Here is a 72,089-nt window from a genome sequence, read left to right on the forward strand (position 1 = left end):
GCTAGGTAAGCCACTAGCCTTCAAGCGCTTATAATATTCATCAAATGAGTGTCGCAACACTTGAGGTTCCGATAAACCACGCTGAGTGATCGACAAGCGAATCACTAATTCAAATGGAAGGGTGACTGTTGGGTAAGCCTCTAGCCTTCAATAGGTTCTGGTAACCATACTGAGTGACTGCCATGCAAGTCACTAATTCAAATGGAAGGGTGGCTGTTGGGTAAGCCTCTAACCTTCAATAGGTTCTGGTAAACCATACTGAGTGACTGACAAGCACGTCACTAATTCAAATGGAAGGGTGGCTGTTGGGTAAACCTCTAACCTTCAATAGGTTCTGGTAAACCATACTGAGTGACTGACAAGCACGTCACTAATTCAAATGGGAGAGTGGCTGCTGAGTAAGCCACTAGCCTCCAAGCGCTTATTTCATTCATCGACCCTCGGGGTCGGTCTAGCATTAATGCTCTTTGAGTCATTCAATGCTGATAGTCAAATAGACCTCATCTTTGATGGCTTGCGTGATACACGCTAAGACCATTCTGACTAATTAGTCAGTACCATGCACAGGTAAGCAATGCTATCAATGTGGATCATATGCCAACTATCCCAGAATAGGGCATTCAGCATGCTTACTAAACAGTTCTAGCATAATTATGATCATGCACAAACGCAGAGACTCAAGCTCTGACTAATCTCATCCTCATCATTCATGGCATGCCCTAATCACATGTCTCTCGTGCATCACATGCATCACATTTAATCATCCAGCATGCCTCAACAATAATCATATGAAAATGGGCAAGATTGCCAAGCATTCATTATGCTATCAATGTTTACATTTAAACATTCAACATGCACCAATCATAACCATGCATGTCACATATGGGGTGCAGTTTTCTTACCTTAGGTCCAAGCACAGGTTACCAACAAATGAGCCACAAGCATGATCCTGATCCAAGCCTCTAGTGTTAACCTAGTCACAACCACAAATGATGATCCAATGAGTTCAAGTTCTAAAACCAACCCTTGAACTAAAACTTAGCCTCCAAGACATCAATCCTCACTAATCCGGGTAGTAGGAATGATCCCGAGGCCAAAGGTTTAAGTTCCCATGACTAAAAACCCATTTTGGTCACTTTTCCTCTTTTGAGCCGCGACCCCAACCCTTAGAGCCGCAGCCCCACTCAAGTCAGGCCAAAAAATGCTCTCTGACAACAATTAGAGCCTCAGCGCTACCCCATAGAGCCGCAGCTCAAATAGCCCATCAGCACCAAATCAGCAACATCTTCAAGCTTGAGCCGCAGCGCCCAAGAACTGAGCCGCGGCTCAACCTCGAACCCAACCAAAAATCCTCCATTTATTCATCTAAAATCCTTTCATAAACATATCAAAACATCTCCAAACTCAAAAATCAAAGTTCCCAAACATCCCCATGATCCAAAACCCATAAAACCCAAGTCTCAAATCACCCAAAAACACATCAAAACACAAAATCCAATTCAAGCTTAAAAAATTTAAAAACTTAGAACTTAAAACTTGATTTTCCTCCGATTGATTTGTTTCCAACTAAATCCTCCGGCTAATAAGCTTCTAATCTTTCATAGGATCGCTATGCCTCGATCCTCACTTGAATCCGAGTCCTAGAACTCAAGTTTCCTTCGAAAATGCGAGCGGGAGACGAAAGTGGAACTTAGAGGGAGAGAGAACGTACAGAACGTTCTTTTTATTCTTTTAAAAGGTTACTTCAAGCTTAAGTAGCCTCAACCCTTATCCTAATGCTCGGGGTCCCGAAAACACCCCCAGGGACAAAATAACCAAAACCTCCGGAATTTCCCCCTGATCTTACTAACTCCCAATTTATCACCAAATATTAATTCCCATTACCCAATAACCCGGTAATGCTCTAAATACCCCTTGACTTACTCCAAGTCAAGCTTAAATCTCGTTGTGACTTTCCCACTAGCTTACCTCCTAGGATCGTCTTGTGCTAGGTAACCTTGGCATAACCAAATAATAATAAAGCACCACGCCCATTTCACATATATGCCAAAAATGCCCGAAATGGCCAAAATATGAAAATCACCCAATCAATCACAAATGGGTTCATATGCATATTTAATACACCTAAACATGCATATTATCATTAAATAGCATAATAAAGCAATTATGGCCCTCCCGGCCTCCTAATCAAGGTCCTAAACCTTATTAGGAAATTTGGGGCATTACATAGGTCACATGCATTCATAATACTAGTGGACCGTAGTAGCAGTAATTAATATAAAGATTCCATAACTTTATTTTACTGTGAACTATTTAAGTTCATTATCTCAACCTCGATCCTCTCATACCAATATGAGATTGAGACCACATAGATGAACTTGGGAATTTTCTGATATTTACTTAATATTATTAGCATTAATATAGTACATAAGCTACATATATACAATAATTCCATTCATTTATTTATTTCATTAAAACCATTGTCTACTACAATTGCTTTTAAGGCACAATCCCAAAAAATCTCCCACTTACCCTAAAGAAAATGAGACATTTCTCTCAACCCCATGCTTCTCACATGACCCTGAAAAGACTTAATAGATAAAGTCTTTGTGAACGGATCTGGAAGATTATCTTTAGAGGAAATCTTCAAGACAGTAACATCTCCTCTGTTGACTATCTCTCGGATCAAGTGATATTTTCTCTCAATGTGCTTTCCCCTCTTGTGACTTATGGGTTCCTTTGAATTAGCTACTGCCCCACTATTATCACAGTACATAACAAGTGGTTGATCCATGCTTGAAACAATTTCTAGATCAATATAGAACTTCTTGAGCCACACAACCTCTTTAGCTGCTTCACAAGCCGCTATGTATTCAGCTTCCATGGTGGAGTCTGCAATACTGGATCGTTTAATACTTCTCCAAACCACAACACCTCCTCCAAGTGTGAAAACTGATCCAAATGTCGACTTTCAACTATCCTTGTCTGATTGAAAATCAGAATCAGTATATCCAGTGGGGTTCAGGTCTCCACCTGAATACACAAGCATGTAATCTCTAGTATGCCTAAGATACTTGAGAATATTCTTTATTGCTCTCCAATGACTCAATCTAGGATTTGATTAATAACGACTGACTATCCCTACTGCATAACAGATGTCAGGTCTAGTGCATAACATTGCATACATTAGACTGCCTACTGCAGATGCATAGGGATACTGTCTCATGTCCTCCTCTTCTTGAGGTGTTTGTGGACATTTTTCTTTGGACAATTTAACTCCTGACCAGGTAGGCATAGTGCCCTTCCTTGAGTTTTCCATGCCAAAGCGTTCTAATACTTTATCAATATAAGTTGCATGAGACAGTGCCAAAATTTTGTTCTTTCGATCTCTATAGATTTGAATTCCCAAAACATATTTGGCTTCTCCCAAATCTTTCATTTGATATTTCTCAACTAACCATTTCTTTACTTTTGATAATGTTTCTATGTCATTCCCAATTAGTAGAATATCATCAACGTAAAGAACGAGGAATGCCAACAATCTTATCTTTCATTTTTTTATAAACACAAGGTTCATCAACATTTTGTTCAAAACCAAACGTTTTGTGTAGAGTCCCAGAAAGTTTACTTAGTTAGCTAGTTAGTAGTAGTTGTAGTATTTCAGATTTCGTGTATTTTGGTTCAAACCGGGACTTAGTTGGAAACTCCTAGCAATAGTTATGGATTTTATAAGTTTAACCTATAGTTTAAGAATATTAATTATAACATAAGGTTTGATTAATATTGCTAGTCATAAATATGATATTTATTATAACCTAAGGTCTAGATAAAGCCAATAGGATTATGACACTTGTCATAAGAATGATTATTAAGGAATTAAGTATTTTAGTGATAAAATACGGAAATATAAGCTTTAGTATGTACCAGAAACTGTTAGGGTCGTAGTTTGACTCAGTCAAAGCAGTTATCCAACTTTAATTATGTTGAAAAAATGCAATTACGTGTTTAAAATATTCACGTATGCCGATATATCGCAGCTTGGAGCCGATATATCGCCTGACAAAGAATACGGAAAACACGTTGACGTTGCACGTTCGTACGAACGGAGGCTCGGGAATAAGGTAGAGCCGATATATCGCCACATAGGGGTGATATATCGCCCTTAGTAGATATTTATTTTTATTTTTTGGTTTTTAATTTTAAAATAAGCTTTGACTCCTTAGACCTACCTCTGAATAGTTTTGACTGAGTCTTCAGCCTCTGATTGACGAATATTCAATTATTTTCAATTTTATTCATTATTTTTATTCAAAGCCAAAAAGAAGATATTTATTCCTAGAACTCTATAAATAGGACCTAGTACCTAGCCCTTCCACTCATTCTTCAACTGTGATCAGACTCCAAGGAGCTAGTACTACCATAGAGTGATAAACACCTGGGTTGGGAAAAAGCTTTGCCATTCTTAAGCTTTATAAAATACTTGGGAAGTGAGGATTAGTTTATTTCGGTATTGAATTTAGACCAATCCTTAAGGTCAACTAAGGTACTCTTATTCTTTAAGTTCAGTTATCTAAAACTCTTTAGTTTTCTTTAGTTCTTTTTATTCAGATCCTAACTTTTGATATTGGTTGTTGATTAGGCTCTTGAAACTGAAAGATCTTTCTTGGTAAGTTTTGTCTTGAAGGTTTAGTTTCCATATTTATTCTTTAGTCTTTAGAAATACTCACCATTCTTATTGTTGGTTTTAGGAGTGTTCCAAGTCCTACATTTGTTCTCAATTATCCTGGTGTTGGTAAGGAAAATATGATAGTTTTTATATGCTTATATGTTATGATTACGCTATAATATGCTATGTTATGATATGATATTATGTGTTATGATATATATGTTTTTGGGACTTATAGTTGCTTAAATAGCAAACCCTAACACTTTTATGTTCTTGGGGCTTATAGTTGCTTAGCTAGCAAACCTCATTGTATTTTGAGGCTTATAGTTGCTTAGCTAGCAAACCCCAATGTTTACCATGTGCATGGGCTATAGTTGAGATATATGTTTATAGTATGTGTTTATGATATGATTTATGTATATGTTTTATGTTGTTAGTAGTTTTTCCTTGCTGGGCGTTAGGCTCACTCCTTTACTTTTAGTATGATGCAGGAAAATAGATACAAAAACGGAAGGATTCTTGGAAGCTTGGTGTGTGTGTGTTGAGGTGAATGGAGTGGATGGGCTGCGTGTCGATTCGAGGACGATGTTATTTTCTTTAGTCTCTTTAAATTGCGATTTTTATGTATTTTTCCACATTTAGCTATGTAAACAATTTCATTTAAAGTTATGTTTTATTTCTTAAAACAATGAGCTCATTTATGTATTACAAATATTATTTTAAAGTTTTCAATAAAGTTATGAATTTTTCTCATGTATGATCTCTTCAAAGTAGTAGTTATGCCTAGTAGGTATAATGATCTAAGTCTTAGAATAGTTGGGTTATTACAGTTGGTATCAGAGTAATGGTCCATTTACATGAAATTCTCCTTAATACACACGATCAAGTTCCGAATCCAACCGCCAATGTAAGTATTTATGTTTTAGTTATTATGTTTATGTGTTTAGCTAACATTTTAGTCTTATGTTTTCAGTTAGGAATGGATGGAGCTTTATCATATAACAATATCCGAGCCATTAAGACCTTAAAAAGGATTATAGAACCAAGAAATACAATAGGAATATTGGAGAGAATCACTCAGAGATTTCTTTTATTCCATAATCAAATAGTTCATCTCCAAACAACTAAGCAAATAATGATGAGAGCTACGGAGAAATATATTTTAGTAATTAGGCTTTTTAGAGATTTTCCTTTTGTAATTGTTGCTTTTGAAGAAATATGGGAGACAATAGATGTTGAAGATGAAATACCACAGGCGATGAAATATTATTTTCTCATAATTAGGTTTACCTCTAAGATGGAATTCCAATTCACACAAGAACAAAAGAATAGAATTTTTACGAATCTTCCAAGAGGAATTTTTGACGCTCACGAAAAATGATGACTATGAAGAAATAGATGACAATATGTTAGATGAAGGATCTGATGTAGAAGATCCCAATTTTTAGAATAGATTAGTTTCTTTATTTATTTTATTTATTATTTTGCCTTTATGATTTTACTTAGTGAAAATTATTTTTCCAAATTAATATCATTGTTATTTTGATGACATGTATGAGTTTGATTTTATTTTGCAATCATAATAAATAATAAATTTAATAAATAATGACTAAGTTTGGTGAGGGTGGATACAAATCAATGAAACAGAGTTCTATATTGAGAGTTAGGGGGCCATAGTAGTGGGAAGGATTTTACTGATCCCAGCCCTCCCTCAGTATGGTTAACTTTGGAACAACGATGAGTTTCGAGCCTGAGAATTAAGTCATATAGGATATTAGAAACACACTTAGATTATAATAAAGATGACTTATTTTTCTAAGTTTAGAAACACACCCTAATTATAAAGAAGGCTTATATAATTTTTCATAAGAAGTCATAATTAATAGGTCCGAGTTATGTTTGCTTAGATTAAGTTTTTGTTTTAGAGCCTATTAAGGTAAGTTCTAACATGTTTCTCTCAACTATTAACTCTGCTGAAGATGTCGCTCAGAAGATCTGCTCGCAACAATGGCAATGCCTCCAATGTCGTTCCTGAGACAAATGAAGCCTCTCCAGTTCGAAGAAGGGGAAGGTGTGCAACCAATGCTGCTGTTAATGAAGGTGCGCTGCCGCCGCCGATTGACAACACTGCAGAAATTGCCAGGCTACCGCAGCAAGTTGAGGATTTACTACAACAACAGCGACAACAGGCTCAACCTCAGACTCAACCTCAGCCGCAACCACAACCTCAACATATGGCTCAAGCACCCCATCAAGTAGGTCCTTATGGGGGATGGCCAATGGAGAACTATGCGCCATACCCAGCTCAGCATATGAAGCCAATTTACGAGCGGTTTCGTAAGCAACACGTTCCAAACTTTGAAGGGACAACCGACCCCTTCAAGGTAGAAGAATGGCTCAAGAGTGTAGAGCCGATCCTATCACACATGAACCTCGGTGATGCAGACCGCATATCCTGTGTTTCCTCTCTGCTCAAGAAGGATGCAAGAATATGGTGGGACCTAGTACAGCAGATGTAATGACCCACTAATCTAGACTAATTGGACCATTATCGAAACTATACATAAAACTTACATTTTTACGAAAATACCATAATTTATTGAGTAACTTGAAAAATAAGAGTTATTTACAAAGAAACAGAATACTAAGAAGGATTATGGGATCCCATTGTTTTTAAAACAAAACATGATTTAAAATAAAAGATATTACATAATAATGCGGAAAATACACATAAAAACCATAAAAACATAAAAGGAGACTATATCCTCGAATCGAATAACGCTCGGCCCCTTGACTCCATTCATCATCGATACACATTCTCCAAGCGTCACGAATCTTTCCGCCTCTAAACTTATTTTCCTGCACATAAACAGAAAGGAGTGAGCCTAATGCCCAGTAAGGAAAATCTAACACAAAGTCACATACATAATTTCATAAGAAAACATAAAGACTTAACATAACACATATAATATACACTTATTATAATGGCCATTATTACTTGGGGTCCCATAGGCTAAACAAGCATATGCCCATGGGGTTAATGGGGTCCTACTAGCTAAGTAGGTCATATGCCCATAACCCATTTGGGGTCTTGTTAGTCATATGGGTCATATGCCCAAGCCTACAAACATACACATATATCATAACACTTTTAATAACATAAAACATATAGATAACATAATCACATAACATGTTGATTCTAGCCTATTTCCTTACCAAAGTTACCGAGATTATGGACTGAGTTGGGATTGTTGGAACACTCCTAAAACCATAAGAAAGAGTAAGTCTAAAGAAAAGAGATGAAATGAAAGAGATGGAAAGACTAAACCATAGAAAACATACTTACCGACTTATATGCTTAAAAGCTTGGATTCCCTAACCAAAATAAGAATAAGGTTAGGGGACTGAGTAGAAGGTTTTGAGAAAGGAAATAACATAAAAATACAGAAAAGAACTAGAGTTTTGGGTTTACCTCAAAGATTGCAAGATCAATCTAACATCCACCGAAATACTATAGCACTCACTTACTTCCCAAAGTGTTTGATAAGCTTATGATGTTTAAGCTTATAGTTTTTCCCCAAACCAAGTGTTTACACTCTTACACTCACTTAACACTAGCAGCCTCTGAACTTAGAGCAAATGGTGAATAATGGCTGGGTACTAGGTCCTATTTATAGAGTTTGGGAATGAAAATATCTTGATTTTACTTGAATAAAAATAATGGCTTTTTAGGTGAAAATCATTTGAATAATCGTTCAGCAGAGGCTGAAGACTCGTTCAGAAGATGCTGGACTGTTGAAGGAGTTTGAATGGCTGAAGGGAAAAGAATTCAAATGTATTTGAATTCATGCTGGTGGAGGCGATATATCGCCCCCTATAGGCAATATATCGCCTGGACCTTTGTTCCCGAGGCGACCGTGCATCGATTCGTGTTTTCCGTATCTACGTGCTGCGACATATCGCCCCCTATAGCTGCGATATATCGGCATACACTGAATATTTAAACACGAATTTACACATTTTTAGCTGAGTTTGAATGGAGTAAACAGCCTTGACTAAGCCCTCAACGTGCTCAAAGCTGCTGACTGACCCTATACATTCAAAATTTTACCCTTATTTAATTTAATCCTCAAAAATACTTAATCCTTAATTACCATTCAAAACATGTGCTTAAAATCCTATTGGTTGATGTCTAAACCTTATAATATAATAATATAATCCTTAATATCAGACACATTAATCAAACCTTAGGTTATACTTAATATTCTTAAACTATAGGTTAAACTTAGAAAATCTATAAGTACTACTATGAGTGTCCAAATAACTCCCGGTCTGAACCAAAAATCCAAAGTAACAATGATAACACTAAACATACTATAATACTACTAAACAATTAGGTAAGTAAAGTTCTTGGACTCTACAGCAGACTCACGATGTCACCACCATGACTTGAACTAGATTTGTGGAGCTATTCAACAAAAAGTACTACAGCTCAGCTATCATCGCTTCAAGGGTCGAGGAGTTCGCTAGTCTAAAGCAGGGCAACTTGACGGTAGCAGAGTATGCTCGGCAGTTCGACCGATTGGCCAAGTTTTCACCATAGATGGTTCCAACTGATTTTCTGAGAGTGACCAAGTTCGTTAGAGGACTTAGACCAAAGATTAAGCTACGGGTTAAGCTAGCAAACCCGAGAAATACTACTTATGCCGATGTTATAGAAATGACAATAGAAGTGGAAATGCTTCAGGAAAATGTTAGTAAAGAGGAGGCCAGTAAGCCTGAGCCTAAACAGTCAAATCAACCTTAGAATGGTCAGAACAACCACAACAACAACCAGCAGTCCAACATTAGTAATGGTCAGAATAGAAGGCATACTGACAACAAGTAGTCCGACAATGATAAATGGGCACGAACAAACAATGGAGGCAATAGGCCGGGTTATGTAGAATACCTGCAATGTGCTAAATGCCAAAAGAAACATCCGGGTGAGTGTCGTGCAAACACTAAGGGATGATACAACTGTGGTCAAGAAGGTCACCGGAAGAAAGAGTGTCCCCAACTCAAGCTGGAGGGGAAAAAAGACAACAAGATGGTTCCTGCCAGGGTATTTGCTTTAACCCAAGGAGAAGCTGATGCTAGCAATAAAGTGGTTACATGTCAGGTTTCTATCCTCAATAATGTATGTTCTGTATTATTTGATTTGGGAGCCACTCATTCGTATATCTCGTTAGGAATGATAGGAAAATTAGACAAACCTTGTGAAAGATTTATAACTAGGTTTGAAACAAAATTACCTTCGGGTGAAATAGTCCTATCATCACGGGTAGTACGAGGCGTACCAATCAAGATTGAGGACGTAGAATTAGAAGGAGACTTGATAGAACTGGAGATTAAAGACTTCGACGTGATACTGGGAATGAACTGGCTAGCAAATCATGGCGCAACCATCGACTGCAAACGCAAGAAAGTAACGTTTGAGACTCCTGATGGCTAGAGACTATGCTTTATGGGAAAGGTTTCAGGTCTACGCACATCGCTTATTTCTTCACTCAAAGATCAGAAGATGATAGAACAAGGATGTCAAGCATTCTTAGCTAGCGTCACAAATGTGGTCAAGGAAACACCACTAAAGGTTGGAGACGTGCACATTGTAAAGGAATTTCCAGAGGTATTTCCTGATGACTTGCCAGGATTGCCGCCAACTCGGGAAATTGACTTCATAATTGAACTAGTACCGGGCATCGAGCCTATCTCCAAGGCACCATACCAAATGGCACCTATCGAACTCAAGGAGTTAAAGACGCAACTACAAGAACTCTTAGACTTGGGATTCATTAGACCGATCCATTCACCATGGGGAGCACCGGTTCTATTTGTGAAGAAGAAGGACGAGAGTATGCGGATGTGCATAGATTACCGCGAGCTGAATAAGGTGACGATTAAGAACAAGTACCCACTACCCCGGATTGACGACTTGTTTGATCAATTCCAAGGAGCAACCGTGTTCTCAAAGATTGATTTACGGTCTGGGTATCATCAACTCAAGGTACGGGAAGAGGATATTCCCAAGACAACTTTTAGAACTCGTTATGGGCATTACGAGATTTTAGTTATGTCTTTCGGTCTTACCAACGCTCCAGCAACGTTTATGGATTTAATGAATAGGGTCTTTAAGGACTACTTGGATAAATTCGTTGTAGTATTCATCGACGATATCTTGGGGTACTCAAAGGATAAAGTCGAGCATGAGAAATATTTATGGTTAATCTTGCTGCGACTAAAGGAGCATCAATTATACGCCAAATTCAAGAAGTGTGGATTTTGGCTTTCACAGGTAGCATTTCTCGGCCACATAGTATCCAAGGACGGAATTGCTGTAGACCCATCTAAAGTAGAGGATGTGAAGGATTGGCCAAGACCAAAGAATGCGTCTGAAGTAAGAAGTTTTCTGGGACTAGCAGGCTATTATCGGAGGTTCATAGAAGGCTTTTCTAAGATAGCCACTCTGCTCACCAACCTGACTCGGAAGTAGCAAAAGTTCAACTAGACAGATAAGTGTGAAGAGAGTTTCCAGTTACTTAATGATAGGTTATGCTCAACACCAGTACTTTGTGTACCGACACCCAATTACAAGTTTGTAGTCTATTGTGATGCGTCGAAGCAAGGGTTGGGTTGTGTGCTGATGCAGAACGACAAAGTGATAGCCTACGCCTCAAGGCAGCTAAAGGAATACGAGCAACGCTATCCAACACACGATATGGAGTTGGCAGCAGTGGTCTTTGCATTAAAAATCTGGCGCCATTATCTTTATGGAGAACGGTGTGAGATTTATTCGGACCATAAAAGCCTAAAGTATTTCTTCATGCAAAAGGACCTTAACATGAGGCAACGCAGGGGGTTAGAACTAATAAAATATTATGATTGCGAAATTTTATACCACCCAGGAAAGGCAAACGTAGTTGCTAATGCGCTAAGTTGGAAGAATTATGGAAGTCTAGCAACATTAGCCGAAATAGAAAAGCAGTTATAGCAGGAGCTGATCAATGCTGAAATAGAAGTAGTCATTGGTAAACTGGCTAACTTGTCCATCCAGTCAAGTCTGTTAGAAGAAATATGGATTAGGCAAGGCATGATGACACATTGTTAACACATATGGATGCAGTTAGATAAGGGAAGGCCACAGATTTCTCAATATTAAGTCAGGGGTTATTAAGATATAAGGATCGGGTATGCGTGCCAAACGATCAAGGGATTAAGGTGAAGATTTTAGAAGAAGCGCACAATACCCCATACTCAGTTCACCCAGGGTCGACCAAGATGACTCACGACATCAAGGCAATGTGTTGGTGGCCAGGAATGAAGAAAGATATAGCGGAGTACGTGTCTAAATGTCTAGTATGCCAGCAAGTGAAAGCAGAACATTAGTGGGCTGCAGGTCTATTGCAACCACTTAGCATTCCAGAATGGAAATGGGACGACATAGCCATGGATTTCATGACGGGTTTGCCTCGAGCGAATAAGCAACAGGACTCGGCTTGGGTAGTAATAGATAGATTAACCAAGTCAGCTCATTTTTTGTTTGTCAAGACTTCATATACAGCAGAACAATACGCTGACATTTATGTCCAAGATATAGTAAGATTGCATGGAATCCCTAAGACAATAGTGTCCGATAGAGGGTCGGTGTTTACATCGAGATTTTGGGGAAGCATGCAGCAAGCTATGGGCACCAAGTTAAGTCTCAGTACAACATTTCATCCACAAACCGATGGTCAGTCCGAGCACATACAGATTTTAGAAGATATGTTGCGCGCTTGTGTACTTGATTTCGGAGGATCCTGGAGTAAGTACTTGTCGCTGATAGAATTCTCCTACAACAATAGCTACCAGTCAATGATCAGGATGGCACCTTATGAGCTACTTTATGGAAGGAGGTGTCGATCGCCGTTACATTGGGACGAAGTAGGAGAAAGACAACTACTTGGACCCGAAGCTGTTAGAGAAGCTCAGGAAGCAGTAGCACTGATTAGAAAACGTATGCTGGCTACTCAAAGCCGTCAGAAAAGTTATCCGGATGCCAAGCGGCGTGATGTGGAATTTAAAGTCGGAGATCAAGTCTTCTTAAGGATATCTCCTATGAAATGTGTGAAGCTGTTTGGGAAGAAAGGCAAGCTTAGTCCCAGGTTTATAGGTCTTTTTGAGATATTTGATAAAGTGGGAGCAGTTGCATATAGATTAGCCCTACCGCCATCCTAGCAGATAGTCATAATGTGTTCCACTTCTCGATGCTACGTAGATATGTGTCAGACCCATCTCACGTCCTCAAGTATGATGCGATAGAACTCCAGAAAGACTTGAGTTACGAGGAACTGCCGGTTAGCATCCTAGATAGAGGAATGAAGGAATTACGGTCTAAGAGTATTCCAATAGTCAAAGTCCTATGGAGAAATAGTTCTGAATGGGAGGCAACGTGGGAGTTGGAGGAGGACATGCAAGCTCGGTATTCGGAATTGTTTGGTAAGTAAATTTTGGGGAAAAAATTCTTTGTAGTAGGGGAGAATTGTAGAGTCCTAGAAAGTTTACTTAGTTAGCTAGTTAGTAGTAGTTGTAGTATTTTAGATTTCGTGGATTTTGGTTCAAACTGGGACTTAGTTGGAAACTCCTAACAATAGTTATGGATTTTATAAGTTTAACCTATAGTTAAGAATATTAATTATAACATAAGGTTTGATTAATATTGCTGGTCATAAATATGATATTTATTATAACCTAAGGTTTAGATAGAGCCAATAGGATTATGACACTTGTCATAAGCATGATTATTAAGGAATTAAGTATTTTAGTGATAAAATAAGGAAATATAAGTGTTGGTATGTACCAGATACTGTTAGGGTCGTAGTTTGACTCAGTCAAAGCAGTTATCCAAGCTTAATTATGCTGAAAAAGTGCAATTATGTGTTTAAAATATTCATGTATGCCAATATATCGCAGCTTGGAGTCGATATATCGCCTGACAAAGAATACGGAAAACACGTTGACGTTGCACGATCGTACGAATGGAGGCTCGGGAATAGGGCAGAGCCGATATATCGCCACAGAGGGGCAATATATTGCCCTTAGTAGATTTTTTTTTTAATTTTTGTTTTTAATTTTTAAAATAAGCTTTGACTCCTTAGACCTACCTCTGAATAGTTTTGACCGAGTCTTCAGCCTCTGATTGACGAATATTCAATTTTATTCATTATTTTTATTCAAAGCCAAAAAGAAGATATTTATTCCTAAAACTCTATAAATAGGACCTAGTACCCAGCCCTTCCACTCATTCTTCAGCTATGATCAGACTCCAAGGTGCTAGTACTACCATAGAGTGATATACACCTGGGTTGGGAAAAAGCTTTGCCATTCTTAAACTTTATAAAATACTTGGGAAGTGAGGATTAGTGTATTTCGGTATTGAAGTTAGACCAATCCTTAAAGTCAACTAAGGTACTCTTATTCTTTAAGTTAAGTTCTCTAAAACTCTTTAGTTTTCTTTAGTTCCTTTTATTTAGATCCTAACTTTTGATGTTGGTTGTTGATTAGGCTCTTGAAACTGAAAGATATTTCTTGGTAAGTTTTGTCTTGGAGGTTTAGTTTCCATATTTATTCTTTACTCTTTAGAAATATTCACCATTCTTATTGTTTGTTTTAGGAATGTTCCAAGTCCCGCATTTGTTCTCAATTATCCCGGTGTTGGTAAGGAAAATAGGATAGTTTTTATATGCTTATATGTTATGATTATGCTATAATATGTTATGTTATGATATGATATTATGTGTTATGATATATATGTTTTTGGGGCTTATAGTTGCTTAAATGGAAAACCCTAACACTTTTACGTTCTTGGGGCTTATAGTTGCTTAGCTAGCAAACATCATTGTATTTTGAGGCTTATAGTTGCTTAACTAGCAAACCCCAATGTTTACCAAGTACATGGGTTATAGTTGAGATATATGTTTGTGATATGATTTATGTATATGTTTTATGTTGTTAGTAGTTTTTCCTTGCTGGGCGTTAGGCTCACTCCTTTACTTTTAGTGTAATGCAGGAAAATAGATACAAAGGCGGAAGGATTCTTGGAAGCTTGGTGTGTGTGTTGAGGTGAATGAAGTGGATGGGCTGCGTGTCGATTCGAGGACGGCGTTATTTTCTTTAGTCTCTTTAAATTACGATTTTTATGTATTTTTCCGCATTTAGCTATGTAGACAATTTCATTTAAAGTTATGTTTTATTTTTTAAAACAATGAAATCATTTATGTATGACAAATATTATTTTAAAGTTTTCATTAAAGTTATGAATTTTTCTCATGTATGATCTCTTCAAAGTAGTAGTTATGCCTAGTAGGTATAATGATTTAAGTCTTAGAATAGTTGGGTCATTACATTTTGATTGTTTCATCAAATCTAAGATTACAAGATCTCGAAGCTTGTTTAAGTCCATAAATAGACTTAAGAAGCTTGCAAACTTTTTGCTCTTGACCTGTAACTTCGAACCTTTCTGGTTGAGACATGTAAATGATTTCGTCAAGATATCCATTCAGAAAAGTTATCTTAACGTCCCTTTGACAAATCTCATAATTCATGCATGCAGTTATGGATAAGAGTATGGAGATAGATTTGAGCATGGCCACAAAAAGTGAAAAAGTTTCTTCATAATCAACTCCTTCTTTCTGTGTGTAGCCCTTTGCTACTAGCATTGCTTTGAAAGTCTCTACTTTCCCATCTGCTCCTTTTTTCTTCTTGAATATCCATTTGCAACCAATAGGTTTGACATTTTTAGGTGGATCTTCAAGAGTCCAGACAGAATTGGAATACGTCGATCCCATTTCATGGTCCATGGCGTTTAGCCATTTTTCTTTGTTAAAATCTTCCATTGCATCTCTATATGTCAATAGATCATCTTTGTTTGTGTCAAACACAAACATCTGAACTTCATGTTCATAGCGTACTAGTTGTTTACCAACCCCCCCCCCCCCCCCCCCAACTATGATGAAGCTCTCTCTTGTTTTGATTAGAGATGGTGATATCCTCTGGCCGTTTATCTCTTATCATTGATGGTGATCGGTCTTGTTTACTTGAGACCATTTCCTCAAGTATGAATTTACTTTGAGGTTTGTGGTTATTTATATAGTCATTCTATAGAAAGGTAGCATTTGTAGATATAAATGTTTTGTTATCCTTTAGGACTATAAAATATACTACCTTTTGTTTCATTGGAATATCCTACAAACATGCATACTTCAGTGCATGATTCCAACTTCCCAGTCTTTCCTTTAAGCACGTGTGCAGGACAACCCCATATACGGAAATGGTGTAAACTAGGTTTAGTATCACTCCATAATTCCAATGGTGTTTTCTATATAGACTTAGATGGAATAACATTGAGTATGTATAGAGCACATTTTATTTCATAACCCCAGAATGTCAAAGGCAATAATGAGTAACTCATCATCGATCTAACCATATCTAATAAGGTTATGTTTCGTCTTTCTGAAACACCATTTTGTTGTGGCATTCTAGGTATAGTGGGTTTGGATTGAATTCCACGTCACACAAATGGTCCTCAAATTCATAATCTAAGTACTCTCCACCTTGATCTGATCAAAGTACGTTTAGTGATCTACCTAATTGCTTTACAACTTTTGCTCGGAATTCCCTAAACTTGTCATAGGTTTCAGATTTCCTTTGCATTAATTACAGGTAACCATATCTTGAATAATCGTCAATGAAAGTGACGAAATATTCATAACCTCCTCTAGCTTGGACATTAAGTGGACCACAAACGTCCATATGTACAAGTTGAAGTGGTTCTTTGGCTCTTGAACCTTTAGCAGAGAAAGGTCTTTTGATCATTTTGCCTTCTAGGAAGGATTCACAGACTAGGAAAGAACCAATAGATAGTTCTCTTAAAGGAACATCCTTTGTTAGTCTATTAATTTTGTCTAGACCAATATGGCCCAATCTTAAATGACACAGATATGTTTCATTATCGGAATATGTATTTTGTCTTTTAATAGATATAAGATTTGCAGTTTTAATAATTCAGAATTATAGACGTTGGGCTCTAACTTGTAAAGTCCACCTTTAGACTTTGTAGAACAAATTTCAAAACTATATTTCGAAATAACAATCGACTTATTATTAAAAGAAACATTAAAACCTTGTTCATGCAATTTTGATAAGGAAATTAAATTTCTAGTAAATCCAGGAATAAAATAAACATTGTCCAACACAATAAATTTATTATTATCAAAATCTAGGTGAGCTTTTCCAACTTCAGCTGCCAAGATCTCCTGACCACTTCCAACTCTCATGGTCACCTCTCCATGAGCCAGCTTCCTAAGTACTAAGAATCTACGAAGAAAAACAAACATGGTTAATGGCTCCGGAATCAACTATCCAGGATGATAAATCACTTTTCACTAAGCAAGATTCTAAAACAAGTAAATCAAATTTACCCTTCTTTTTGTCTTTTAGTTCAACCAGGTAATTAAGAGAATTCCTTTTCCAATGACCATCAACTACACAATGAAAGCATGCTCCTTTCGGTGCCTTCCTTTTGGAGTTCTTTGCAAAATTATTCTTCTTGGAAGACTTGTTGGTCTTCTATGATTGTTTGTCCTTTTTCTTGCCCTTTCCTTGGCCACCCTTCCTCCTCCTCGAATTACCGTTTGAAGTGGAAGGCTTGGTTTCAGAAACATTTGCCTCCTCAACCATAGTGGAACTTTTGTTTAGAGATTCAAAAGTTTGCAACTCATTCAGCAGTTGGGTCATATTATACTCCAATTTGTTCATAACATAGTTTGTAGTGAATGCCACAAAATATGGTACGAGATATTCAAGTACCACACTTACTTGAGTTCTCTCATCAATGGTCGCACCATGGATTTCTTCATCGTGCAATATGTTGATCATGTCTAGGACATGTTCTCTGATAGAAACATTTTTCTTCATTTTCATATTCATGAAGCTTCTAGTAGCATCATGTCTACATTTATCAGATTGCTGGCCAAACATGCCTTGTAGAGATTCCCAAATCTCATAGGTTGTTTCAACAGTTTCAAACTTCTTTTTGAGCACATCGCTCATACTAGCAAGCATGTAACATTTTGCCTTATTGTTAGATAAGATCCAATTGTCATATTTCTCTCTTGTAGTTTTGGCAACAGTGAGAGCAGGAACCTCATGACATTCCACATTAAGAGCAAACATGTGGTTTTCACATATCCAAACAATGTTCATGTTTGATTTCCATTTCATGTAGTTATCACCAGTCAGTTTTTCATTAGCAAGTAAAGCAGTTACAGGATTTTGATTGGACATATTGCTGAAAATTAATTAAATAAAATATAATGAATTAATGCATATAATAAATATCAGTATATATTTGGAATAGTAAATATGATGCATGAATACAACATATAAAATAACACATAAAAAATAATTACTAATCCACGATAGACTAATCTGAAAATTAATGGACCGCCTTAGGGTAGATCAGACTAATCACAAATTAACCTTGAGACAAGATCTCAACTCCATAAGTGAAAACTTAAAAATTAATTTTTCTCTTTTGACTTATGAATTACCGTTAGTTTGGTCGAGATGTACTAGTCGCGCTCGAAAGCCTAGATACATCTTCGGAGTGTAACCCATTATTTTCGATCAATGACATGTTATTATGCATGATAAAGTATTAAACAATTCAATTATGTTCAAGAAAATAAATAAAAGCGGGTTGGGTGTTTTGGGTATTTCTAGAAAATTACAACACTTGCAAAAAATACACAAAAATAATTAAACTAAGGCACAATAAAGAGCAACTCCTTTGATCTTGGACCTTCTCTTTTAGTCTTTGGGCCATTACCATTTTAATTAATCATTATGATTTAAATAACCTTTTAATTATTTTAAACAATTTAAAATAATCAAACTGTGGGTTTTAATACCCAACAAGTTATTGAGGCCCAATTGGAATTTGGACTAATCACAATTAACTCAAAATTTATAATTAAAACACTTTTTAATTATATTGGACATAAACAAGCCCAAAGTGATAATTACACATCCATTAGGTTTTGCATGACACAAACCCTAATGAATGTGTCAATGGTGGGTTGCGGCTGGCCGTGGTGCGGCTGATGGTGCGTAGGAGGCTAAGCCACAGGGGTGCAAGTGCGGAGAGCTGGGCATTGGGTGTTGGGCATGGGCGCAGGCGCAGGTTACTGGGCAGGGGCGTTGGGCCCGCACAAGGGTGCAGGCAGGGTGCGCATGGGCGTAGGCAGGGTGCGCATGGGTAGGGGCAGCGGCAGCGGCTCGGGCCTCGGGGTTTGTGCTCGGGGCTCGGGCCATTATTGAATGTTTTAGAATTTAATATAAATTACAAAGTCCTATGCCCCAAAATGGCTTACAATTTTTGTATATTTTGAAAAATTAAGAGCATTTCCTAACCCAAAAAACACCATGAAAACCAACCTTTAAGAACATAAACTATTCATACACAAACATCCATCCATTCATATATTACACTGTTATCCATGTTTTCCCCCAGGACATGTGGCATGACACACTGGGTCCATGGGCTATTTTAGAGAAATCCAACGAATATCTTTATGAAGTTGGTGGTGAATGGTATCCCAAATTCTTGTCTCACAAAATGTTTCCTCTCGCCAAGAATTTTCATGACCAGTATGAACTAGTTCATGCATTCCCTACTTCGTTATCTTTTCTCTTTTTTTGTTGCTAATATTTGAACTTGGGGATTTTAATTTTATTTATCCCATCGGATTGTATGTTGTATTTTTTTCGATGCATGTTTATTTGTACTTTTCAATCTTTGAGACTGGTTGTATTTGTTTTTGCTCTAGACTGCTTCTGACCAAATATAAAAATTGGTGAAGACAAGAAGGACCTTTTGGTAAAAAGGGGCTTCCTTCATAAATCCAAGGATTCGGCTATCAGCATATGGACGATTTACAATTCGTATTGTATGTAGATCATGTCCCCCTTGTGCTTTACAATGGATATGGACCCCAATGTCGCATGTGAAGACAAAATGAAGATGTTTACTTCACACCCCTTACCATCCTATGCTCTTTCGCTTTCTCTTGAAGAGATTAAGAGGACCATTTCTGAGACTCATAAGGCCCACAACAAGTATTATTGCAATCATGATGCTAAGGGTAGAAGGGCGTCTTCTATTGAGTTGCTTAAGTCATCCCTTAATATAATTTTCCTTCACAGGCTGCGAGCTCAGCGGAGCCCAAAAAGAAAAGGAAATCTCCACCCACCACCTCTGATGAGGATTTTTATGATGGGAGAGCTTTAGCGTCCTAATTCAAGATTTTGAGGAGAGAACCCACTAACTCTTCGACCAAAAAATCTCTTGGCGCAAACTTAGGTTCTGCACCTCGTATAATACCTAGATTTGTTATGACATACGTTAGCCAAGAAAGGCAAACCGGATGAGCAACTCAAACTGTTGCCCCAGCTTCAGAGCCCACGAGTGCTGCTTGTGTGGCTTTCATAACTCGGGCTTCCGCAGGTGTGTTGCCCAATTCAACTATGGCGCACGTCCCTGTTTCTAAATCCCCAAACACTGATGCCACCCTGACAGCTACCCGTCCTATTGTGGAGGTACCCATGGCTTCTACTACCATTTCTACTGCATCTTTACCTCCTTCCTTGTTAGCAACTTCTATAGAAGTTCCTCCACCAGTTATTTGGGAGGTACCCCGACACCTCAACTGGCCCCCTCTAGCACTTCCAACGTGGTAAAAAGGGGCTCTGCTTCTTTGAAGAAGAGTCACTTTTTAGACAATTTTTTCGCCAACAGTGAGGTTTCTCTGAGACAGGATAGGTTGATACTTACCCCAGAGCGGATGTTCAAGAGAAGATTTCTTCTGCTAAAGCACCATCTAACCTGACATCACCCCAGTTACCTTTATCTTTGAGTTTCGATTTACCCCCTGAATGTTTTAATCAACTAAGTTCGATTGTGGTAAATACTCTAATTTTCTTGCGAAGAGAACTGGGTTGTTAGTGAGCCACAAAAGATTCAAACAGATGATAATGACACTATTACCACCAGAGTTTCTAATGTCACTTCCTCCCTTGAGGTCACAGCAGTTCCGTGTGGTTATGCCTTTGCCCATTTTACCTTCAGTGGATGTCGTGAGGGTTATAACGAAAACACCCACCGCATTGTCAGAGACTAATTTGACCATATCTGAGGCCCCTACTGCCTCTATTCTTGGAGAAAGAGTAGAGGCAGCAGTCATGGCCAAAAGAAGTGGGGTCATGGCGGATGACCTTAGGGAGGAGGATGTATTGCGCACATTTGTGTTGTGCTTCTCGAAGGAGTTGTTGGTGAGGGAAAATAATATTCACAATGTGAAAGAGGCAATGCAGGAGCATTTGACCTTGGTAAGTTGTTATTGTACTTACGAATTTTGTGTGATTAATATCAATTGATGCTAAGACTTTGATTTATGAAATTACAGCAGTGTTTTTGTAACGACCCAAAATTGATAATAAGGCTTAAGGGCCTTGATTAATGTGCTGGGAGGGCATAATTGGTATTTATGTGAATTATTGATTAAATGCATAATTATATGGCATGCATGATTAGATGAATATATGGATATGATTAGATGCATGTTTATGAGTATTAAATATGCATGTGGGCCCTATTTTGTTTATAAGGGCATGTTTGTAATTTTGGCTCGGTGAGGGCATAAATGTAATTATATGTGATAAATTGATGAGACCACATTATTATGTGGATATATTTGCAGCATGTGGCTCGAGACGATCCTAGTGAGCAGATTGGTGAAATGGCCACAGCGGGGGTTTATACCCGGCTCGGGGGAGCCTAGGGGTATTTATGAGAATTTGGGAAATATATTGGAGATTATTAGGCATTGGGGAAAAATAATTGGTGATTAATCAGATGACGAAAATTAAGTGGTAAATATTAGGGACACTCAAGAATTTAGCGAGAATTGAGAACAAATGACCAAAATGCCCTTAGAATGACTAAAATGCTTGGATTTAAATGGGAGGGTAAAAGAGTCTTTTGGCTATTAAGAGATATACTTGTTATATTTGATGTTTTTAGTGGAAGTGGTAGAAGGTGATTGAAGCTGAAGGAAAGGAAAGGAAAGAAGGAAAAACAGAGCACTAAACATATCCCTCTCTCTCTCACCCTTTCCTCTGGATTTTTGAAGCTAAGAACTCAGAGGGAGTCTAGGCTTGGTATGGGGTGTTGATTCTTGGAGAAGCTAAGGGATTCAACTGGAATTAATTCTCAAATTAAGGTAAGGTTTAAGGTTGTTTTTGAGATTTCTATGTTTTGATGAGGTGGATTTCTGAACTTGAATTTTGGATGGGAATTTCAGGACTTTAGCTTGGGGAATGGAGGAACTAAAGTTGGAAAGGAATTGAAGGCAACCTAGGGTCGAATCCACTCAGTTGAGGTAACAATTTTTGACTTTTGAGCTCAAGTTTTGTTTATGTATTTGATGATGCTTTTAGCTAGGTTTTTGATGTTGATGGGTTGTTTTGGTTGAGTTATAGTGGGTTGTAAGGTCAATTTTGAGGTTAGATAAGTTTGGAGTGGTTTGGTAGAGCTTTGGCTCGAGGAAGTTCGAAGGAAAACCCAGAAAATTTGTGCATGGCTGGTTGTAGTGCTGTAGCGCTAGCATTGGAGGGCTACATTGCTAGGCTTCATTTTCTGGGGGGATTTTGTCCCTGTCTGTAGCGATGTAGCACCCAGCTAGTGGCGCTACCTTGCCTCCAGAAATGGGTTTTGGGTATTTTTCTTAGGGTTTTTGTTTAGAGGTTCGGGGGTTCGGGGGCTTGGGATTGGTCCCGAAGTTGGGTTATGAAATTAAGATCTAATGAGGATTATATTTTTACGATTATGACTAGGTGTACGCTAAGGCTCGGACGGGATCGTGCTCGAGGGTCGTTTCTGTTAACCAAAGCGCTCGGAATCAAATGTAAGAAAACTGCACCCAATTATTTGGTTATGTTGGGACTAAGAGTTCCCTATACTTTTATGTGATGTCATAAGATGGTATTATGCCATGGGGACATGTGATAAACGACCTAAGAATGTCGGAATCAATATTTGCGCACAGGACGCGGCTCGGCCACTGGTAGTTGAGGTTAATCAAATAATCACTGAGCTTGGCCTAAGCGAGCCAGAGTCAGTGGGTTGAACACTGGGCTCGACCTAAGTGAGCCGAAGATAGTGACTTAAACAGAGGGTGCGGCCTAAGGGTGTTGACCCTAGATATTGTGTGATATGTTTATTGATGTTAATCTGTTGATTGTGGCATGCTCATTGTCTAGATGGTTAATTATTTGTTTGTTGACTGATATCACTTATTATGTGAACGATGCGGTCAATTGAGTATTTGATTAATGATTTGTGAGTTATCTGATTACTATTTTTTATTATGCTATGCATTATAGTTTTCTTGTTGGGCCTCGGCTCACGAGTGCTACGTGGTGCAGGTAAATGCAAGGGTTTGATGGTTCAACCATGAGTTTGAGAGCTTTGGGGGCGATGTGTACATTGTCAACTGCTCGACCGCCACGGCTGAGGATTGGTACAGGGACAGGAGAACCTAAAGTGCCTATTTTTCCATTAGAGTTGCTTTTGGTTGTACTTAAACATTGACTTTTTGCAAATTGTCCTTTAAAACCTATTTTGGGATCCCATGTATTAAATGTTTATTTTAATGAGAAATTTTCTGTTTATGGCCAAAATCTTTTAACCCTAACCTAATTACGACTGTAGGATCACGCTTTTAACTATATGACTTGATTAGCAAGTCTTGCACCTTTATAGTCACACAGTGTAACGATCTTGGCTACCCAGGGCGTTATAGTTTTTACTTTGACGTAGTGATGCATTATGAGTCATCAACAAGAGAATAGTAGGTGGTTGTGGTGGAAGAACAAAAGAAGAGGGCAGCGGAGTTGGAAACCAAGTTGGCAAAGGCATTGCATGTCTTCGAACAGGAGAAAGAACAAAGGGTAAAAAATGAAAAGTTGGTAGAGGAGATGGTGGAGGAGGTCGATAGTCACGCAATAGAGGTTGCTAATCTTGAGCTGGAGAAGAAGAAGGATGTTGAAGATAAGGAAGTGTTGTAGAAAAAAATTGGATTCCGCAGAAGAGCTGATGAAAGTGGTGAGGAGGGAGGTGGAGGAGGCGAATAAGCTCTAAGTTGTTGCAATCACATAAAGGGATGCAGCAAAATAAATGTTAGTCGATGTGCAGAAAAAACTGAAGGGGTAGAAGGGAAAGCTAATGACCTTCTGCAAGATATCAAACAAATTCACGTGGAAAAAACTCGGGAGCGTATTCAAGACTGAGAGATTGTAGAGAGGATTCACATTCAAATAGGTGAGGTGGAATTGGTGAAGTATATGTATATGGATATGCTGATAGAATATTGCCAATCGTTCAATATTGTACTTGGTGAATACGATTTGGAACGTTATTTGCGTGACTTGGGTGAGATCTCTTTTAGTTATCATGTGGAGAATTTAGAGGTTTTGTTGATGAATGACGATAGGTTGGGGTTCTTTTATCGCGTCAATGGGTCTCTGGTGAAGGAATGTATACCACCTATGGAAGTGGTGGACCTAGCAGACCCAAAAGGGAGGCGTGTGGTCCACATTGTGGTGAGTATGGCAGAGGAGGACATGAGAGTTGTTGTAGAGGATGCCACGAGTCGACTGAAGAAAACACCAGTAACGGGTGCCAGAGGTGCGAGTTCGTCATCCGTAATTGGTAGGAGCGCAAAAGGTGGTCAGGGACAATTATGAACTCCAGAATTTGTTTTGACAATATTTTTTGTAGTTATTGGATTGTTAAATCTTGTTTTTGATTTATGTTCATATAGACAAAATTAACATCATATGATTTTGCTGAAATTTTGATGCTGAAATGAGGTGTTTGGAAAAGTAGAGTTAATATGGAAGTATGTTTTGTTGTCATTTTATTACAGTGTTAATTTATGATTTGCACCATTAGAGGCCATTCAGGTTATATATGCAGAGGTACTCTAGGAGGCTTTATAGGTGGTGGGAGTGCTTGCTCAGTTAAGCACTTACTTTTAAGTTATTTTGGATAGGATTTTCTAGCATGACCTATTATCTGCAAACTAGGGTATCTTATGTTAAGATTTTTGTTGTTTGCAATAGGTGAGAGGTATACGCATTGGTACAAAATCCCATTCCCACTAAGGATTTTTGACAAAGAAAATTGGATGGAATCCTTGATAGCTCTGCAAAAGCTAATTGAAGATAAGTGTTCTGTTTTATATCTCATATGAGAGATATGGGATAGGCCATTCTAATTTAATTACTGTCATGGAGGAGTACATTAGGAGGATAGATAAATTTAACTTCTGATGTATTTGCAAAACATTAACTGATTTGGCTTATGATGTACACAGTATGAATTATGTGAACACTTAAGTTATATAGAAAAATACTTTTATTGATGACGTATAATTTGGAAGAAAAAATTATAATAATTTAAAATGGATCATTTTACATACAAACATGATGTAGTAGTAATAATTTAATAATTAAAAGACATGTAAAGTACAATGAATATCCGTAGAGGCGAATGGAGCTTCTGCAATGTATGTATGTGTCTTTCCACTATGTTGGGAGCATAGGGAAGGTTCAGGTGCATCATTGGAGTTGGCGACGAGATTGAAGAGGTCGTAGCTGAAATCTAAACTAGAGAGTGGAAGTGTAGTGGCTTGCCTTGCTGCTGACTCGCAGATGGTGGAGTGAAAATTGGAGGAGCGATCATCCCAGATGCCTGCTAGGAGTGGCGTGGGGAGATCGCCCAGATAATGGGTCCACGACATGTGGTGCCCATCGATGTGGGGGCAGGAGGTGGTACACATATAATTTCCCATAGCATCCATGCCCTTGTATTTCTTGCTTTTGGGCTTTGGAAAGCCGAAGCCATTGAGCAATCGTTGGAGAAGGGTGTTGTGATGTTGATGGGTTGGTACCTTTCTCCTATGTCAGACTAGGGAAACCCTTTTTTGCGTAGTCAGAACTGATCAGACTGTGAAATGGCTTGCCCTAAGTTCCAGGTGATTTTAGTGAGAGTTAATCAGATTGCTTATGTAATGCCCCAAAATCCCTAATGTGGTTTAATGGTTGGATTAGTAGGCCGGGAGGGCCATACTTGATTTATTATGCCATTAAATAATTACGTACATGTTTATATGAATTATATTATAATATGATGTTAAATGCATGCACGTAGGTCCACATTTCATCATAGGGGCATTTTGGTAATTTGGCCCGTGAGGGCGTAATTGTATATTTGTATGCATGTTGGTGATTTATTGTTGAGGCCACATTAAAATGTGGATTTGTTTGAGCCATTCGGCATGAGACGATCTTTGAGTAATGTAGTGGCCAAAAATTACGCCAGGCCCAAATCAATTATGCCATCGGCCCAATCAGAAACTATAGCCCAATAAACACTAAAGAGACCATCAAGTTAAGTCCGTAAGGAACTACTCTATACAACCAGGCCCAGTCTATGCCCCAAAGAAATCTTAGCCCACTCATCAAGGGTAGTGTTGGATTTTGACTACTCTGTAAGCCCAAAAGCTTTATAGCGGCAAAACGAGTCCAAAATGTGGGCAAGGGAGTTGGGTCAATCTATAACTCACCCAAGAGAATAGGTCTTCCTCCTTTTCAGGAGGAAGACTGCTTCTCACGCTCACTCCTCAGTGGCTAAGCAACAGACTATTGAAAACTTTATAAAAACAAGTTTCAGGACCTGAAGGGGAGAGGCCTTTTTTATTCAAAAAACTCAATCTCTCTTTAATACTGTCAGACCGATCACTTAGATCGTCCTTCACTACCACATTACAGTGGATTTATTCACTTGTTGTTTACTTTCTTTACATTTTCTTTATTCTATATTTGAATTGCTTACTGACTTGACCGTCGGAGTCCCTTCGGCTGGCATCACCCCGATGTCCCAAGGCTTTTACGGTCATTCTTCCTTTGTTCTACAGGTTGTTAGTGCCCGCGATCCATCCTTTCCGATCATTGTAGATTTCAGCCTCTACAATTTGGCGCCCACCATGGGGCCTTGACAAACTGAATCAGGAGCAAAGGACGCACATCCATCGCCATGGAAAACTTGGAAGAAGGAGAGATCAACGTCCAAGCTCAGCTAGTTGCCCTGATGGCCCAGATGAGACATACTAACGAAAGCCTCAGGATGGTGCAGCAAGAGAACATAGCATTCAGGGAGGAGAATGCCTTATTGAAGTAAAAAATGGAGATGTTGGAATCTACTCAACGCAGCGCAGCTGAATCCCAGATAAGGTTCCGCACTCCAATTCCACCCATGAAACCGTTCGATACTACCCTAGGAGCGGTGTCCAACCAAGCCGCAGGCCAACAGTCGACGATCACCGAAAGACCACAAGATCAGACAGCAGGCCAACAGTTGACCCCGACAACTAATGGAACTGGTGGGTCAATCCCAGGGGGATCAACCCAAACCCATGGACCCCCGCCGGTAGTCAACAATCCTATGACAAATGCCAACTGCTCCAATAGGAGACAACCCAGTGTCTAGTACTCTAGGGGGGCCACCCAGGACCTTTGATCCAACCCTCCCAACTACTCTGCCATCTGATATTTCTATTGTTCCATCTATAGGACGGAGCACTACGCTAACACCCGAAGAGATGATTGAGCAGCTAGTGACAAAGAAGCTGGAAGGCATGGAAGCCATGATCCATAGGATCCCAAGGGTCCCAGCGCCAATCAGGAAGAGCTTACCCAGTAGCTTTGCAGACTCTCCATTCGTGGATGCCATAGCACTCGTAGAGATGCCAAAAAAGCTTGTCTTCCCACTAATGAAGATGTATGATGGAACGACAGATCCGAATGATCACATAGCAAGCTACAAGCAACGAATGTTCATAGCCGCCATCCCTCGCGAACTACGCGAGGCTTGTATGTGTAAGGGGTTCGGATCCAGTTTGGTAGGCCCAGCCCTCCAATGGTATACAAACCTACCTAATAACTCTATCTCTTCATTTGCTCAATTAACTGACATATTTGTAGAGAAATTTGCTAGTAGCAGGAAGCTGGAGAAGTTATCTGATGATCTTTATAGGATCAAACAAAGGAGGGGCGAGTCACTTAGAGACTACGTTGCTAGGTTCAATACGGAGAAAGTATCCATCACGTCATGCAATGTTGATACAGCAATTACAGCCTGTCGGAAAGGACTAATGGTAGATTCAGACCTTTATAAAGAACTAACCAAGTATCATTGCAGGACCATGGAAGACGTGCTAGCCAAAGCTTGGGCTCAAATAAAATGGGAAGAAGATGAATCAAACAGACCTACATATTCGCCCTACCCAAATACAAGAGAAAGCAGAAGCACAAGGAGAATAGAATGCAGATATAGCCCATACCGCGAATTGCACCCAACTACCAGAACCAGCAGACCAGGAAGAGAGCCTAGGCACACACTACCATCCACAAGAACAAGAGAACAAGAGAAAACACCCATCCCAGAGTATAATCTAAATATAGACCCAGTGGAGATCGTAGCGGTAATGAAAGGGATGGGAAACAAAGTCAAGTGGCCTGAAAAGATAAAAAAGCTAGCTGATAAATGAGATACCACCAAATGGTGCGAATTCCACAATGATCATGGCCATACGACAGCAGAATGCATCGCTCTACGTTTTGAGGTCGCAGGACTTCTCCGCCGAGGTCAACTTAGAGACTTTTTGTCAGAAAAAGGAAAAATCACCATGACCGGGGGAGCTACCAGACCAACCACGCAACCAGAGCCACCCCAACACACACGAACATGCAACGTAATATCTGGAGGAACAGAAGTGAGTGGAGTGACATACTCAGCCGCCAAGAGACATGCAAGGGAAGTCTCGGGGATGGACGGAAGACCAAAGAGGCCGCCAACAAACTATACCGGACAAACCATAAGCTTTGTCGATGATGAAGCCTCAGGTTTGCTTAATCCTCATCATGATGCTTTAGTCATTTCACTATTTATTTCAAACTGTTTAACTAAACGAATATTGATTGACAATGGAAGTTTAGCTAACATCTACTTTTTGCATGCTCTTAGGGGGATGGGGATTGACGAATCTACCGTCATCCGTAAGTCAACCGTACTTGTGGGATTTAGCGGTGAGCAAAAGCATTCTGTTGGTGAGGTGACATTGTATGTGTATGCCGAAGGAGTCAATCTCCAAACCAAATTTTTAGTAGTCGACTCACCCTCAGCCTACAACGCCATCCTTGGATTCACGCAATGAAAGCAGTCCCATCTACTTACCATCAGGTCATCCGTTTTCCAACTAAGTGGGGAGTGAAGGAGATCTGTGGAGCACAAAAGATGGCTCGAGATTGTTATCAGACTACATTGAAAGACAAATAAGCCTCAGCATAGCAACTACAACACGCTACATCATCGAGTGCACCTGTAGAGCCCGAGATGGAGGATCTCGATGATGTGAGCATCAGTGAAGACTTCCCGGAGCATACCATCCAAATAGGATCAAAGTTGACACCTGAGTTTCATGCTTAACTCATCGAGTTCTTGAAAAAGCACCATAACTGTTTCGCATGGTCTCACGAGGACATGACAGGTATTGACCCTAATATTATTGTTCATAAGTTGCAGGTAGACCCAGACTATCCCCCGATCAAGCAAAAAAGGAGAAAGTTTGCTCCAGAACGCAACAAAGTAATCAATGAAGAGATCCAAAAGCTGATCGACATAGGGTCTGTTCGAGAAGTTGACTATCCTGACTGGCTAGCTAATGCTGTTGTGGTAAAGAAGAAGAATGGTAAGTGGCGAATTTGTATTGATTTTACACATCTAAAAAAGGCGTGCCCCAACGATTCGTTCCCATTGCCACACATAGATATGATGGTGGATGCAACAGCTGGACATGAGCTACTCAGCTTCATGGATGCCTTCTCAGGATACAACCAGATACTCATGCATCCGGAAGATCAAGAAAAGACAACATTCATTACCGAACGAGGGACGTTCTGCTACAAAGTCATGCCCTTCGGACTCAAGAACGCGGGGGCAACATACCAAAGGCTAGTTAATCGGATGTTCGTAGAGATGCTAGGAAACTCAATGGAGGTCTACATAGATGATATGCTAGTCAAGTCGTTGGTTTCCCAAGACCACCTTGACCATCTCCAACAAGCGTTTAAGGTACTTGAAAAATATAACATGAAATTAAATCCTGCCAAATGTTCTTTTGCTGTATCATCAGGGAAATTCTTAGGCTACATGGTGACCAAGCGCGGAATAGAAGCAAATCCAGAGCAAATAAGGTCAATCCAAAACATCCAACCACCTAAGAACATCAAAGATATACAACGTTTAAATGGGAGGATAGCAGCACTAAGCCGATTCATATCAAAGTCATCTGAACGCTGCCATATCTTCTTCTCAAAGCTTCGGAAGACCGAAGACTTCATCTGGACAGAAGAATGTCAGAAAGCACTCGACGAACTCAAGGCATATCTCTCGTCACCACCACTGATGGCCAAGCCTAAAGATGGAGAAACGCTCTACATTTACCTAGCAGTATCAGAAACAGCCGTCAGTGCCGTTCTCATAAGAGAAGAAAATGGTAAGCAACAACCTGTGTATTATATATCTAAAACTCTATTGGATGTAGAAACCAGATACAACCAGCTAGAGAAGCTTGCTCTGGCACTCGTCACAGCAGGACGGAAGCTCAGACCCTATTTCGAGTGTCACCTTATAGTGGTACTTACGCAATATCCACTCCGTGCCATACTACACAAACCAGAGCTCTCAGTAAGATTGACAAAATGGGTTGTAGAGCTCAGTGAATATGATATCACATTTTAACCAAGGACCGCAATCAAATCTCAGGTATTAGCTGACTTTATTGCAGACTTCTCTAGTGATATGCAGATTCAAGAGGAGAAGGAATTGTTATGTCAGGAACAACAATCAAATACCAAATGGAGGTTGTCGGTTGATGGGTCAAGCAATAGCAAAGGATGCTGACTTGGGATAGTGCTCACAATCCCAACTGGAGACATTATACAACGATCCATTAGGTGTGAATTCAAAGCTATGAATAATGAAGCAGAATATGAGGCATTGATAGCTGGACTCGACTTAGCAAGGGAATTGAATATAAAGAATATCAAAGTCACTTCGGACTCCCAACTGGTGGTCAACCAACTCAATGGGACTTACCAAGCAAAAGACTAAAAAATGACAGCATACTTGGAGGTAGTAAAAGAAAAGGTAAAACACTTCAATGAATTTTCAATTGTTCAAGTTCCTAGATTAGAGAAGGACCATGCAGATGCACTCGCAAACTTGGGCTCGACAATCCAAATAAGGAATGGGGTTACAATCCCAGTAGTATACATGCAATGGCCAGCCGTGTGGAAGCAACCAAAACAATCAACGAACACCATCGACACTCAATCTTGGATGACACCAGTTATTGAGTACCTGCACCATGGTACTTTACCGGCAGACAAAAATGAGTCAAGAAAGCTAAGGACAAAGGCAGCCAGGTTCACCCTCAGCAACGGTCGACTGTACAAAAGATCGTTCACTGGTCCTTTACTTAGGTGTTTGAATCCAGCTGAGGCAAAGTATATACTGACAGAGCTACACGAAGGCGAATGCGGAAACCATTCTGGATCAAGGAGCCTGTGTAACAAAGCCCTTACAACCGAGTATTATTGGCCAACAATGAGGAAAGACTCAATTGAATTTGTTAAAAGGCGCGACAAGTGTCAGAGGTTTGCTCAAGTGTCGCATATGCCACCTGAAAAACTCCATTCAACATTGACGCCATGGCCCTTCATGAAGTGGGGAATGGATATCGTAGGAAAGATGCCAACGGCGCCGGGACAAAGAGTATTTATGCTAGCAGTGACTGATTATTTCACCAAGTGGGTTGAAGCAGAAGCATACGCGCAAGTCAGGGACCGAGAAGTCAAGAGTTTTATCTGGAGAAATGTCATATGCAGATTTGGGGTGCCAAGGGAGATTGTGATGGACAACGGTTCTCAATTCATAAGTATCGAATTTCAAGATTTTTGTAAAAAATGGGAAATACAACTCTCGTTCTCGACACCCAGATACCCACAATCAAATGGACAAGCAAAAGTGACAAACAAGACCGTGGTATCATCGCTAAAGAAAAGACTAGACAGAGCAAAAGGAAGGTGGGCAGATGAACTTCCAGAAGTACTATGGGCCTACCGAACAACAAGAAAGACTTCAACTGGAGAAACCCTGTTCTCGCTAACCTATGGAACCGAGGCAGTCATTCCCGTAGAGACAGGACTCCCTTCCACAAGATTCGAGCACACGACAGATGCAAGAAATTGGCAAAACATTGGTCACGGGCTTGAAATATTAGATGAACGAAGGGAACAATCATTAATAAGGGTCGCAGCCTACCAACATAAAGTGGCACAACACTTTAACAAGAATATCAGAGTTCGACAATTCCATGTTGGTGACTGGGTCTTAAGAAGGGTCTTCCAGAATACAAAAGAAGCAGGAGTTGGAAAGTTGGGTCCGACATGGGAAAGGCCCTATAAGATTACCAAAATAGTAGGACAAGGTGCATATAGACTTCAACCATATGATGGACGCAACATAAGTAACAGCTGGAACACTGTTCATTTAAAACAGTATCACTTCTAAACTCTTAACTCTAAGTACTTTACCTTTATCATTATATAATCACAATACTAACTTAAGCATCGGAGGGTCGACGGCTTTGCTGTCGACCACACCCTCTGACATTCCAGGATTCGAAGACCGGCCAAGGAAAGCCAACACATACCCATTAAATAGGTAAAACGTTTCAATTATTTATTATTCTTTATTATAAGATCTCAATACTGACTTAAGCATCAGAAGGTCGACGGCTCTGCCGTCGACCGCACCCCCTGACATTAAACATGATTCAAATATAATAGTCAAGAGGCTAGTTGATGATCCATGTATCAGAAGTCTGAAATAAACCTGGACGAACACCTGATAATGAATATTAATTCAAACTCGACACAAGTCCAAGCATCACCATATAACATACCAACACTTGGACTGGGGAGAAAGGAGAAGGTCGAAGAAATGCTTGAAAAGACCAAGACAATAATCGTAGACAACTTATGACGATTCCAGGTTTGAATATCTTCTTTTTTTACTTTACTTTTCTCAAAAAATGTTGATTATGAATATTGTCATTTTACAATAAAATTTACACTTGGTCAAGTTTTACATACAAAATCAACCATCCCCAGATGGATGGATTTCCATAGGTTGGCACTCCTTGTTGCACAACCATCCCCAGATGGATGGTTGACCCAAGGTTGCCACTCCTTGTTACATGACCATCCCTAAACGGATGGCTTGCCCTAGGTTGGAACTTTTTGTCACACGACCATCCCCGGACGGATGGATGGACCCCGGACGGATGGTAGACACCATCCCCAGATGGATGGATTGCCATAAGCTGGCATTCCTTGTTGCATAACCATCCCCAGATGGATGGTTGGCCCAAGGTTTCCACTCCTTGTTACGTGACAATCCCTAACCGGATGGCTTGCCCTAGGTTGGCACTTTTTGTCACACGACCATCCCCAGACGGATGGATGGACCCTGGACGGATGGTGGATACCAGTCGGATGGATGGCCATAAATAGGTATTGTTGGCACTTGACGGTCCTCAGACCAATGAATGGATCTCTAAACAGATGGATGATGAATAACTATTGTTTGTCGCCTATCGTATGATATTATTGTAGAATACTACCAATGGTGCTATCTGACATAATCACATACCTCCTGTAGAGGACCATGATCACAATCACTTTATGCTTGGTCAAATTGTGTGATATTCATTAAACTTCAATCATAGTTGACTACCAACATTCAACTGTAGTGAAACGCATGATTTAACATAAAAAACCTCAACAATACAACAGAGAGCACAATTCGACATTCAAAAGGCTCAACAAAGAGCATCAAAAGGCTCTCTTTATCCTTTAATTGCCTCTTCAACTCTTCGTTTAATTCTTTACTTGCCTTAAGCATCTTGTCAACTTTCGTAAGACCCGATCGAAGCTCGGTGTTGGACTTTTTAAGATCACGGTTTTTTCCTTCCGAGGCGTTGATGGTCTCGACGAATATGAATCGCATTAGAAAGCATCTGTAAAAATAAATGAGTTAGTACAAACAAAATATACAAAAATGAAATAAGTAAAATAGGTTGCTTACCCGATAGGCTCCAGACACCAAATCATTGGATGACTCGACGGATCCCATTTCTTTCAAACGAGTCTCATCACGAGGACACAAGAGGGCTTCGACATATCCTTCAATAGACAAAGGGTTCGAATACACACAAGTATTCCTTGGAATGGTGACAGAGATATTTTCTTCCTCATCAAAATCAACCCTAGGCCTCTTGCTTGATCCTCCTTCGATGACCTTTGAAGGAACAATACTCTTTGAGGGCACGGGGTTTATTGATGGCTCTACAGTCGACGAATGGCCTTTCTTCTTACTCGCCGCTTTCTTGGCTTTTGCCAAGGCATCAGGACTGGAAGGCATTTTGAATGACATCTTTTTCAAAAATTTATCCGCTAGATTACGTTCTTCTTCTGTCAGATGGTTAAGAAGAATAAACTTGATACCAATCAACTCTAAAGCTCGCTTAAAAAAAAAATAGGAATACGACCATCCGATCCAATAAGAAGATTACCTTCACTCCGCCCCTCGACTTTGCTCCAAAGAAAACTGGAAGTCAAATTTGATTCCTTTAGCAATTTCTTCCAACTTCATTGCTTTTCAGGGATGGCTAAAATTTTCTTCAAATTCTGGTCACTATCGTACGACAAAGCAGGAAGTTTGGTCAATTCTTTATCTACAAAAAGAAAAAGAAAATACCAACATTAGGATTTCAATGGGTTGGAAACAAGACACAAGAAAAATAGGTAAAATAATCTAGCATGCAACACCTACCTAATACCCGCCAACTAGTAGGAAAACTATCGGCTCCAGGCGAGAACATTTCTTTTCCATGGAAGAAACAATAAGGTTCTTTCCACCAACGGTCATTGGATTTTATATTACAAACCAAGGACTTTTCTTCATTACGAGACACAAAACTATATCTTCCCTTCTCTTTATCATGTTCTCTCACTGTGTAATGAGCACGAAACTCTAATAACTCAACACTCATCCCGAACACCTCAGCAAACCTTTCGATGCCTAAGAGCACTCTCCATGCATTAGGCATTAGCTAACTAGGGGCTATATGATACCAGTTAAGTACTTTTGAAACAAAAAGAGGGAAGGGTAACCTGAAGCCTTGATGAAAGGTGTACTCATACATACCACACCAACCGGGGGTATCCCAATCGACCCGTTTGACAAACTTGGGTAACCTCATCTTAATACTACGAGGAATACCGAAAGATAATCTCATCTTAGCTAAAAGGGGAACTGTTAGTTGGGTTTCAGGATTTGCCCGTAAAATACCTTGTGATCTGCCAGAAAAGCTTGGCCCATCATCTTCACCCACTAGTTGCGCCAAGACATAACCCATCACTGGAGCTTCTTCGCCAGGTACCGCCAACCCGACGACATCGTGGTCTTCAATATCCCCACCATAATAATCATCTACCACTATAACATGATTAATAGGCAAAGCATCTAGGACATCATCACCAAAGTCGTCATCCATATTGATAACCTGATGACCATTACTATCAGTATCGGAATCTACCTCTACAAATGCGGGGTAGAACGCACTCCCGACGCTCGACATAAACTCCTATTCATGACATAGGTTGTCAAAATCTTAAAGATATATATATATATATATGATATTGCAACACAAAAATCCTAATTGGCTATTTCACACAACACATTAATGACATAGAACCTCGAAGGCTCTATTCTCACATAACGATTCCACTAGACACCAATAAAAGTGTCCCATTAAAGCGCATAACACTTGTTCACGATCCACAAAAGACTCAGTTTCCTACGCTAGGGACAGCCTAAAGTGGTACCCCATTCTTTATCACACCTACGTCAGAAAAGAGGTTTTTTGTTCATATCCCCATGACCGTCCTTTTATTTACTAGGGACACCAACACGGAGGTGCCCCCTCATCCGGCACGTGATGATCCCTAGACGGATACACAGCTTGGCAGTGACCCTCTTTGGTACCCTACGATTCCAAGACAGATACACAGCTTGGGAGTGACCCTCTCTGGTACCCTACAATCCCAAGACGGATACACAGCTTGGGAGTGACCCTCTTTGGTATCCTACGATCCCTAGACGGATACACAACTTGGAAGTGACCCTCTTTGGTACCCTACGATCCCAAGACGGATACACAACTTGGGAGTGACCCTCTTTGGTACCCTACAATCCCAAGACGGATACACAATTTGGGAGTGACCCTCTTTGGTACACTACAATCCCAAGACTGATGGATGACATTGGGTCCACCAATTATAACTCTCTACAATCCCCAAGTAAATATGTGATATCAAGACAAGCATTTTCTCATTCTACAATCCACCAAATTGTCTCAAACACTTAGTAAAATTTTGGGCAAAATATTTGCCAAATCAAAACCTAGAACAACCCACAAACACAAAAGCCCATAAACCACCAAAAACACATTTAAATTTTTATTGTCATTCATTCTAGATCAAAAAGCCAAAATATCAAGAACACCAAGAATATTTAAACCTTTCATGGAAACCCTATAAACCCATTTCACAATCTACCACAAAAAATCCTAAGGTTCTAGAAAAAATGCCAAAACAAAAACAAAAGCTCACCAAAATGTATTGAAAATACAAAAGAATCAAAGAAAATTCACCTACAGTTGTTGGAAGTCAATTCTCTGCTGAGAAATAATGCTACAAGTCACAACTTCTTCTCCATAAATACAGATGGGTTGGCCTAAAGTCCTAAAACAAGGCTACATGTTCTTCTTAAAATGAATGCAGTACATATATGCGAGGGAACCTTGAAAAATAAAGGGATTGCTCCTGCGCCGCACCACTTCGTTCTGATGCTCTATCTTAACCTCTGTACTGAGTTGGGTGAACATTAAACAAGATGGAGCATATATGCTATAGCAAAACGAAATGGAGACATGTACCGTATGCCATGGCCCATCCTTTAGGCCCAATAGTAAGTTTTCTTTTTCTCTTAAACGTTTATGAGTAGTATATATATTATTATCACATATAAATAATATTTATTATTATAATATATATTACACATCAGTTTTCTTTTTCTCTTTTCAATTAAAGGTTCATATACATATTGCATACGTGTTATACTCTTGATGAAGTATATATATTTTAATCACATATAAATGATATTTATTATAATATATATTACACATCATAGTCAACACTTAGGCATAATATATATATATATGTTTAATAATATATATGTGAAACATAATCTTAAAATATATTTTATTTAAATAAGCTTAATAATTACTATAACAAGAAGTGTATATATATTATTAAATTATCAAGCTCCATTTTAAATTGTTCTTTTATACACCTCAACAAAAATCCAACATTTTTCTAGATCACTCGACAAAATTATCTAAACTACATATCTTAAATTTTTTGCCAGTCGACGCTACTACTTTCCGACCCAACTTAACGTGACTCAGAAAGTAAGGGACAAACTGTAGTGGCCAAAAATTACGCCAAGCCCAAATCAATTATGCCATCGGCCCAATCAGAAACTATAGCCCAACAAACACTAAAGAGACCATCAAGTTAAGTCCGTAAGGAACTACTCTAAACAACCAGGCCCAATCTATGCCCCAAATAAATCTTAGCCCACTCATCAAGGGTAGTGTTGGATTTTGACTACTCTGTAAGCCCAAAAGCTTTATAGCGGCAAAACGAGTCCAAAACGTGGGCAAGGGAGTTGGGTCAATCTATAACTCACCCAAGAGAATAGGTCTTTCTCCTTTTCAGGAGGAAGACTGCTTCTCACGCTCACTCCTCAATGGCTAAGCAACAGACTATTGAAAACTTTATAAAAGCAAGTTTCAGGACCTGAAGGGGAGAGGCCTTTTTTATTCAAAAAACTCAATCTCTCTCTAATACTGTCAGACCGATCACTTAGATCATCCTTCACTACCACATTACAATGGATTTATTCACTTGTTGTTTACTTTCTTTACATTTTCTTTATTATATATTTGAATTGCTTACTGACTTGACCGTCGGAGTCCCTTCGGCTGGCATCACCCCAGTGTCCCAAGGCTTTTACGGTCATTCTTCCTTTGTTCTATAGGTTGTTAGTGCCCACGATCCATCCTTTCCGATCATTGTAGATTTCAACCTCTATAAGTAACAATTTAGCGGTTTGGTCATAACAGGTTTAAGTTCGGGGCTCGGGGTGAGTCTCGGGGAGATTTGATGATTAGAGCGTTGCCGGGAATTAAAGGGTAACAAGATATGAATTCTTTGTATTTGAGAATATCTAGAATAATGAGAATTAGAGGGTGTTAATTATGATTAACAAAATATGTGGAAAAGGACAGTTTTACCCTTGGGAGTCTTTAGAAACCTTTATTTGACTTAGGGGCAAAATAGTCTTTTCACCCCTAAGATATATATATATATATCAACTACGTAGACAGTAGAAGCTTACCAAAATTAGAGTACTCTTCTCCTTCAACTGATCATCATTCCTCCTCCTTATTTTCAATCTTTGAACCTCAATTTGAAGAACAAAGCTAGGAATCAAAGTTTGGAGCTTAGGACTTTAGTTCATCCATTGAAGGGGACTTAAATCCAGCTTGAGGTAAGAATTCATCCATGCAACTTTATCTATACTCTATTTTTCTAATGGTTTTCAGTTGAGAAATTTGAAGGGTTTAGTTGAGAATCAATGGAAGTTTTTAAGGAAATTTACTTGGGTTTTGATGCTTGTATGGTGGGTAAGTTGTAGTAACAATTGGTGGCTTTGCTTGGTGGTATTGGGAGAGTTTTAAAGAGGTTTTGAAATGAGTTTGAAGGGGTAAAACAAGGGTTTTTGGTGTTGGGGTTTTATGCCCTAATTAAAACCCAAATTCTTTGTAATCTCATTTTATTATCAATAAAAGAATAGAAATCATTTTTTGACTTGGTCAATCACTTTGCTTACATGTTTTATTTTCATGATTATTTGTTTAATATAAACTTCTATTAAATCCCGAGCATATAGCTAATCATATTTATAGTGACGTAATCACAGTGGAATATAAATATGATTATATGTTCAAAATAAGTTATTCTTAAGATTAGTCAATGCACAGGATTTACACTGACTTGCTAATCTACAATATGATCTACTTACACATTACAGTGTTATGTTCTTTCCAGAACATTAGCAAAGTAGATAAGATCGGATGTATTTGTTACATCGGACAGGACCGATATTGACAGTTGATAAGATAAGTAAACATACCGTTATTATCTATTCTAGTCATATCATATAGTTGACCATAGGTCAATTCAATCTCAATTTTGAGTGGTTAGTATTCTAAATGATTGTATTATTTGAGTTCTTTGGCTTGTTCGTTACCAGCTTACCCTACGGACTATCCCGTACTTACATCTTGGGAACTCGATAGTAAAATTGAGTGTGAGTGTTAATCATAGATATGAACATCTATAGCTTCTGATGAAGAAGTGAAACGATGGTTTCCTTTTAGTTTGGTTCAAGGTGTTAAATGATAGAGATCTCATTTCACTAATTAAATTATTTTACTGAAATATCATTTACAAGGAACTAAGTGTTTTAAGGATAAAATACAATGAGGGGTAAAACGTTATTTTAGTCCTATCTCGTTGTAGACCATCTATAGAGGATTGAGTGACAATTATGGTTGTAACAATGGATAATTAATAGCGTATCTATATTTGTTATAGAACGTTCTATGAATTCAAGAGTGCAATTCCGAGTCTATAGTGAAGTCACGAGGAATTAATAAGTTAGTAAATTTATTTGTTAGATTTATGATAACTTATTGGAGCTTGATTTCATAGGCCCATGGTCCGCATTGTACCTTGGATAAAATCATCTATATAGTCTCAATTAATTGATTTAATTATCAATTAGAATTATCAAAGTTGACCAGGTCAATTTTGGATAGTTTTGCAGAGTTATGTATTTTTTAGAAGAAAAGAGAAATTATGACAGATTTATTAATTAAGATAAATTGGTATCTAAATTAATAAATAAGTTTAAATCAAGGTTCAAATTATAAATAATTAATTTTATAAATGATTATTTAATTAATTAAATCAATAGAAAATAATACAGGTCTTGTTTTTAAGTCCAATGGGCTTATAATCAAATGGGAAATTTCCCGGGCCTAAAGCCCATGATAATTTTGACCTAAGAATTTAAAATGGCTATTATTTTATTGATTTTTTAATTAAATTAAATGGCCTAATTGAGTATATAAAAGGAGTGCTTAGAGAGAAGTCAAAACATAAGTTTAATCACTGGTTTTTTTATAGTTTTAGATTCTCTCTAAACACAAGTCATTTTCTAAGCCTCTTTGCTATTTTCTCTTTTTCTCTCTATATCTATCTCATGTGTTGAGAATTTCCCACACTAGTCTAGGTGATTCTAAGGATACATTGGAAGACTGTGAAGAAAATAGAAGATCGGTTCAGTTTCTTCATAATACTCTGTGACATAGAGGATACAAGAGTTAGAGAAACTGAAGGAAGGACTCTTTCATTCCGCTGCGTATACTGTAAGTATTCTTGTCTTTGTTTCTCTTTGAATTCAATTTTAGAAACACGTTCTAGGTTATCTCATATTAATTTGTTTAATATTAGATCTACATGAAAATAAATAAAGATCCTGTATAAGTTTTCCTAACATTTGGCTGAGTTTCAGGTGGGGCTGCGGCTCTATTCTAGAATGTCGCGGCCCAAGCTTGAGGAGGAGGAAGGGAGAAGTTGCTGAGCCGTTGAGCCACGTCATGGAGAAGGAGGGCCACGGCCCGTGTTGGGGATTGGTTTGTGGCCATCTCTGTTTGGGGAGGCGGGTCGCGGCATGGTGAGGGAGGGTCGTGACTCTTAGTGGCATTTTGGCCAAAAGTAGGTTTTTGGCTTGGGGATTCAAGCCTTAGGCCTCGGGATCGATCCTACTGCCCGGTTTAGTGGGATTCGATGTCCCGGAGGCTGGGTTTTGGTTCGGGAACCTTTTCTATTCATTTTATTGATGGAATCCCCATAATTGGTTATGACCAAGTGACCGTCAAGGAACTGAAAGGTTGATTGTTCTCACGGGTCGTTCTTTTACTAATTCTCTCTCGAACGAGAGGTAAGAAAACTGCACCCTATGTATATGTCATCTGTGATAATTATAGAGGCATGTTGGTTGTTAAATGTGGACATTGATTGCATATTAAATGCTTAGAAAATCTTGTTTACTTGTGTATGGCACTAACTAATTAGAATCGACACTGGTCGCGTGTTACTGACCTAAGAGTCAGAAACGGCATAAGCATCATGAATACATAACCGATAAAAGATTAGATCTAATCGATATTTGCATTGAATGACTCAAATGGAGCATTAATGCTAGACCGACCCTAAGTTCGATGAAAATTATAAGCGCTTGCCTAGTCTATGACTAGTTACTCAGAGCCAGGGCCAAAGGCCTAGGTGACTGTTTTGTCACATGGCTGAGGGAATGGAATCCCACGTTAGTGACTCTATGGTCACTCGGTAGGTTTATGCTGGTGACTATTTCACCAGATACCTATCTCATTTAAGTTAGTGAAATGATCACTTATCTGTAAAGGGAATGGAACCCACCTTAGTGACTTTTACAATTGTCACTCCTCTATTTTTGGACTAAAAGTCCTGGATGGTTATTATGATCATCGTTTGATATTATATTCATGAAATATTAAGTTTTCTTGCTGGGCTTTGGCTCATGGGTGCTATGTGGTGCAGGTAAAGGGAAAGAGAAGCTTACCCAGCCTTGAGTGGAGAGCTTAGGTGGTGATGTGTACATATGCGGCCGCTTGACCACCACGACCAAGGAGTTCTCAGAGGAACTAGGGGGTTTACCCTATTTTTTCACCTTAGATCGGCGGGTTGTAAATTTTATATTGTAATGACCATTTTGTATCGTAAATAACTTGTAAACGTTTTTATGGGCCCATGAACAGTTTTATGCTTTAAATAACATATATCCTTTCATTTTGATTGGTTTTCGACCTTAACCTATTAATAACACATAGAAGTACGTTTTTAACGAAAGAACTCAATTAGCGAGTTAAATCACGGTTCAAAGTTCACCGTAACTGTCTTGGGGTAACCAAGGTGTTACAACTTGGTATCAGAGCGTGCCAAGGTTTAGGGTTCCTATAGACTGGCTGGGCATGTACACTCACCACTGAAGACAAGTTCGACTCATGGTTTGGTAACTATTTATGTGGTTATATATAACTGCTTAAATATAGTATAAATGATTTACCTGTTTACATGAGACACCATGTTAAGACTGTGCCCTGAATACTGCATCTTCAGCAACCGTGTGCCAAATAGTACTGATATTGCTGGAACATACTCATTAGTATTGTTGATTGTGAACTATTATTTAATACATGTTAAGTGCTAAATGATGTGATATTGTATCCTTTTGTATATTTGTATAACTGTGGAATATGAGAGTTATCTGCTTGTTCTTGGACCGTAAGGCGGCAAGAGGTTTATTTATCACTACTTAACAAGCCGTATTGACTATTCCAGTACAGTATAAGTTGATAAGAATGAATCTAGGATAGATAGATACATCATCTGGCCAGGGTGATCAAGGCCAGAATAATAATCAGGGTCAGGAGAATGACCAGAGTCAGATTCCACAGCCAGCTCCTGCAAACTGGCAGTAGTTATTTAATGAGTTGCAGGCTACAGTACTGAGGTAAGGAGAAGAACTCTGCCTCCTGAGATAATAGCAGGTTCCTATAGTAGCCAGTGTATCTGAGGCACCTCCTGTATTATTGCCAGCAGCTACCTGAGGTTGGTAAAAAATGGGAGCCTCTCTATGAAAGGTTCAGAAAGCAGCAACCTCCAGTTTTTGAAGGCAATGCAGATCCTGCTAAAGCTGAGCAGTGGATGAGCATGATTACCACAATCCTAGACTTCATGAGGGTGACTGGTAATGAGAGGGTGGCTTGTGCCACATTTATGTTTTGGGAGGATGCCCAAATTTGGTGGGAGGTTATATCCCAGACCAGAAACATTAATGCCCTGAGTTGGGAAGAGTTTCAGACTCTGTTCAATGAGAAGTATTACATCGATCTCATTAGGGCAGCGAAAGCTGACGAGTTTATTAGGTTACTTCAGAGGAGTTTTTCAGTGACTGAGTATGCCTTGAAGTTTGATCGATTGGCAAATTTTTCCATGGAGCTGGTGCCCACTGATGGGACCAAGAGGGAGAGATTTCTCCAGGGGCTACAGCCTAGATTAGCCCAAGATGTTCGCATTACCACTGTGGCAGGGATTACTACCTATGCACAGGTGGTTGAGAAGGCACTCATAGCTGAGAGTGCAGAGAACAAGGTCTGGCGAGACAATGCAGCCGAAAAGGAGTTCAGGAGGACAGGTCCTCCATTTGTGGGTTTTGGTAGGGGTGGAGGCCCTAGTGATCAGAAAAGGAAGGGTCCAGGCACCTTCCCAGTACCAGGTTCTGATTGTAGAGTCCCATAATGTTTACTTAGCTAGCTAGATCGTTAGTAATAGACTGTTGTATTTTAGATTTCGTGGATTTTGGTTCAAACCGGGACTTAGTAGGACACTCATAGCAATAGTTATGGATTTTATAAGTTTAACTTATAGTTTAGAAATATTAATTATAACATAAGGTTTAATTAATATTTTTGGTCATATAAATATTTTAATTATTGTAACGCCCTACTACCTTAGAGCCATTACTAAGTGAGTTTAAAAACGTGCAAACACTCGCTAATCGAGGCTTTTAAAGCAAAAGTGTAATTAAATCATAAACAGAGTAGAAACTTTAGAAATAACTCTATTTCATTGAAAATTATGAAAGTTTAACAGTTGGGATCCCAAAATTCAATTTTAGAAATATTTACAACTCAAAAATAGGAACACAGTCGACTAAACGACAAAATCCAGTTTTATACATTCATCTCCCAAAATACTTCTGACCGTGACAGTCAGGCAGGCCAAGCATGTACACGCCACTTCATGCTTGCCATACTCATGATTGGTTGGATTTCTCCTTGCCCTTACCTGCACCATAGAGCACCCGCGAGCCGAAGCCCAGCAAGAAAACCCACAAACAGATAACATATGCATAACAAACACATAGCATATATAACAAGCCATCAATAGGGTAAACACATACGGCCAAGCTGTCCCAGGTGCTTTACTAGGCCCTGGGTTCGCGGTCCACACCGTGAGGATATCCCAGGTATCCTTTAGGGTCTCGCCCTGGCAACTCACACTCCACGTGCTCAATACTGCTCTCGGCCCCTTGCCGTACTCGGCCATGCACTCAACGTGCCCAATGCCATTCCCGGCCCTTTGCCATTCCCAACCCCTGCCGACCTCGGCCTGCGCCATTCCCGGCCCTTGCTGAACATTTACACAATAGCATTCATAGCATAATAAACATATACAGAACACCAACAAATTCAATCCAAGGGCTACGCCCTGCAATTCAAACATATTGGGGCTCAGCGTTGCATACAAGCTCTATGGGAACAGTGGTTTTCTTACCTGCGTCCCAAGCTTTCCGAGCACCAATATCCCGAGCACAGTCCCCTAACTTGAGCCTCGCCAAAACCCTAGTCACAACACATTAACAATATTCATCCATCAAGTTCTAATCCATTAAATAACTTTGAGCAATAACTCTAATCTCCGAAACCTTGAATTATATCAATCCAGGTGATAAAATCCATCCCGAGCCTTAACCTTTGAGTTCCCAAGCCTAAACACACTTAATAACAAAAAATGGCACTAAGAGCCGCAGCCTACCCCACAAGCGTCGCGGCTAGCCTCGAAACAGAGGCTAACACCTCCCTGGAACACGCATGGGCCGCAGCACACTTGACCAAGCGCTGTGGTGTGCCTCAAGCACCATGGCCTCCCAAGGTCGCGCACGCACATGGGCCGCGACATGCCCCTCCTTGGGTCGCGTCCGTCGCCTCCAAACCCAGAAATCTCCATATTTTCATGCATTTTCTTCAATCCATCTCATCCAAAATCACCTCAACCCAGCAATTGAACCCAAAATTATACTTAAGCCTCTCTACCACACCATCTAAGCTTTACTATAAGTTCACACAGCCATGAAACTCAACTCACAACCAAACTTAACTCATAATCCCAATTCACATGCAGCACATGGTTTAAGCTACAACTCAACTGAAACTCAAGAAATTTCAAGGTTAAACTCCTTACCTCAGCTGATAATTCCTAGCCTTCTTTGCTCCTCCACCTTCAAAGCTCTCTCCCAACAAGCCTCAAGCCTTGGATTTCTGCTGGAAATCACCCAAGCTCATACACCACAAACCAAGATAATAAACCGACCTTGAGAGAAATGAGCTGATAACTGATTCTTTCCTTTGGTTCCAGCAGTTTCCTTTTACTTAACTGTGTCTAATCTTACCCTTACAAAATGACCAAGTTACCCCTTAATCTTAGCCTCTATCCTTAATTGACCCAAGGGAAATTTAGTCATTTACCAAATCCCGCTAAGTCCTCGAGGTCCAAAATATTAATTTTCCCCAATATTCTTTCCTATAGATTCTAACCTCGAATATATCTCCGAATATTTATTTTCATACCCCGATAACCCCACATAATAGCTAATACCCAAATTACCCCTCGACTCGCCCCGAGCCGGATTCTCAACCCCGTTGTGACTTTCTGGCTAACTACTCTCTAGAACTGTCTCGGATCATGCTACATAGATATATCACACACATATCATATTAATCACATATTCATTAAATTCACAAATTAACATATTAAATCATTTATTACCCTCCAAGCACGCTAATCAAGGCCCTAAGCCTTATTAGCAAATTTGGGTCGTTACAATTATAATCTAAGGTTTAGATAGAATTTTAAGATCATCACACTTGTCACATTCTTGTTTAGTTGAGGATTTACGCATTTTAAATGGATAAATCAATAATAGAAGTATCTAGAAGCTCTAGAACCTTCCAGGACCATTAAGAGCATGACACTTGTCATAATCATGTTTATTTAAGGATTTAAGTATTTTTAAATAAAAGAAAGTTCTAGAAGCTCTAGAACCTTTCAGGACCATTAAGAGCATGACACTTGTCATAATCATGTTTATTTGAGGATTTAAGTATTTTTAAATAAAAGAAAGTTCTAGAAGATCTAGAAGCTCTAGAACCTTCCAGGACCATTAAGAGCATGACACTTGTCATAATCATATTTATCTAAGGATTTAAGTATTTTTAAATAAAAGAAAGTTCTAGAAACTCTAGAACCTTCCAAGAACCATTAAGAGCATGACACTTGTCATAATCATGTTTATTTAAGGATTTAATAAAAGAAAGTTCTAGAAAATCTAGAACCTTCCAGAACCATTAACAGCATGACACTTGTCATAATCATGTTTATTTAAGGATTTAAGTATTTTTTTTAATAGGATAGTTTCACTCCTCAAACTCTATAAATAGGACCTAGTACTCAGCCATTTTTCTTCATTCTTCAAGCTGTGTTCAGAGCCTTCAAGCTGCTAGGATTTCTATAGAGTGATACACTTGGGTTTTGGGGATAAAAGCTTTATCATCTTAAGCTTTATAAACACTTAGGTAGTGAGATAAAGTGTGTTTTCGATATTGAGGTGTAGATCGGTTCTAATTCATCCAAGGTAATATTATTCATAAGTTCTATTCTTTATGATTCCTTAGTTTTCCTTAAGTTTCTTTCAGATCCTATCTTCTGTTTATGGTTTTGTGGTTAGGTGTTTAAGTTCTTAAACATTAAGGTTCTCCGTAAGTTTCCCTCCTTGATGATTTAGTTTCTTTTCATCTTCTTTTCTATAAATACTCATATGTTTTTATGTTGGTTTTAGGAGTGTTCCAAATCCCGTCTTTGTTCTCAAATATCCCGGTGTTAGTAAGGAAAATAGGATAGTTTCTTTATGCTTATATGTTATGATATGTTTATGTTAAATGTTATGTTATGATATGTTATGATATATATATATATATATGAATATGTTTTTATGTTGCTAGGGGCTCATAGTTGCTTAGCTAGCAAACCTCAATGTATTTTGAGGCTCATAGTTGCTTAGCTAGTAAATCCCAATGTTGTTTTATGTTATCTAGGGCTCATAGTTGCTTAGCTAGCAAACCTCAATGTATTTTGAGACTCATAGTTGCTTAGCTAGAAAACCCTAATGTTTACCATGTACATGGGTCAGAGTTGTGATATATGTTTTGATATAGTCTTATGTTTATGTTATATGATTGTTTAGTAGATTTTCCTTGCTGGGCATTAGGCTCACTCCTTTATTTTTTAGTGTGATGTAGGAAATTAGACACGGAGGCGGAAGGATTCTTGGTGGTTTGGCTTGTGTGTTGAGGATGAATGGAATGGATGGGTTGCGTGTCGATTCGAGGATGACGTTATTTTTAGTCTCTTTAAATTATGTTTTTATGTATTTTTCCGCATTTAGCTTTGTAAACAACTTCATTTAATTTAAAGTTATGTTTTATTTTAAAACAATGGGATCCCATACCGCTCATTTATGTATTTCAATATTTACTTTGGAGTTTTTAATAAAGTTATGATTACTTCTTATGTATGTTTTATTTAAATTAGTAGCTATGTCTAGTAGTTTTAATGGTCTAAGGTCTTAGAAATAGTTGGGTCATTACAGTCGGTATCAGAGCAACAGTCCATTTGCATGAAGTTCTCATTGATACACACGCTCAAGCTCCGAATCTAACCACCAATGTAAGTGTTTATGTTATAGTTATTACGATTATGTGTTTAGTTAACGTTTTAGCCCTCATGTTTTCAGTTAAGAATATTTGTAAATTAGTTTATTTTATTTATTATCTTTGCATTTATGATTGTTTTTAGTGAAAACCTTTTTCCAAATGAATATCATTGTTATTTTTGAATCACATGTATGATTTTGATTTTTTTTTCTACAATCATAATAAATAATAAATTTAATAAATAATGACCAAGTTCGGTGAGGGTGGATACAAATGAATGGACCGGGTTCTATATTGAGTGTTTAGGGGGCCATAGTAGAGGGAACGATTTTGCTGATCCCAACCATCCCTCAATATGGTTAACTTTGGAATAACGACGAGTTTCGAGCCTGAGAATTAAGTCATATAGGATGATTAGAAACATACTTGGTAAATTATAAAGAGGGCTTATTTTCTAAGTTTAGAAACACACCCTAATCATAAAGAAGGCTTACATAATTTTTCATAAAAAATCATAATTAATAGGTCCGGGTTATGTTTGCTTAGATTAAGTTTTGCCTTAGAGCCTATTAGGGTAAGTTCTAACATGTTCTCGACTATTAGAACTTTTGCTGAAGATGTTGCTCAGAAGGTTTGCACGCCCGAATGTTAATGCCTCCAACGTAGCTCCTGAGACTAATGAAGCCCCTCCAGTTCGAAGAAGGGGAAGGCGTGCAACCACTGCTGCTGCTAACCGAAGTGCACTGCCATCGCCGATTGACAACATTGCATAAATTACCAGGCTACGACAACAAGTGGAAGAATTGTTGCAGCAACAACGACAACAGACTTAGCCTCAGCCTCAGCCGCAACCGCAGCCTCAACAAATGGCTTAAGCACCCCATCAAGTAGGTCCTTATGGGGGATGGCCAATGGAAAATTATGCGCCATACTCAGCTCAGTACATGGAGCCAATCTACGAGCGGTTTCGTAAGCAGCACGCTCCAAACTTTGAAGGGACAACAGACCCCTTTGAGGGGAAGAATGGCTCAGAAATGTAGAGCCGATCCTAGCGCACATGAATCTCAGCAACGCAGATCGCATATCTTGTGTTTTGTCTCTGCTTAAGAAGGATGCTAGAATATGGTGGGACTTAGTTCAGAAAACTCACGTCGTCGCCACCATGACATGGACCAGATTTGTGGAGTTGTTCCATAAAAAGTACTACAACTTGGCATTCATCGCCACAAGGGTAGAGGAGTTCACTAGTCTGAAGCAGGGCAACTTGACGGTAGCGGAGTATGCTCGGCAGTTCGACAGATTTGCCAAGTTTGCACCAAAGTTAGTTCCAGCTGACTTTCTGAAGTTGACCCAGTTCGTTAGAGGACTTACACCGAAGATTGTGTTAGGGGTTAAGCTAGCAAACCCTGGAACCACTACTTACGTCGATTCTTTAGAAATGGCTATAGAAATGGAAACGGCTTCAGGAAAATGTTAGTAAAGAGGAAGCTAGTAAACCTGAGCCTAAACAGCAGAGTCAACCTTAGAATGGTCGGAACAACAGCCATCATTCTAGCAACAACAATAGTAATGGTCAGAAAAGAAGGCATCCTGACAATAAGCAGTCCGATAATGATAAAAGGGCATGGACGAACAATGGAGATAATAGGTCGGGTTATGTAGAAAACCCGCAATGTGCTAAGTGCCAAAAGAAACATCCTGGTGAGTGTCGTACAAACACCAAAGGATGCTTCAACTATGGTGAGGAAGGTCACCAAAGGAGGCAATGTCCCCAGCTCAAGCCAGAGGAGAAAAAGGACAACAAGATGGTTCTTGCCAGAGTCTTTGCTTTAACCCAAGGAGAAGCTGACGCTAGTAATAAAGTGGTCACAGGTCATATTCCTATCCTCGATATTATATGCTCTAGTATTGTTTGATTCGAGAACAACATACTCGTATATCTCGTTAGGAATGATAGAGAAATTAGACAAACCTTGTAGAACTAGGTTTGTGACATAGTTGCCTTCGGGTGAAGTAGTCCTATCATCATGGATCGTACGGGGCGTACCGATCAAAATTGAGGACGTAGAACTAGAAGGAGACTTGATAGAGTTAGAGATCAAAGACTTCGACGTCATACTGGGCATGGATTGGTAGCAAGGCATGGCGCAACCATCGACTACAGACGTAAGCAAGTGATGTTCGAGACTCCTGACGGTCAGAAACTATCCTATATGGGAGAAATTTTAGGACTATGTACACCGCTTATTTCATCTCTCAAAGCTAAGAGGATGATAGAAAAAGGATGTCACGCATTCTTAGCCAACGTCACGGATGTGGTAAAGGAAACATCACTAAAGGTTGGAGACGTCCGCATTATAAAGGAATTCTCAGAGGTATTTCCTGACGACTACTAGGATTGCCGCTCACACGGGAGATAGACTTCACAATCGAACTAGTACCGAGCACTGAGCCTATTTGAAAGGCACCATACCGGATGGCACCGACCGACCTTAAGGAGTTAAAGACACAGCTACAAGAACTCTTAGACTTGGGTTTCATTAGACCAAGCGATTCACCATGGGGAGCAACGATTCTATTTGCGAGGAAGAAGGACGAAAGTATGAGGATGTGCATAGATTGCGATAAGATGTATAAAGTGAAAATTAAGGATAAGTACCCACTACCCCGAATTGACGACTTGTTTAATCAACTTTGAGGGGCAACCGTGTTTTCAAAGATTGATCTACGGTCCGGGTATCATCAGCTCAAGGTATGGGAAGAGGATATTCCCAAGATGGATTTTAGAACTCGTTATGGACATTATGAGTTTCTAGTTATGTCTTTTGGTTTTACCAACACTCCAGCCACGTTTATGGATTAATGAATAAGGTCTTTTGGACAAATTCGTCGTAGTATTCATTGATGATATCTTGGTGTACTCAAAGGACGGAGCTGAGCACGAGGAACATTTAGGGATGACCTTATTACTTTAGACCAAGTTTACAAAATGCGAATTTTGGCTTTCACAAGTAGCGTTCCCCAGGCACATCATATCCAAGGAAGGAGTTGCAGTAGACCCATCTAAAGTAGAGGTTGTGAAGGATTGGCCAAGACCAAAGAACGCGTCAGAGGTAAGAAGTTTTCTGGGATTAGCAGGCTATTATCGGAGGTTTGTAGAGGGCTTTTCCAAGATAGCCACTCCACTCATCAACCTGACCCGGAAGCAGCAGAGGTTCAACTGGACTGATAAATGTGAAGAGAGCTTCTAGTTACTTAAAGATAAGCTATGCTCAACACCAGTACTTTATGTACCGACACCCAATGAAAAGTTTGTAGTCTACTGTGATGCATCAAAGCAAGGGTTGGGTTGTGTGCTGATGCAGAATGACAAGGTGATAGCCTACGCCTCAAGGCAGCTAAAGGAATACGAGCAGCGCTATCCAACACACGATATGGAGTTGGCAGCGGTGGTATTTGCATTGAAAATCTGGCGCCACTATCTTTATGGAGAACAGTGTGAGATTTATACAAATCACAAAAGCTTAAAGTATTTCTTCACCCAGACGGAGCTCAACATGAGGTAGCGCAGGTGGTTAGAGATAGTGAAGGATTATGACTGCGAAATCCTATACCACCCGAAGGGAAACATAGTTGCTGATGCGCTAAGTAGGAAGAGCTATGGAAGTCTAATAGCGTTAGCTGGAATAGAAAAGCCGCTACAGCAGGAGTTGATCAGTGTCGGTATAGAAGTATTCATTGGTAAGCTGGCTAACTTGTCCATCCAGTCAAGTCTGTTAGAAGATATATGGATCGGGAAAGGGCATGATGACACATTAGTAGCACATATGGATGCAGTTAAAGAAGGCAAGGCCACAGATTTCTCGATCTCAGGACAAGTGTTTTTGAGATATAAGGGTCGGGTATGCGTGCCGAATGATCATGGAATTAAGATGAAGATTTTAGAAGAAGCGCACAATACCCCATACTCAACTCACCCAGGGACGACCAAGATGACTCACGACCTCAAGGCATTGTATTGGTGGCCAGGAATGAAGAAAGATGTAGTGGAGTATGTGTCTAAATGCTTAGTATGTCAGCAAGTGAAAGCTGAGCACCAGCGGTCTGCAGGCTTATTGCAACCGCTTGGGTAGTAGTAGATAGACTAACCAAGCCAGGTCATTTCTTGCCTATCAAGACTACGTACACAGCAGACCAATACGCAGGCATTTATGTTCAGGAGATAGTACGACTGCATGGAATAGCTAAGACTATAGTATCTGATAGAGGATCGGTGTTTACATCAAGATTTTGGGGAAGCTTGCAGCAAGCCATGGGTACCAAGTTAAGTCTTAGTACAACATCTCATCCTTGGAAAAATGGTCAGTCCGAGCGTACCATACAGATTTTAGAAGATATGTTGCGCACTTGTGTACTTGATTTCGGAGGATCATGGAGTAAGTACTTGCCGCTGATAGAATTCTCCTACAACTATAGCTACCAGTCAACAATCGAGATGGCGCCTTATGAGTTACTTTATAGAAGGTTGATTGGCATTACATTAGGACGAGGTAGGAGAAAGGCAACTTCTTGGCCCCGAAGCTGTTAGAGAAGCTCAGGAAGCAGTAGCGCTAATTAGAAAACGTATGCTCGCTAGTCAAAGCCGTAAAAGAAAAGCTATGCGGAAGCCAAGCAGCGTGATGTGGAATTCAAAGTCTTCTTAAAGATATCTCCTATGAAAGGTGTGAAGCGGTTCGGGAAGAAAGGCAAGCTTAGTCTTAGGTTTATAGGTCCTTTTGAGATATTGGACAAAGTGGGAGCAGTTGCATATAGATTAGCCCTATCGCCAGCCCTAGCAGATAGTCACAATGTGTTCCACATCTCGATGTTGCGTAGATATGTGTCTGACCTTCTCATGTCCTCAAGTATGATACGATAGCACTATAGAAAGACTTGAGTGACAAGGAACGACCGGTTAGCATCCTAGATAGAGGGATGAAGGAATTACAGTCTAAGATTTTTCCGATAGTCAAAGTCCTATGGAGTAATAGTTCTAAATGGGAGGCAACATGGGAGTTGAAGGAGGACATGCAAGCTCGGTATCCGGAATTGTTTGGTAAGTAAATTTCGGGGACGAAATTCTTTGTAGTGGGGGAGAATTGTAGAGTCCCAGAATGTTTACTTAGCTAGCTAGATCATTAGTAATAGGTTGTAGTATTTTAGATTTCGTGGATTTTGGTTCAAACCGGGACTTAGTAGGACACTCGTAGCAATAGTTATGGATTTTATATGTTTAACCTATAGTTTAGAAATATTAATTATAACATAAGGTTTAATTAATATTTTTGGTCATAGAAATATTTTAATTATAATCTATGGTTTAGAAAGAATTGAAAGAGCATGACACTTGTCACAATCTTGTTTATTTGAGGATTTAAGCATTTTAAATGGATAATTCAATAATAGAAGTATATAGATGCTCTAGAACCTTCCAGGACCATTAAGAGCATGACACTTGTCATAATCATGTTTATTTAAGGATTTAAGTATTTTTAAATAAAATAAAGTTCTAGAAGCTCTAGAACATTCCAGGACCATTAAGAGCATGACACTTGTCATAATCATGTTTATTTGAGGGTATAAGTATTTTTAAATAAAAGAAAGTTCTAGAAGCTCTAGAACCTTCCAGGACCATTAAGAGCATGACATTTGTCATAATCATATTTATTTAAGGATTTAAGTATTTTTAAATAAAAGAAAGTTCTAGAAACTCTAGAACCTTCCAAGAACCATTAAGAGCATGACACTTGTCATAATCATGTTTATTTAAGGATTTAATAAAAGAAAGTTCTAGAAACTCTAGAACCTTCCAGTACCATTAAGAGCATGACACTTGTCATAATCATGTTTATTTAAGGATTTAAGTATTTTTTTAATAGGATAGTTTCATTCCTCAAACTCTATAGACAAGACCTAGTACTAGCCATTTTTCTCCATTCTTCAAGTTGTGTTCAGAGCCTTCAAGCTGCTAGGATTTCTATAGAGTGATACACTTGGGTTTTGGGGATAAAAGCTTTATCATCTTAAGCTTTATAAACACTTAGGTAGTGAGATAAAGTGTGTTTTCGATATTGAGGTGTAGATCGGTTCTAGTTCATCCAATGTAATATTATTCATAAGTTCTATTCTTTTTTATTCCTTAGTTTTCCTTAAGTTTCTTTCAGATCCTAACTTCTGTTTATGGTTTTGTGGTTAGGTGTTGAAGTTCTTAAACATTAAGGTTCTCCGTAAGTTTCCCTCCTTGATGGTTTAGTTTCTTTTCATCTTCTTTTCTATAGACACTCATATGTTTTTATGTTGGTTTTAGGAGTGTTCCAAATCCCGTCCTTGTTCTCAAATATCCCGGTGTTGGTAAGGAAAATAGGATAGTTTCTATATGCTTATATGTTATGATATGTTTATGTTAAATGTTATGTTATGATATGTTATGATATATATATATGTTTTTATGTTGCTAGGGGCTCATAGTTGCTTAGCTAGCAAACCTCAATGTATTTTGAGGCTCATAGTTGCTTAGATAGTAAACCCCAATGTTATTTTATGTTATCTAGGGCTCATAGTTGCTTAGCTAGCAAACCTCAATGTATTTTGAGGCTCATAGTTGCTTAGCTAGCAAACCCTAATGTTTACCATGTACATGGGTCAGAGTTGTGATATATGTTTTATAGTATATGTTTTGATATAGTCTTATGTTTTTGTTATATGATTGTATAGTAGATTTTCCTTGCAGGGCATTAGGTTCACTCCTTTATAATTTAGTGTGATGCAGGAAATTAGATACGGAGGCGGAAAGATGTTTGGTAGTTTGACTTGTGTGTTGAGGATGAATGGAATGGATGGGCTGCGTGTAGATTCGAGGACGACGTTATTTTAGTCTCTTTAAATTATGTTTTTATGTATTTTTTCGCATTTAGCTTTGTAAACAACTTCATTTAATTTAAAGTTTTTTTTTATTTTAAACCAATGGGATCCCATACCGCTCATTTATGTATTTCAATATTTACTTTGGAGTTTTTAATAAAGTTATGATTATTTCTTATGTATGTTTTATTTAAATTAGTAGCTATATCTAGTAGTTTTAATGGTCCAAGGTCATAGAAATAGTTGGGTCATTACACTGATAGGCGACCTCGTGGTATTTCAATGGGCCGCCAAAGTGGTGGTGAGGCCTGGAAGTCTTATCCTGAATGCCCTAGATGCAAGAGGCATCATTTGGGAGAGTGTAGGGCAAGGGCCTGCTTTTTGTGTGGAGCAGTGGGCCATCTTGAGAAAGATTGCCCTAAAGCAAGAAAGGAAGAACCTAAGAAAGCGGACAGCTCAGCCCCAGTTCGAGTGTTTGCGTAGACACAAGCAGAAGCTGAGGCTTCTCCCTTAGTAGTTACAGGTCAGCTTCCTAGTGCTGGAACCCCTTATAATGTTTTGATTGATTCTGGTGCTACACATTCTTTTGATGCTAGTAGAATTATTAATAGACTGTGTAGACCCTGTGATTTTTATGATGTGGGGTTTGGAACTTTATTACCCACTAGGGAATTAGTGGTATCCAGGAGATGGGTCAGATCTTTGCCAATGACAGTGGAGGGCAGAGAGTTTTAAGTGGATTTGATAGAGTTAGTTATGACTGACTTCGACATGATTCTGGGTATGGACTGGTTGGTGAAGTATGGGGAAACAATTGATTGCAGATGGAAGATGGTCACCTTTGAGCCTGAAGGTGGGATCCTTTTATGTTTGTTGGTACTGTGCATGGACCCTGCATACTTATTATTTCTGTTTTGAGGGCTAGAGATCTATTGCAAGAAGGTTGCATTGGATTCTTAGCCAGTGTGGTTGACACCACTCAGGTCATGCCATTGAGACCAAAAGATACCAGATTATTTTGTGAATTCCTGGATGTATTTCCAGAAGATTTACCAGGGTTGCCACCACATAGAGAGATAGAGTTCGTGATTTAACTGCCACCAGGGATGGATCCAGTGTCTAAAGCACCTTACAGAATGGCCCCAGCTGAGTTGAAATAATTAAAGGTACAGTTGCAAGAGTTGTTGGATCTGGGTTTTATCAGACCTAGTTTCTCACCTTGGGGAGCATGAGTTCTGTTTGTGAAGAAGAAGGATGGTTCTCTGAGGATGTGCATTGATTACAGGGAACTGAATAAGTTAACAATTAATAACAAATATACTTTGCCAAGGATAGATGATCTGTTTGATCAGTTGCAAGGTAAAAGGGTATTCTCAAAGATCGACCTTCGTTCTGGTTATCATCAGTTGACGGTCAAGGAGGGAGACATACCGAAGACTGCTTTTCGCACTAGGTATGGGCATTATGAGTTCTTAGTCATGTCTTTTGGATTGACTAATGCCCAAGCTGCTTTTATGGATTTTATGAACAGAGTGTTCAAAGATTATCTAGACCAGTTTGTGATCGTCTTCATTGATGATATCCTGGTTTATTCTCAGTTTGAGTCAGAGCATGAGCAGCATCTGAGGTTGGTTCTACAAAGACCGAGGGAACACAGATTGTTTGCAAAGTTTAAGAAATGTGAGTTCTGGTTATCTCAGGTATCCTTTCTTGGGCACATTGTCAGTAAGGAGGGGATTCAGGTAGATCCAGCAAAGATCAAGGCAGTCAGAGAATGACCAAGGCCAAAGAATGCTTCTGAGGTTAGAAGTTTCCTTGGATTGGTAGGTTATTATAGGCGTTCCATAGAATGGTTCTCAAAGATTGCTACTTCGTTGACCGAGCTGACACGTAAGAATAAAAAATATGTGTGGTCAGATAAGTGTGAGAATAGTTTCCAGGAACTAAAGCATAGATTGATTACAGCTCCAGTTCTGAGTGTTCCAATAGATCAGGAGAAATTTGTGATTTACTGCGATGCTTCTCATCAAGGTTTGGGTTGTGTTCTGATGCAGTCAGAAAAGGTAATCGCTTATGCCTCACGTCAGTTGAAGGAATATGAACAGAGATATCATACTCATGATTTAGAGTTGGCGGTTGTGGTCTTTTCTTCAAAGGTATGTAGGCATTATCTTTATGGGGAGAAGTGTGAGATCTATACAGACCACAAGAGCCTAAAATACTTCTTCACACAGAAAGATTTGAATATAAGACAAGGACGTTGGCTGGAATTAGTAAAAGATTATGATTGTGACATTTTGTATCATCCAGGAAAGGCCAACATGGTAGTTGATGCTTTTAGTCGGAAGGGTCCAGGATAGATTTATAGTGCGAGGTTGATAGCCAGAGAATTAGCATATGATATGACCAGAGCTAGTATAGAATTGCTGGTGGGCCAATTGGCCAATATTACGCTACAGTCTACACTCTTGGAGAGGACCAAGGAGGGTCAGTTGAGTGATCCACAGCTGATCAAGATCTAAGAGGATGTTTTGGCTGGAGCATCCAGAGATTATACAGTGTCTGATTTAGGCTTTCTGCGATACAAGGGGCGGATATGTGTTCCGTTAGACACTGCGTTGAGGCAAGAGATTCTAGATGAATCTCATACTAAACCTTACTCTTTGCATCCAGGCACCACGAAGATGTATCAGGATGTGAGATCGTTGTATTGGTGGCTAAGGATGAAGAGAAATGTAGTGGAATATGTGGCTAAGTGCTTGACATGCAAGCAGGTCAAGGCTGAGCATCAGAGGCCGACAGGGTTATTGCAGCCTCTGAATATCCCAGAGTGGAAATGGGAAGACATCACGATGGATTTTGTGGTGGGATAACCAAGGACTATTGGTCAGCATGATTCTACTTGGGTTATAGTGGATCGCTATACCAAGTCGGCTCACTACTTGCCAGTGAGGACTACTTATACAGTTGATCAGTATGCAGATCTCTATGTAAGAGAGATTGTGCGCCTTCATGGAGCACCGAGGTCGATCGTGTCAGATTGGGACCCCCCTTTTACTTCCAAGTTTTCGGGGAGTTTACAGAAGGCCATGGGTACACAGTTGAAGTTCAGTACTGCTTATCATCCTCAGACAGGTGGAAAATCTGAGAGGACGATCTAGATTTTGGAAGACATGTTGCGAGAATGTGTGCTGGACTTTGGTGGATCCTGGAGTAAGTATCTACCTTTGATAGAATTTTCCTACAACAACAGTTATCAGTCTACCATTGGGGTTGCACCTTATGAGATGTCATATGGTAGGAAGTGTAGATCTCTCATTCATTGGGAAAAGACAGGCGAAAGGAGATACTTGGGTCCTGAGGCAGTTCAGAGGACCAGTGAAGCCATTGAGAAGATTAGAGCTCGAATGCTTTCTTCTCATAGCAGACAAAAAAGTTATGCAGATCCGAAGCGCAGGAACGTGGAGTTCCAGGTGGGAGACTACGTCTTCCTTAGAGTCTCGCCCTGGAAAGGGGCAAGGAGATTTGGGAAGAAGGGCAAGCTGAGCCCTAGATTTGTAGGTCCATTTGAGATCCTGGAGAGGATTGGTCAGGTGGCTTATAGGTTGGCCTTATCTCCGACATTGTCAACCATGCATAATGTCTTTCATGTTTCAGCTCTTCGGAGGTATGTATCTGATGTGACTCGTGTTTTGAGCTATGAAGATCTGGAGCTTGAGGCAGATCTCTCATTTGAAGAGCAGCCAGTCCAGATACTTGACAGAAAGGACAATGTCCTTAGAAATAAGACGATACCTTTGGTTAAGGTATTGTTGAGGAACAGCAAGGTCGAGGAAGCGACTTGGGAGATGGAGTCAGATATGCGAAGTCAGCATCCCGAGCTGTTTAGGTAAATTTCAGGGACGAAATTTCTGTAAGGAGGAGATAGTTGTAATGCCCCAAAATCCCTAATGTGGTTTAATTGTTGGATTAGTAGGTCGGGAGGGCCATAATTGATTTATTATGCCATTAAATGATTACGTACATGTTTATGTGAATTATATTATAATATGATGTTAAATGCATGCTCGTAGGTCCACATTTCATCATATGGGCATTTTGGTAATTTGGCCCGTGACGGCGTAATTGTATATTTGTATGCATGTTGGTTATTTATTGTTGAGGCCACATTAAAATGTGGATTTGTTCGAGCCATTCAGCATGAGACGATCTTTGAGTAACAAGTTAGCGATTTAGTCATAACAGGTTTAAGTTCGGGGCTCGGGGTGAGTCTCGGGGTGATTTGATGATTAGAGCGTTTCCGGGAATTAAAGGGTAACGGGATATGAATTATTGGTATTTGATAATATCGAGAATAATGGGAATTGGAGGGTGTTAATTATGATTAACAAAATATGTGGAAAAGGACAGTTTTACCCTTGGGAGTCTTTAGAAACCTTTATTTGACTTAGGGGCAAAATAGTCTTTTCACCCATAAGATATTTATCAACTATGTAGATAGTAGAAGCTTACCAAAAACAGAGTACTCTTCTCCTTTAACCGATCATATTTCCTCCTCCTTCTTCTTTTCAATCTTTGAACCTCAATTTTAAGAACCAGGCTAGGAATCAAAGTTTGGAGCTTAGGACTTTAGTTCATCCATTGAAGAGGACTTAAATCCAGCTTGAGGTAAGAATTCATCCATGAAACTTTAGCTATACTATGTTTTTTCTATTGGTTTTCATTTGAGAAATTTGAAGGGTTTAGTTGAGAATCAATGGAAGTTTTTGAGGAAATTTACTTGGGTTTTGATGCTTGTATGGTGGGTAAGTTGTAGTAACAATTGGCAGCTTTGCTTGGTGGTATTGGGAGAGTTTTAAAGAGGTTTTGAAATGAGTTCAAAGGGGTAAAATAGGGATTTTTGGCTGAGTTTCAGGTGGGGCCGCGGCTCTGGTCTAGAGTGTCGCGGCCCAAGCTTGAGGAGGAGGAATGGAGAAGCTGCTAGGCTGTTGGGTCGTGTCATGGAGAAGGACGGTCGTGACCCATGTTGGGGATTGGTTTATGGCCGTCTTTTTTTGGGGAGGCAGGCCGCGACATGGTGAGGGAGGGTCGTGACCCTTAGTGGCATTTTGGCCAAAAGTAGGTTTTTGGCTTGGGGATTCAAGCCTTAGGCCTCGGGATCGATCCTACTACCCAATTTAGTGGGATTCGATGTCCCGGAGGCTGGGTTTTGGTTCAGGAACCTTTTTTATTCATTTTGTTGATGGAATCCCCATAATTGGTTATGACCAGGTGACCATCAAGGAACTGAAAGGTTGATCGTTCTCAAGGGTCATTCTTTTACTAATTCTCACTCGAACCAGAGGTAAGAAAACTGCACCCTATGTATATGACATGCGTGGTTATTATAGAGGCATGTTGATTGTTAAATTTGGACATTGATTGCATATTAAATGCTTAGCAAATCTTGTTTACTTGTGTATGGCACTGACTAATCAGAATCGGCACTGGTCGCGTGCTACTGACCTAAGAGTCAGAAATGACATAAGTGTCATGAACGCAGAGCCGATAAAAGATTAGATCTAATTAATATCTGCATTGAATGACTCATATGGAGCATTAATGCTGGACCGACCCTAAGTTCGATGAAAATAATAAGCGCTTGTCTAGTCTATGACTAGTTACTCAGAGCCAGGGCCAAAGGCCTAGGTGACTGTTTTGTCACATGGCTGAGGGAATGGAATCCCATGTTAGTGACTCTATGGTCACTCGGTAGGTTTATGCTGGTCACTATTTCACCAGATACCTATCTCGTTTAAGCTAGTGAAATGATCACTTATCTGTTAAGGGAATGGAACCCACCTTAGTGACTTTTACAACTGTCACTCCTCTATTTTTGGACTAAAAGTCCTGGATGGTTATTATGATCATCGTTTGATATTATATTCATGTAGTATTAAGTTTTCTTGCTGGGCTTTGGCTCATGGGTGCTATGTGGTGCAGGTAAAGGGAAAGAGAAGCTCACCCAGCCTTGAGTGGAGAGCTTAGGTGGTAATGTGTACATATGTGGCCGCTTGACCACCACGGCCAAGGAGTTCTTAGAGGAACTAGGGGGTTTACCCTATTTTTGTCGCTTAGATCGGCGGGTTGTAAATTTTATACTGTAATGACCATTTTGTATCGTAAATAACGTGTAAACGTTTTTATGGGCCCATGAACAGTTTTATGCTTTAAATAAAATATATCATTTCCTTTTGATTGGTTTTCCACCTTAACCTATTAATAACACCTAGAAGCATGTTTTTAACCAAAGAACTCGGTTAGCGAGTTAAATCACGGTTCAAAGTTCACCGTAACTGTCTTGGGGTAACCAGGGCGTTACAGCTTATGCAGAGGCCGAGCAGTGTAATGGCGATAAGGTTGGTGAGCGACATGAGTAAGAGGTTATTGTTTTGCTATCTTTGGGAGGGCTTTTGGGGTCATTATTTGGAAGGTTAAGTGGTGTGTGACGGAGCAAGTAAGGAAGCATATTGAAGGCGTGGAGTTGTTCAAAATCGCTCTTTTTTTCTATCATTCTCACTCTCGCTCTCTTTGTGCACCCTTTTGTTTATGATGGTGTTGAATAGTTGTGGTAGATATGCTTTAGATGTTAAGTAGGCACACTATTTATAGAGGGTGAGGAAAGGTTTTAGCCGCATCATGGCCTTAAGTGGTGTATAAAGATCACGAGACTTTATTAGTGATACGTCTAAGTCATTGCAGAAAGTTTTTGATGCGACAAGAAAATAGTTGGAATCTCTGTCAAGAGAGTACAAGATTTGGTGTACAAATATGATATTTAGTGTACTTATTAGAGATCCCGTGTACTAGTAAAAGATCTTGCGTACAAGCGTGCATGTCCAACTGTTTTTACGATTTAGTTAATATTGGAAATACCCTCTTTTGATAAGGTAACATAAATAAATGCAATAATATTGAAGAAATGCAAAGCAAGAATACTACAAAGTAATATTCAAATCATCTATATTGTTATTATGTAAATTGTATCTTACAATGTAAATAAATTAACAGTAATATTTGTACATCTTTGCCAGTACTGACTTTGTGAGGCAATAGGATCCACAGCCCAGAACTTGAACGATCTCAAATGGGCCTTCCCATTTGGGCTGGAGCTTTCTTTGGTTGTCAGTGGTGTGCCTTAATATCCATTCAACTAATGAAAAGAACTGGGAATAATTAGCTTCTGGTAGTGGCGTTCTGTTGCCTTCTGATAGTTTAATTGTCGTATCTGGGCGACTATTCTACGCTCTTCTACCAGAACCAAATTCTTACCAAGTTTTAGTTGATTAGCTTCTATGTCAGAGGCGATATCTGTCTGAAGCGTTGTCAGGCCCACTTCTATTCGTATTACAACTTCTGTACCATATACCATAGAATATGGGGTATCTCCAGTTGAAGTTCGTTGGTGGTACAATATGCCCATAAGGCTCTAGAAAGTTCCTCTAGCCACACGCCTTTCTTCTCTTCTAGATTCTTCTTGATGCTATCAAATATGACTTTATTGGAGGCTTATGCTTGTCTGTTGCCTTAAGGGTAGCTGACAGAAGAGAAACTCGGTTTTATCTTGAACTGATTACACAATTCCTGAACTTTGGCATTTTGAAAAGGGGTGTCATTGTCCGCTACGATTTCTAGAGGAATCTCGAATTGGCAGATGATATGATTCCAGAAAAAGTTCACCGTGTCAGACTTGTTCACAGTGCAGTAGGCTTCTGCTACCACCCACTTATTGAAATAATATGTAGCCAACAATGCATAGCACTTTCCCCCAACTTCTCTCAGTAACTCTCCTATGACGTCCATTCCCCATTTTGTAAATGGCCATGGTGAAATAACATAGTGGAGCTCTTGAGTCGAGCGATGGTTGATTGGAGGGAAGCATTGCCATTTATCATATTTCATGGTATATTCCTTGGCTTCTTTCATCATATAAGGCCAGTAGTAGCCTGTTGTTAAAGCTTTATGAGCCGAATTGCGTCCTCTCATGTGATTACCACAAACGCCTTCGTGGATTTTTTTTCTAACAGTTGTTGTGCTTCAAAGGGCTGTAGGCATTGTAGGTAAGGTCCGTTGAAAGACTTCATGTAGAGTTTGTTGTTTATTATGGAATATCGTGGAGTCTTAAGTCATAGAAACCAAGCCTTTTTCTTGTTTCCAGGTTATGTTCCATCTATTAAGAAGTGCATAATCAGGTTCATCCATCAATGTTGGTCTAGCTCTACATTGCAGACATGTGGTACATCGTGGATTTTATTTATTGAGAGTTATGAGTGTCAAGTGTACTGCTCAAAAGAGGCACTTTTAGCTAAGAGATATGCTCGTTGGTTAAGATCTCAGGGAATCTATGTCATTTCGAAAGAGAGAAAGTGATTTCGCAAACCTTCGATTTTCTTCATAAAATTGTGACAACTTTGGGGCTCTAGCTTCATAGTTGTCGTGAACCTGTTCTATTATTAGCATGGAGTTAGCGCAGATGTGGATGTGTTTTACCCCTAAACTCTTAGCTAACTACATTATGTATAGAAGAGCTTCATATTCAGCTTCGTTGTTTGTAGCTTGGCAATCGAGTTTAAGAGTTCCTTCTAATTTCAATCCCGATGGAGCCTCCAGAAATAATCCAATACCTGAACCTTGCGCGTTAGAAGCTCCGTCAGTGCTAAGTATCCATATCCATTCAGATTTGTCTTATTCAAACTTGTGGATAGCTTATCGCTCGAAAGAATGAATTTTGACCAAAAAATCTGCTAGGACATGCCCCTTCTTCACCTTTTTCAGTTGGAATTTGATGTCGTAAGCTCCCAATTTGATAGCCCATTTAGACAGTTGACTTGACAAATCAGGTTTGCTTAGAACTTGCTTTAACGGGTAATCCGTGAATACTGTGATCGATTGCCCTTCGAAATATTATTTAAGCTTCTTCTTTTAATAATCTAATGCAAGGACCAATTTCTCCATCATGTTGTATCTTGTTTAGGCATCCAAAAACATCTTACAAGTGTAGTAAACTAGCTTATGTTTTCAGTCTTCTTCTCAAAATAACACATTGCTTACAACTGCAAAAGACATGACTAAGTAGAGGAAGAGTTCTTCATTAGGAATTGGCGAGCTCAAAATTGGAGGATTACTCAAATAGATTTTCAAATCGTTGAACGCTTGCTTCTACTCATCCCCTCAAAGTGGGTTTGATAACTTCTTGATTCTTTGAAAGAGCGGTTGGCATCTGTTAGACATTCTAGAGATGAAGCAACTAAATGTTGCAATCTTGCCTATGATTTTTTGAACGGCCCGCATCATTTACGGTTCTTTGACTTATGCAAAGGAGACAATCTGAATAGGATTAGTTTCAATTCCCCTTCTACTAACAACGTATCCTAAGAATTGACCCGCAGAGACATCGAAGGCACATTTTTTTGGGTTTAACTTCATTTGAAAGTGATCCAAGACAACAAAACATTCAATCAAATCTTGGATGTGATCTGAGGGGTGATTAGACTTTACGACCAAAAGGCGTGACTTTGTAACAATAAAGGCCATTTTCTATGGTAAATGTTGTGTGGATGCAGTCGTCTTCATGCGTGGGGATCGGGTTGTATCAAGAATACTCATCAGGGAGGCTCATGCGCTCATACCAAGTCGTCGCGTTAATCAATGATGAATCTTTGGCATATGGTAGCTATCTTTTGGACAAGCCTTGTTGAGGTTTGTATAATCGATGCATACTCTATTCTTGCCATTTTTCTTTGGAACCACCACCAGATTGGAAATCCAACTTGGGTATAGACATTCTTCAATAGCCCCACTTTGTATCAATTGGTCGACTTCTTCTTGTATTTCTTGGTTGACTTTGGGCGCGAATCTCCACTGCTTTTGCTTTACTGTTGGGAAGTCTTTAGAATTGTTTAGGCGATGCGTCATAACTAAAATATCGATGTTTGGCATGTCTTGTGGTGTCCAAGCGAAAGTGCTACTATGTGCCAGTTTGGTACATGTTTGTTGTGGGGAAAAATAATTGTAGTTGTTTTGTGGGGAAAAGCAGCTGCAGCTGTGCTGTGGGGGAAAGTTACTGAGTGTTTGGTGAATTACTGATTTTAAAGTGCTGTGAGTTGGAAAAGTCATATCAGGATGTCATATTTACTTTATTTTAATAAAACAAATTCACATGTTTAAATTAAATATGTTTTTGATGAAAGACTAATGAAGTGATTTTAAACAAAAATATTATATTATAACTAGTCAATGTAGCTAAGATTCGAATTATAATGATAATTGTATTATTATCTTGTTCATGATATAATCACAAATATGTAAAACTTAAGTTATCTCAAAACTCTCTTTTTATTTCTTTAATTATTTTCCTTTATATTTTTTTCCCTAAAACATGTAATTGATATGTTTTTGATAAATTATAATTTAAAAATACTATGAGATACAAAAATAATGTTATAGTGTATAATAAACTCTATATTAAAGTAGTTTGTTAATTTAAACTTACTAAAATAAAATAATATATAATAAATATAAATTATAAAAATATTTTTTGATAAAAAATATATTAAAGAATTAAATATTATAATAAAATAAAAATATTTAATTTTTTAATATTTTAATATTTTTTTATCAAAAAATATTTTTATAATTTATATTTATTATATATTATTTTATTTTAAATAATTTTATTGTGAGTAATATATAATAAATAAGTTTATTGCAAAGTTTGTTCAAACAACCATTTTTAGAAAAAGCTAAAAGTTGTTTTGCCAACTTTAGATTCTAGTTGTAGCTTCTGCATAAATTTTTCAATAAGTTGTTTTCTGACTGTTTACCAAACACCATTATTGCACAACTTTTTCAGAAAGCAGCTTTTAGCTTTTTTTAATAGTTGTCCCAAATGGGTCCTGTGTTGTTTGAGAAAATCAATGATCAATAATTTCTCTTCTACAGGTAAACGGGCACTTACCAGCACCGCTTTGCTTTTATCAGAGGCATCTAGATACACTTCTTCGAGTTCATCTACTGCAGTGAGATGCTCCAGAGAATCTTCATTTTCGATGCCCTGAAGAAATGTTGGTAATTTTCCCATTAATTGTTTTGATCGTCTTGAGCAGCAATGCTCGTTGAAGGTGTGTCAGCGGTTTTCTTCATAGTGATAAAGCATTTCCACACTTGCTTCTGACAACCTTTTATATCAATGATATAACTTCCGTCAAGAGATGGGCAGCGCATAACTTGGTGCAAGGTTGATACGACGCCTTGCATTTTATGGATCCAACTTCTACCCATGATAGGATTGTAACTTGTTTGTGATTCTATGACAAAAAAATCCACTTCTAGAGAGCGCCTTGCTACGTAGACTTGAAGCTTAATTGCATTATTTGGGTATACTTTAATGATGTTGAAGGCAAAAACTAGAAAGGTTGTGGATCAGATTCTAGATTCATCGAGCCCCATCTTCTAGAAGGCTTCCCGGAATAGGATATCTACACCGCTTCCGCCATATACTAGACCTCTTCCCAAAATTCATCGGTCCACCTGTAGTTTGATTACTAGCGGGTTGTCGTGCGAGAGCTGCAAGCCACGCAGATCCGCTTCAGTGAAAATAATTGGGGATGAAGGGTAGAATGGGTCTTCGGCAAATATGAAATTGACAATATGTCCCAATGATGTCTTCGCATGAGTGTTTGGATCTGTCCGTACAGACTTTTACACTCGGATATTGTGTGGCCATGATCTTTGTGAAAGATTCAATATTTATTCTTCTCTCTTCAATCAGCTTGAGATTTCATTTTGAATGGGGTCCGCCAAATTTGGCGGTCTTTCTTTTCTTTATAGATCTTTTCTTAAGGAGTATTGAACTTGAAATTTGAATAGCATGGTGGTTCGTCTCTATTCTTGGATCTTTTGGAGTCCTTTTCTTGGCTAAAATTGGATGACTTATGTTTGTCCTTGTTATTTGGTGGATGAGGGTTATTGACAACTAGGACTGAGATTAACACCAGCTTCTTCTGTGTACGGTCCTGTGCTTCTAAGACGTGAAAGACTCCTTTAGCTCTAATTTGTATATCATTAAGGTCGTATGGTGTGGTCATAGTGAAGTTCTCGTACAATAACGTCCAAACTTGTAGTCTTTTAACGAGTAAGTTGGCAACGATGACAGTGTGAACATTTTGGATTTTGTGTACCCAATCGATAAAACGTTGAAGGTATGATTTCGGGTGTTTGTTCTCACCTTGCTCAATGCGATAGAGATCTCCCATGGTTTTGGGTGCTTCTCATTGGCATTGTATTGTTTCAAGAACTACCTTATAAAATCGCAGAAGCCATTGATAGAACATGGTTGTAGCTGCCCGAACCACAGAAGTGCAGGACTAGAAAATGTAGTGGAAAAGACCTTGCAGTGAATGACCTCGTTACTGACTTCTAGGGATATTTTTTGTTGAAATTGAAAAATGTGGTCTATAAAAATCGCCCCTTCCATTGAAGGTTGACGGAGTTGGTATGACAAAGTCTTTGGGCTTTGGTTCTTGCACGATCTAGCCCAAATATGCGACGTCCATCTGGTAGGAGGACCTCTCTTATAAGAACTTCTGTAACACTTCTTTCATCATCTCATCTTTCAACCTTCTGGGAGTGGGTTTCTCTTGTGGGGCATAATCTGTTAGGATAAATTCCCTAAAAGCATGTAAGACATTTTATTGAATTAAATAAAAGAATAATTTTATTATATTTAAATATTATAATTATTGTTTGAATTAATTTTTTGATAATATCAAGAAAGTTCCTTATTAATTCATGAGAATATGATATTGTATTAGTACGAGAGAATTAAGATCATATATAATGAATAAAATAGTTAGTAACATATTAAAGTATGGAATCTTTAATGAATGGTTACTAGTGCGGTTTACTAAGCATACAGGATGCAAGTGATCTAGATTCGGATTATTGATGTGGATAGACATCTTAGTAAAGGTGTTGTATATCATAGAGATTATATATGGCAAGACCGATAAGAATTAATTATCTTTATAAACTTTTTGTTTGACATAAGAATTTGATTCTTATCATAATAGATGATCATTTGTAGATCAGTCTAAATCCTGAGTATTCATGAACTCTTGTTTATGTTTATTGGATCTTTTGATTCGCTCGTTAAGGTTTCTTAGTATAATGAGGCTAATGACTTTTGTTTTGGAGATTCAATATCATGAATGATTAGGAACATGAATTACAATAATGGAATCCATACTTTCCTAATGTATCGACTATTGTTCCCTTAAGGGTTAATTCTGGAACTGAATAGTTATTTAGCTCAAATCTATAATTTGATTATAGATTAATTATTCGCTAGTGAATTAATGGTACTTAAGGATCAAGAGGTAATTAGAAGGTTAAAACAGTAATCTTGACCAACTCTAATTAACGAACCAATAAATGGAGGATATAACTACATTTATTGATTATATCAATGGACTACAAGAGAAAACTCTATAAATATAATTCTATAAATACTTAGAGTGCAATTCAAAATTTATAGTGGAGTAATCATAGAGTTAATAAATAAGATTATTGTATTAAAGAGTTTAATTAATAATCTAGTTTATTGGAGCTTCGTATTATAGGTCCATGGTCCTCAAATCACCTCTGTCCTATACTGTCAAGGGTATGGATGTCAAAAGAAAGATTTTTAGAGAGACAGACTTAATTACAAAGGAATTAATTTTTCAGGGCAAGGAAATAATTATGTAATAATTATATGTAATTGATTAATTATGAATAATTAATTATTTAATAATATAATTTTTATTTTTAAAAACTATAGGTTAAAATAAATATTAATCTTGTTTGGATTAATATATAAAGAGAGATTAATAATTATCTTATTTAGAATAATATATTTATTTACTTAAAACTGATATTTTAAGATAAAGTTAATTTTGAATTAACTGGTATTTATTTTGAGATAAATATATTATCTTAAATATTAATTAAATAAACAAATGAGAAAATTAGGGATAACCCGAATGGTGTGGTCGACACACTCACTATACAGTGGGTGTGGCGCCACACACAAGGTTTTCCTATCCCTGAGATTTGAACTTTGAATTTCAAATAATTTTTTTATATAATTATTATTTTTTAAATTAAATGATTAAATAAGGTTGTAACTGATCAGATTTATTTTAATAAAATAAAGATTAATTAAATTAGTTAATTATCTATATAAACCTTAAAAGAATCGATAATTTTCAAGATTATTGTTTTCATAGACTGTTAGACTCTCTCTCTCTGAGACAGAAGCAATAGTTTTCCTAAACCTAAAAATTATTCGATTCCTCTTATCTCTATCAAATCTCTCTAGATCTCATGTGTTGAGTACATCTAAAGAGTCATAAATCAACATTTTGAATCGTACGTGCCCACACACGTCCTTGTGTGTTTGAGGATTGTTCTGGAAGATCAACGTGTGAGCTTTCAGAAGTTGGATAGGAAGATCATTGATTTTATACAAAAAGATTCAATGACACTTGATAGGCTATGAGAGGTCATCTCTAATCTAATTGTATGTTATTTAATGTGTGTGTGTGTGTGTGTGTGTGTGTGTGTGTGTGTGTGTGTGTGTGTGTGTGATCTTGGCTGGCATTGATAAATATTAAAAAAGGGCTCATTCCCCGCTGCGGATCTTTGATTTGCTATTTTAATACCAACAATTGGTACCAGAGAAGTCTACATATATATATATTAAATATTGCGTGGGTTTCTTTTATTTGTTATATATATGTTGATATGTATATTGAATGGATGGATATATTTTTTGAATGTATGGTTGAATGATGGATCGTTAATTATATAGTGCTATTGGGTTAGGAATTTGAATTTCTAGTTCCTGTGTAAGTCATAAAGGGCATAGGATTTTTGTAATTTTTTTTTAAATATGTATTTTAAAAATCTGTACACAAAGAAGAAAGAATGACTCAAGCTTATGGCCTGAGCCATAGCCGCACGCACTAGCCTGAGTAGTGGCTCCCTGCGCATTGCACACAGGCTTGCGAGCCCACGCCCGTGTGCCTGCGTAATTGCGCCCATGCGCCTATGAGACTGCGCCCCTACGCCTGCGCACCCGCGCCCCTGCGCCTACTGCGTGAGCCACTGCTGCCCGTGCACACCTAATGTGTCATTTTCACTGCCTACGACAACCACCAAGATGTAGCACACCAAAAAAAAAACTTAGTTTAATTAATTTTGTACTATATTTTATTATTAATTGTTAAGTGTTACGAAATTATTTTGAATTGTTTGAATTGTTTGGTAGAAATTATGTGAATTTAATTTGTTAATTTTTTTATTTGTGAATTCATGAGTTTTGGTTGCGTGCACCAAGGTGCATGGTTAGTAGAGATGCACTTGACCACTTGTGTGTGTGCATGTGCATGATTGCATGGTGAGCATGCATTAGTTTTCTATGCATATTTTATTTTCTTTTATCTATTTATTATTATTATTATAAAAGACAAAGAGAAAATGAAAATAATATAAGTGTAAGCTATTAGTGGATTTGTACTTATCTATGGAAGGTTAACAAATTAGGGAATGTAGTGTGAAAAGACCACCTTTGGTGGAGCATAGAGAGAGAAGGGGTGATGGGTGGTCGGTCAATGTAGGGATTTGGTTTCCCTTTTTGGTGCTCCATCACTTGAATTTAGGGGAAAGCATCAAGGGGGAGAATAGGGTCTTGATTGAGGATATTTCCTCTTAGGTTTTTATAAGGAAAAGAGAGAATAGAGAGCCTCATTTTGGAGTGCTAGTCGACTGCACAAGGGTAGAGAGAGAAGGGGCTCGACAAGAAGGAGAGAAGAAGAGGAAGAAAGAAGAAGAAAGAAGGAGAAGGAGAAGGGGAAGGGGTTCGAAATCCTTAGGAGTAAGTATTCTAGTTATGGTGTTTTTTTTCATTCTCTTCTTCTTCTTGAATCTAAGAGTAATTGTGGTTTCTTTATTTTGTTGATTGGTGCTCGAAAATCCCCATAGGTGTCAAGGTTCTTTTTTTTTTTTTGCTAGGGCATTCTTGATTCAACAATCAAGAGAGGAAATGGATTCTCCCTTATTTGTTTGATGTGGTAATGATCATGGATTATGATTTTTCTCCCTTATTTTTGTATTGATTGATGTTGTTGTGGAGAGACATAATATTGAGATATTAGAAACATGTTGATCATGATGGATAGTGCTATAGTGGTTTCGGCCAACAAGTGTATAAGCCTAGTTTTTTTTTTCATTCCTTCTGATTTGTTGTTGTGGTCGAATGCATGTTATAGGATTTTGATGCTTATGTTGAATTTGGGTAATCATGTCTATTGTTGAAATGAATGGTTATATATATATATATATATATTTATTTATAAGAAAGCATGATGAGTTTGAATGCCAAAACTTGTTATAAGATTCTATGTATTTTCGACATAGAACAAGAATTGAACTCCTGTTGTTGAATCCATTGATTTCATGGACATGCTTATGAATGTGGATATGATGTATTAATATATTAATGCATGTTAGGGTTATATATGTGTTGTGCTTATGCTTTTGGTAACCTAGGGATCCTTTTTGCATGATTGGTTTGTATTGGGTTTGTATAACATGTTGGAACTTGTGATTATAGAAGTATGCTAGGTTTTGCTTTGGGTTTGGAAACAACAAGAGATAGGAGCATGCTATAGGTTTGGGCCTAGTGTCTTATTAATGAATTTTGAACTTTGTTGATTCTCTTGACCTTATTTTTAAATTTTGGGGTAATGAGCATGTTGTTAATTGTGATAATTCATGTTATTAGGTTGTATAGAATTCAACATGAGCATGCATTATGGTGTAAGTTTGTTTTGACTTTGGTGATGGTTTTGCATGCTTAAATGTATTCTTGAATTATTCAAGTGTAGAAACATGTTAGGTTATTTGTTAACATGATCAAATTTGCAATTTTGATAATTGTAAGTTTGTTGTTATTTTTTATTATTATTTGGTGGTGTTGATATTAAATTATTTTTTTAATTGCACAAGTGAAGCCTCAAAATGATATTTTGATTCTATATAAGTAAGGGGCATGTTATTACACATGATAATAGGCTTTTATTCAAAATAATGAACATGCAGTTTTTTTATTTAATTTGTGAAAGAATATGGTTTAAATTCAATTATGTGATTTTAATTAAATAAAATCTTTGTTGGAATTTTTGGTTTATTAAGAGAAAATGTCTTTTAATTAAGATAAGTAAAACATATACTCAAATAAATTAAGTCTTAGATTTTATAAATAAAAA

The 72,089-nt window shown here is 38.5% G+C and overlaps 1 long non-coding RNA gene across 4 annotated transcripts; it reads right to left on the bottom strand.

Annotated features, from left to right (window-relative positions):
• Positions 1-33,029: 33,029 nt before the first annotated feature.
• Positions 33,030-36,912, bottom strand: LOC133791234 (uncharacterized). 4 transcript variants are annotated; one of them, XR_009874151.1, is made up of 4 exons: positions 36,710-36,912; positions 34,564-34,725; positions 34,077-34,462; positions 33,030-34,008 (listed from the first exon to the last, which is right to left on the bottom strand). It is a non-coding gene; the product is annotated as an uncharacterized LOC133791234 (long non-coding RNA). The 4 variants fall into 4 exon arrangements; XR_009874150.1 differs by having other exon boundaries at positions 36,706-36,912; XR_009874152.1 differs by having other exon boundaries at positions 35,343-36,912.
• Positions 36,913-72,089: the final 35,177 nt, after the last annotated feature.

The sequence above is a fragment of the Humulus lupulus genome, chromosome 7, assembly GCF_963169125.1.
Source record: "Humulus lupulus chromosome 7, drHumLupu1.1, whole genome shotgun sequence".
Taxonomy (NCBI): domain Eukaryota; kingdom Viridiplantae; phylum Streptophyta; class Magnoliopsida; order Rosales; family Cannabaceae; genus Humulus; species Humulus lupulus.